The 72,089-nt window shown below is 40.6% G+C and overlaps 2 protein-coding genes across 3 annotated transcripts in view; both read left to right on the top strand.

The window, feature by feature from the left end:
* Nucleotides 1-18,870, top strand: part of dnm3b (dynamin 3b) — a 25,138-nt gene extending 6,268 nt beyond the window's left edge. Inside the window, exons 6-21 of one of the 2 annotated variants that reach the window (XM_034137985.1) lie at nucleotides 790-888; nucleotides 1,258-1,418; nucleotides 1,949-2,091; nucleotides 2,242-2,377; nucleotides 3,375-3,442; nucleotides 4,459-4,597; nucleotides 5,160-5,246; nucleotides 6,225-6,295; nucleotides 6,490-6,544; nucleotides 8,070-8,183; nucleotides 11,872-11,981; nucleotides 13,453-13,567; nucleotides 14,482-14,646; nucleotides 15,100-15,332; nucleotides 16,000-16,173; nucleotides 17,252-18,870. In XM_034137985.1, the coding sequence (XP_033993876.1) occupies nucleotides 790-888; nucleotides 1,258-1,418; nucleotides 1,949-2,091; nucleotides 2,242-2,377; nucleotides 3,375-3,442; nucleotides 4,459-4,597; nucleotides 5,160-5,246; nucleotides 6,225-6,295; nucleotides 6,490-6,544; nucleotides 8,070-8,183; nucleotides 11,872-11,981; nucleotides 13,453-13,567; nucleotides 14,482-14,646; nucleotides 15,100-15,332; nucleotides 16,000-16,173; nucleotides 17,252-17,294 (1,913 nt within the window). In that variant the 3' untranslated portion in view covers nucleotides 17,295-18,870. Of the gene's footprint in view, nucleotides 1-789; nucleotides 889-1,257; nucleotides 1,419-1,948; nucleotides 2,092-2,241; nucleotides 2,378-3,374; nucleotides 3,443-4,458; nucleotides 4,598-5,159; nucleotides 5,247-6,224; nucleotides 6,296-6,489; nucleotides 6,545-8,069; nucleotides 8,184-11,871; nucleotides 11,982-13,452; nucleotides 13,568-14,481; nucleotides 14,647-15,099; nucleotides 15,333-15,996; nucleotides 16,174-17,251 lie in introns of both variants that reach the window. The other variant, XM_034137984.1, reaches the window with a different exon arrangement.
* A 2,557-nt stretch (nucleotides 18,871-21,427) lies between these two features.
* On the top strand, nucleotides 21,428-48,554 carry LOC117488760 (SUN domain-containing ossification factor-like). The gene is given in 25 exon segments (XM_034137836.1): nucleotides 21,428-21,692; nucleotides 25,557-25,671; nucleotides 26,606-26,725; nucleotides 27,877-28,109; nucleotides 28,331-28,471; nucleotides 30,222-30,363; nucleotides 30,453-30,570; nucleotides 30,659-30,783; nucleotides 32,399-32,466; nucleotides 32,551-32,658; nucleotides 33,298-33,403; nucleotides 33,786-33,806; nucleotides 34,232-34,287; nucleotides 35,963-36,045; nucleotides 36,796-36,861; nucleotides 36,961-37,026; nucleotides 37,165-37,249; nucleotides 37,693-38,883; nucleotides 39,484-39,571; nucleotides 42,286-42,390; nucleotides 43,417-43,533; nucleotides 43,535-43,575; nucleotides 47,092-47,168; nucleotides 47,287-47,342; nucleotides 47,880-48,554. Coding segments are annotated over 25 exon segments (3,861 nt in total). The 5' UTR covers nucleotides 21,428-21,627; the 3' UTR covers nucleotides 48,348-48,554.
* Nucleotides 48,555-72,089: the final 23,535 nt, after the last annotated feature.

Genomic DNA, 72,089 nt, shown 5'->3' with positions numbered 1-72,089 from the left:
AAAGAGTTTGACCTTCAGACAGGAGGTGAAGACACAGGAATGGAAAATGAGTTAGCTTGGAAGAGGAGGACAAGTTAACCTTGTGGGTTGGGTGAATGATATCAGACTTAGAGAGTGAGGTAGAGGAATACAGGGGGGAACCAAGCCCCAAGGAAGCACATTGTCATAGTGGCCAAATGGAGTTACTATATACCTCTGTGGCAGTGACAGAGCGGGATGTCATTTGGGCCCCAAAAATACTTTTAACCATTGGCTTACATTTGGAAAGAGACATCTGTAAATCAGTGGATAACAGTTTTACGTGAATGACTCCAATCCGCTACGTCACGGGGCAGAAGGAAATGCGAGTGTGCATGCCCTATAGGCCCTATGGATGCAGGAGATCGCTGGAAGATCCGGGTATTCTTTTTCCTGTGAGTCAGGCCATTTTTGCTTCATGCACCACTGAGCAACTTTCATAGGAGTAAACGCCCCCCCCCCCTCCAACATGTCATCCAGTTCTCTTATACAGCCATGGGGGGGAAAGGAGGAAGGGATGCTAACGGACAAAAATGCTTCAAAGGAAGAAGGCAGACAGACACATGGAAGAAGGAAAGACATAAAGGATATGGATGCAAAACTGCATTAGAAAAAAAAAATCTGAAAACATTCATTTTTAAGAAGCTGGGTATATTTTAAAGGTTTAAAGGTCACCCAAATGATGAATACAAAAACAGTGCCTTAAACTTCCAAACAGCATTTGTTAAATTCTGTTACATCATCCCTGCCTATTTTTGATCCCTTTTCTAGGTCTGAGGACTATTGGAGTAATCACCAAGCTGGATTTGATGGATGAGGGAACAGATGCCCGAGAAGTACTGGAGAACAAGTTGCTGCCGCTGCGAAGAGGTGTGTGTGTGTGTGTGTGTGTGTGGTGTGTGTGTGTGTGTGTGTCTGTGTGTCTGTGTGTCTGTGTGTGTGGTGTGTGTGTGTGTGTGTGTGGTGTGTGTGTGTGTGTGTGTGTGTGTGTGTGTGTGTGTGTGTGTGTGTGTGTGTGTGTGTGTGTGCGTGCGTGCGTGCGTGCGTGCGTGCGTGCGTGCGTGCGTGCGTGCGTGCGTGCGTGCGTGCGTGCGTGCGTTTCACAGTAGATTGAGCTTTGACAGCTCTTGTATTCTCTCTGTGTACTTAATCACTGTATCCAAACACAATCCTATCATGCCTTCTCTCTGTTTATCTCCACGTATTACCCCTGCCTTTACCTCTTTCATTCTTTCCCAGGTTATATTGGAGTGGTGAACCGCAGTCAGAAGGACATTGATGGAAAGAAAGACATCAAGGCAGCTCTGGAGGCCGAGAGGAAGTTCTTCTTGTCCCACCCGGCATACAGGCACGTGGCTGAAAAAATGGGCACCCCCCGGCTGCAGAGAGTGCTCAACGAGGTGATCATAGATGTACTCCCAGTGCTTTTCCACAGTGCACTTTACATAATTAATAACTGGGCTGCTTTTTATTTCTTCACTTCCTTTGTACCGCACATCAGTGTGGGTGATGCGTGACTGTCAGTAGGTGGAAAATGCATTTGTTCTTTCTAGTTCGGCTCCGAATAATTTATCATTTCTCTCAGGCAGGCATTCCATATTTCCTTGCATTTTTATTGCATGAAAGTTATCTACAATTACTGTGAATGTAGAGACTAAACCTCCAATAAAATAGTCGCTAAGAGGCTAAATCAAGCTTGTTACTTTTGGTACTCTTTGTCCCAGAAAGAAAATAGCAAACCTCTGAACAGATGGACTATGTATGTCATGATAGAAATAAGGGCTAAAAAGCATTGAGGCTCCTACAGTCAAGAATAGTATTTTTATTGTTACATCACTGTACAGCCAAAATGCCAATGACATTTTTTTCCTCATCGATGCTCCCGTGTGATTGTATTTTGTTTAGTTTTGTCGGATTTGTGTCTCCACAGCAATTGACCAACCACATCCGGGACACCCTGCCAGCTTTCCGCAGCAAGCTGCAGTCCCAGCTGCTGGCTCTGGACAAGGAGGCAGAGGAATACCGGGGATACCGACCTGATGACCCGTCCCGCAAAACCAAGCAGCTGTTGCAGTCAGTGCCTCCTTTTTCTCTGCATCAATTTAGTCTATCCTGCAAGATATTTTACCTAATTAATTTCTCCCATAGCATCAATTTCCAATAGCAGGGTGTAATTTCTGGTCTTTTTTTAATCATTCTTATCTTTATTTGTGGTTGTTTCAGGATGGTGCAGCAGTTCTCTGTGGACTTTGAGAAAAGGATTGAGGGCTCAGGTGATCAGGTGGACACAGTGGAGCTGTCTGGTGGAGCCAAAATCAACCGCATCTTCCACGAGCGCTTTCCCTTTGAGCTGGTCAAGGTGATATGTCGAACAAATTGTAGAAGAAGATGGCACTTAAAAAAAACAAGTGAAAAAATCTGATGGGGTGTAGTTATTTTACACAACAAATTTGAAATACAAACACCCATCCATCCATCTACCCTGTTCTCCCTGTGTGGCAGCTACCAGCAGCAGGCGTTTAGCTTAGCTTTGCACAGAGACTGGAAACGGGGAAACAGCTAGCTTGGCGAAGGCATCAACATCAACATCCCAAGGCCTCCAAAGCTCACTAACTCACGCTTTATAACTAGTTAGTTAAATCTTTACAAAGCAGTGAAATATATAAAAAAGGTTGTTGTTTTGATGTGCTGGATCAAGACAAGCTAGCTGTTTTCTCTTGACCAGAGTTCTAGGCTAAGCTAACCAGCTGCTAGCTTAAGGAGACACTCATCAACAGCAGAGTTTTTAATTTGCTCTTGTTCAGGGACTGATTAGAACCATATTTTATTAAACGTCATAAACAAACGTAATATAGGACAACAAACTAAGACCAGGCCTCGAGCACAGAGCCTCTGAACTCGATATCTTTAATAGCTGTTGCGCTGAGTCCTCTGCCTTAGTCTGTCTTGAGATAGTGAGGCTCATCTCTTGAATATTCCTGAAACAAAGGAAAGTGGATGGGGAACAGTTGAAATAATTACACCCCCAGTAGACTTCCTTTTTCTAATTTTAGGACAATTAAGTCTTGAAGGCTGAATATAAAACTAAATTAACCTTTTTGCAGTGTATTTCCTCCTTTAGTTTTCTTCTGTTTCCTCCCATACACATTGTATAATCTGTATCTTCTTACAGTCTCTTTAGTTAATACCCTCAGCATGATAGCTTCCCTATGAATAATTCATCTCCAAATGCATAGTACAAATGCCGCTTTTTCCTACAATTATTCTTTATCATCTCTGTCATCCTCTCTTTTGTCATGCCGTCATCTTTCAAATGTTTACAGCTCATCTAAATTCCTCTTCTCTGTTCCCCTCAGATGGAGTGTGATGAGAAGGAGATGCGTCGCGAGATCAGTTATGCCATTAAGAACATCCATGGTATCAGGTAGGAATTTGTCCCCCCAAAATATGAAAATAGATTATCTTCAATAACCTCTGCGGTTGTTCCAGAGCATCTATTTGATATACCAACCAGTGATGCTAAAACATTTATTCACAGGCTAAAGACAGACACATATGTTGATTTTGATGCAGAAAACATCACAATAGAAATACAAATGCATGAATTTGGTTGATAATACATCCCTTTGATGGGAATTTATGAATAAGGGAGAAGCATGTAATTTGTTTTTTAAATGTTCAGTCTAGCCGCTGTGTGTTTCTATATTGGCTCAGCACAGTGGCGTAACAAGGTTGTGATTGGCCCCGGTGCAAATATTGTTTTGCTGTCTAATTTTGTCAGTTTAGCTGTTACATCTCCTTGTTCTCTCTTGTCCTTTCTCTTTTGAGCGCCGCTCTTGTGCTTTGGTTTGCTGTACATTATAAATGCAAGCTATAACATTTTTTATAATGCTGCCGAACTTGCTGCTGCTAGCTAGAGTACAGTACAGGTTGATTAAATGGTTCGCTCATCACGCAAGGTATCACATGACATGAAAGGGAGCAAGGTCATTGGACAGACAAATTACAAATTAATTTAGGTTGCTTGGTTACTTTGAAGACTGCGTGAACCGGTCAATGCCATTGGGGCCCCAAAAATGTTTTTTTTTTTTGCATGGGCCCCTGGCCGGCTCTGGGCCCTGGTGCGTTGCACCGGCTGCACCGTCGATAGTTACGCCACTGGCTCGGCAGTGGTTAGCAACCAAAACCAAAATAATAGCCACCCAAGCTAAAAAGCATCTGACATTTAAAGAAAACACCAAATTTAAGCATGAATTCCGTACAAATACAATAGCAGGTCCAATATCTATGCCTGGTTCTTGACACAACAAATTACAAAATGTTTGCATTGAACCATTCTTTTACTTAGAAATGGACTGTATAGAGTACACAACCAAAATAAAGATTCACATAATTGCATCACAATTGTACCTGTTTTCTCTCCCTTTTTGTGTGTTTCAGGACTGGACTCTTCACCCCAGACATGGCGTTTGAGGCCATTGTGAAGAAGCAGGTCATGCAGCTGAAGGGGCCCTGCGTCAAGTGTGTGGACATGGTTATCCAGGAACTGATTAACACCGTGCGCCAGTGCTCCAACAAGGTAACTCACGTGCTCACGGCATCGATGCAAATTTATATTTCTGCCATTGGGTTCTGAAAACAGTGCAATGCCCCACAACCACACTAAAGATACACTTACTGCAATAAAAACAGCCTGCATGACTTGTTGCTTTGACATTTGGAAAATGAAAAAAAAAAGTTGTCAAAAACCCAATTCAGCAGCCACGACCAACGCTTACAAACACAAATATTGACGAGTTTAGCTGACATACAAACCATGAAACGCATGGATATAATTGCCACCAGAATGACTTAGTTAAACTGCTCACGTGAACATAAATCATAGACGAAGTGCACAATCTGAACCACGTTGCTTTGAGACAAGTCACAGGGTTGAGATCTTTTATGGGAATTAGGCAGGAAACAAAGAAGGAATTAAGGAAGAAAGGGTAGTTGATAGAGGATGGACAAATGAAAGAAACAGCAATGGAAAGATGAGCTCACATTTGAAAAATTCTGTTTTTTATAGTGTTTTATAATTAGTTCCACATTCCTCATTTTATGGAGTGAGTCATTTTAAGCTGTAAAATGTTTTTTTTCAGCTGGAATGCTTCCCCATGCTGCAAGAGGAAACTGAGAGGATTGTGACTACTCATATCCGAGACAGAGAGGGTCGGGCCAAGGATCAGGTAACATCATTAGTTGGTCATAACGGCCATAGATATTTGTTTACAAGGAAATGTCTGTGAAATGAATGCCAAGTAAACAGTTTCATATTAATATCTGTCATTGTATCCATACAAAACACATACTGTATGAGTAGCTTTGGTATTTATGATAAAAAAGAGGCTACAAGCAGCATTTTGTTAGCTTAGCTTAGCTAAAATACTGAAAACGTGGAAAACCAACATAGCAAGAGCTTTTAAGCTAACGTACTCACACTTTATGTCTTGTTTGTTAAATCTTTATAAAAACTAAAGTGTAAAAATAAAAAGTTGTGGTTTAATGTGCCAGACGAGCTAGCTTGTCTCGCTGCCCTGAGTCTTAATACTAGGCTAAGCTAACCAGCTGCTAGCTAGGCTCCACAACAGCAATGTTTTTTATGCTCTGGGAAATTTAAATAGTTGGTTACACATTTAAGTGTTTATTTGACTGATTTGTGTCTGTAGATTTCTACTTAATTTACCCATTTAGAATTAAATAACATCTTGTTTTCAAATTTAAACATTCAGTTTTAGAAAACTTCTAAGCTAGCGAAACAATCTATTGCCTTTATGTTAGTAATCAACTGGTTAAGTTGAATGGTGATATCTCTTATTTGCAATTGTTGACTATATATTGGTTTTCTCAAAATTCGTTTTTTTGTCAAGAAAATTGACAGTAATACTATTTAATCGAGTGATTTTATGTAATATCTGAAATTCCCTCTTTAAAAACCTTTGACTGTTATATGTCTACAAAATGAAACTATTTTTAAAAACATTTTGAACCTGGCTTTATCCTGTTCTGAAAAGTTATGCAAATTAGCAAATATTTAATAAGATGAGTATCAATTTTCTATGCCATCTCTTTGAAAGAAACGGAATAGGAGTATTGAGGAAAACATCACAGTACTGTATTTCTATAAAAATGACTTATTTCATGTTTAATATTTTGTGTTGTTACAGGTTCTGCTGCTGATAGACATCCAGCTCTCATACATCAACACTAACCACGAAGACTTCATTGGCTTTGCTAAGTAAAGACTCCATCTATCTGTTAGCATAGCTCCACCATGATACATTATTTATGAATAAACATGTCAGGCTGCTTAGAATAAATGTTTTGAAGATCCACTTAACCCTGTCATGTTTTTTTTCTCCTCTTCATTCACCTCTCCCTCCCCTTCATCCACCCGTCCTCTCCCTCTGTGTTGTTGTTTGTCCTCTGCAGTGCGCAGCAGAGGACTAGTCAGAGTAATAAGAGCCAGAGTTCGGCTGTAAATCAGGTGAGCATTTGTCACGTCTCATACGACACACACAAACAGCGGAGCACAAGGTCAATGGAGTAAATGCACACCTACACAGCAGCAGGATGGCTACTGAAGAGAGAATACAACAAAGATCTGATCCTTTCATTTTAGTTAATCTTCACACACATTTTATGTACATTATACGTAGCCTTATGTTCTATTATATTTTATTATTATTTTATATGTTGCATCGTGTATTTTGCTTAGAGGCACCAGTTTGTTTGTTTGGTCTTATGATTTTGTCTCACATTGGGTTCTATTACTTTATGCCACCATCATCACTGGTGTTGTTGTTGAGACATTTCCCTTTGTTTGAACTCCCTTCCTGTGTCATCAAGGTGCCACTTTGCATTTCATCCCCATCCCTTAGTGAGAATCTCAGCTGCCCTGTTATGGGTGTCTGTTGGTGAGTATCACTCATTGTGGGTTATGGTTTTTGCAATGTCATTTTGTGCCTGCAGTAACACTTCTGCCCATTGTGTGGTGCTCTCCGGCACCATCATATGAACAAAAAGAGTCAGTTGTTCTTACTCTGGACGGGTTCAAGAATGGCAAATTGGCTGTGTAAGCTACTCCTGGGCAGAGGCGTTTTTCTTTTAATTGCAGTAGAAAAGTTGCTTTTTTTCCCTAAAATCCCCAACATTCCTTCCTGTTGCAGGCCTCCTCTCCTCCCGCATCAGGCCTGATTGTAAGAGTTTCCTCTCTAACCGTTTACTCTCTAACACCCCCTCCACCCACCAGCGTCCGCAGACTACAAGGGGTTTCCAACCACAAATAGAAATAAAAAATGTCCTTGGTTTGGCAGTTAAATAATCATCTCTAAATCTGAAAAAGTGTTCTTTTAGTAACCAGGCACAAAACAGACCTCTTTTGTTGGCCAAAGACAGTAAGGCTTTGTAATGATTTGGGTAACCTCCTTAGTGAGTCTTAGGCGGTGCAAGACTGACAGTGATCTAACCTAATAATCACTTGGCACAGTGCCTGTTTGTGTAGGGCTTGTGGGGTTAATACCCAGTTGTCACACACACGCTTTATTGTGTGCTTGAAGCACTTAACACAATGATCACTTAAGCAGCTAACACTGGGCTCTGCCTGTGGCATTGTGGACACACAGTTCCTTGAATGAGACTGCACTGGCACACAGTCACATGCTAGGCTCTGAGCCAGTCACAAACACACACCTAACCCCAACCTTCACACACATTTCATCGCAATTCATGCTTTGTTTTACCTGCACTGATGCATCTGGGCTAGCTCTAGCCATGATATGTTGTTTGGAGTTGATTTGTTAAAAGGCGAGTGAGTTGTTTTATCAGATTTATTAGGAAATATAACCAAAACAATGAGCTGAAAGACACTAGAACGCTTTGCAGTTCCACTTCAACTTTACAAAGCGTTTTATTGACTTTAAGCTCATTGTTTTCCAGTTATTATGGAGGAAGAGCTCCTGTCATTTTTACTTTGGAGCAATTTCTGACTTTTGACCTTGCCCTCCCCTCAGGTCATTCGCAAAGGCTGGCTGACCATCAACAACATCAGCATCATGAAGGGAGGAGCCAAGGAGTACTGGTTTGTGCTGACTGCCGAGAGCCTCTCCTGGTTCAAGGATGATGAGGTGAGTTTAAGCTTTAAAGAAAAGAGACTAAAACTAAAAAGACACTTTATGTTTAGTGTCTTTTAACTAATTTTTTGTTTTTTCAAGGGTATTTGAGCAACAGAAGAGACAGATATTTCCCCTCTGGAGTCAGAGGGTGTAATATTTAATATTATTGATTGAACACCTTAATGTTAAGATCAGGATGATGAGCCAACGAGATTTGGTCAGAATAAACTGATGTTCTATGGAAGAAGATGAGGGATAAACGTGAACACTTTATTTGAGGTCTGTGCTAATTCTCAGAATTTTGACGATAAAGTCAACATTTGAAGATTTACGACGAAGACAGAAAATAAATAATGTAAAATACCAATACTTAAGTCATACAGTACAATACAACATTACAGGGAGGATTTGGGCAGAAAATAATAAATGAATGAAAAGAAACTTAACCCACATACAAGAAAACACAAATAAAGCATAACAAAAGAAATGTGGAATGAATTGTTTATCATGCTTTCATCTTTTCATGTGACTAATCCATCTGGTCTCTGACTTTAAACTCAGATTTAAAATACATTTTCCAGAAGTGACCCTAATCCTCCTCTGTAGTGGCCAGATGTTGTGCAGAATGGAGTCAGAACAACAATGAATTGATGAATAACACAGATCTGATGTGGAGTTTTTTTTTTAAAGCAGAATTTTATTATTTTATTTTCATTATCATTGATAATACATCATTATAACTCACAACGCCATACTGGTTTTGGAGAGAAGCACACTGGTTGCAGCTTTTGGTCCGTTCTTTAGGGCTCTTTGGCGGGCTGATGTCTATCTGCCTGTCTGTGCCTGCTGTACAGGTTGGAGGATATTCTGCACAGCAAGTGTAGATAGGCAGACACACTGCAACTCATTGTTAACCTTGTTGAGGGTGCAGGTCCAAGAGAGATGCAATTTGGGAGAAAGGAGAAACTGATAGAGACAATCCAGTATCGATTGTTAGTCCAATATTTTCTAATTTCACTTATGAAGAGTTTTGATTCTTGTCTTCACTCCTTCCCATTCATCCTTCTCTTTGTCTCTGAGCTTGCCTTCCTTTTTTCTCTCTTTCTTCCCTCCCCACCTCTTTCCGCTGGGAGTTCAGGCATTCGCTTCTTCTCTGCACATGTGGAACAGTCCCAATCCCGAGCAAACGCTCACCCAAAATATATGAACACATGCTCAGCCCTCAGACGGCACCCAGGGGCCGCGCAGCGCCGCGTGCACAGATTGTCATTTGATACGTTAGTGTGGTAATGTAGGAAATTATAGCCTGCGCTGGCTTCGCCTCGTATATTTCAGTTTTTATACCCCGTGAACTTTCGATAGTCACATGCACGTGTGCACACACACACACACACACACACACACACACACTGACACCCTCCTTCTTCACTTGGTGTGGTTTGGAAGTGCTTGCATTCTTGGCAGCAAAATTACACATTTCTAATCTAAAAATGTCAACAGAGAAAACCCTTTATTCAAAATCAATATCCCTTGATTCTGTTTCTGACCTTCAACTTCATACGCAGCTATCACTTCAAGGTGCTGAGTCACTGTTTGGCTCTTTATAATGGGTAGTATTCAACAGTCCGCTATTTTACTTTAACTACTTTAACCACAAACCAACAATACAAAAGCTCACCTAAATGGACTAACACATCCTGTCTGTACATACTCTTTGTGCATATCCGTCTGCACACACTTTCCCTCACAGCTTTTTTGCAGTTATTTGACACCACAGCAATATAAATGTCCCTTTGCCTTAAAGTCTTTCCAACTCCATTTTGGCCACCCACTGAAATAAACTCACTGAAGGTGTCTGACTGTATTTTCAAACTCCACTTTGATTGATTGGCCCTGGTTCCTTTTGGCCTGCGCTGGATGCTTCGCAGCCACACACACACTCGCTCCTCCCTCCCCCCCTTCTAGTGGACCACATCTTCATCAGAGCACCAGGCTAGCAGCCTGCAAACGTACTCATTCATGCTATCAATTATGAGAGCTCGCCATTTTGTGCATCTAAACATCTTACAATTCTGACTGAGTTTTTTTTTTTTTTTCACAGCAAGTTATCAAATCTGCAGTTAGTGTTGAAAATGGTGATGTATGTTTATTCCAAGAACAGAAGTGAAAAGGAAACGTTAGCATGGACAAAATACAGATGAATATAGTACATATATTAGCAGAAAGGGAAGGATTAAATGCAAAAATCACACACATCTCGGAGATCTGAAATGCCATCAGAGAGACAGAAGAGGGTCCGTGCCCAGTCTAACCAATGTGCAGACTACTGTACACCAGTATGATAATGAACAGGTAGTCTGAACACTGGGTAGACGGAGCCGGAGCTCAGAGCCGGGCCCTGAGCGCTGCGTTCTGCCGGTCCAGATGCTGCCGTGCGGCTCTGCCCTCCCTTCGCCCCCGCTCCATTTTGGCAGGTCCTTTCGGCAAAAACCCCTCAAAATGTGCCTCATCCGCGTCTCCCAAAACTGTTTAGGTGTCTTGGCCATGTTTGTTGGTTTTGGTAGACCTTTTTAAGCCCGGAGTCCCCTCGCGGTCCGTTTGGGTCACGCCGGCCATGAAGAGTATCCAGCCTTGACGTGGCACATTCGCTCAGACGACCGGGACAGACTGGCTGCACGTTCAGGGAGGGGATATTTCAAAAAAGAGGGAAAGAGAGAGACGGTGGGGGTGAGAAAAGGAGAGGAAGAGGGAGGGGACCCGTGTGACCATATATGGGCCGCGGTGACCCCTCGGGGAATACAACACAAGAAGAGTCTGCAGAGTTTTCCTGTCTTTCCTTCTTCTCATCCTCTTTAATCCTTACCTGCGACCATCTTCACGGACCTTCGGACCAGATGGGGGGCTTTCTTCTGCAGATCTTTGTGCAAATCCACTTTAGCGTTGCTTCTCCTCATCGCTCTCTCCTCCTCCTCCTCCTCCTTCACCCGCCGACTCTTTAACTTCTCCCTCCTTCCCTGGTTCTCTGTGTGCCGTTAAGCACTACCAGATGTTGCGTTTTAACGCCAGGCTGTCATTTAATCTCTCTCCCTCCTTCTCCTTCAAAAAAATCAGGCAGGAAGTGGGCCCCTCTGGAATGGAAAGAAAAAATATTGAGAAAATATAGAGGGGGGAGGGATAAAAGAAAAAAGACAGGGAGAGTTTAAAAAGATGGAGGCTAGGATGAAGTTAAAAATGTCTTAAAGTGTCCGTCAATGAACACATGTGTCATAGCCGTGCTTGAGCTTCTACCTCTGAGGTTGTGTTTGAGTGCCGGACCCCCAACCGCCGGACTTATCCCCATTACCCCCCCGACTTACTCGCTTTACTTAGGCTTTAGCTGCCAGCGTTCCCCCGGCAAAACGCGCCGTGAAGAACGACTGCATCTTGACCCACACTGTAATGACTTCCACATGTGCTCTCCGTCTCCCTTTTTTCTTTCTCTATCCTCCCCCCTCTCCCCCTTTCCCTACCTCCCACTCACATGTTCTCCCCCATTCCTTCTCCCTCCTGTCACCCCCTTTCTCTCTGCTCCCCTCCCTCTTTAAAAACCCCATTTCACCTTTCTCGTACGGCCACATTTCGTTGCACAAGAATCCATGGAAAACAACAAAATTGCATTAGTCATAAGAAGCGCTCACAAGCCTGTTTTTCTCATTTGCAGGAGAAGGAGAAGAAGTACATGCTCCCTCTGGACAACCTGAAGGTCCGCGATGTGGAGAAGAGTTTCTTGTCCAGCAAGCACATATTCTGTATTTTCAACACGGAGTCCAGGTCAGCAGATCTTTAATTTCTGCACATAAAACCAGATTTCTTACAGCAATCACATGCAGTAGATGGAGTTAGAGAGAACAGGGCCTGTGTGCTGCTGCGGCTGAAATAGGTTTTAGACAGTATGTATGCATGCACATATGCAGGCTGGGAGAAGGTGAAACTATGTCTAAAAGATCTACAGCTTAGTTTATGAAGTTTGTCATTTGCATTTGTTTACAAAAGCAAACATTTTACAGTGATTTACTGCAACAGATAATAATACAAACTTGAAGGTCTTAACGTGGTAATAGTAGGTTGATAATAGTTATTCATTCAAGGAAAATGTAGGCATTAACAAACAGGGAAGTTTAATGATAACACATTTTTATTCATTTGAACATTTATAAAAATCCCAGTAAAGTGATGTAAAAGATGAAATGTGTCATGGTGGTTCGCTTCACCTAAATTCCACATGCACAATATCAAAGAAAAAGAGATTCATACATATTCTCCCTTGCTGGAGAGAATCAGAAGATGTTTCTATTTTATTTAAGCAATTAAATATTGAACTGTTATGACAAAATCTTAGTGTCACTTCAATTCCAGAATCACAATTTAGAATTGAAATATACGTAAAATAAATGGAGAAAGTTCAGAGACAAGCTGCTAAACTAATTACAGGATTAAAAGCTAATTCATATGTTAAAAAAATGACAATGAGCTAATTTAGTACTTTAGACATACTGTAGAGATGGAACGATTAAAGTCTATAAGCTTGTTCACAGAATACAAATGATCACTATCAAGCCTGTCATCCACTTTTAGAAAACAAGTATTTATTTAAAAAGGAACTCTTTCGAAAGACTATCCCACTCAAGTGTTTCTCTGAACAGAAGCAATCTTCCCACTTTGTGCTGCAAAAGCATGGACAGAGTTTCCAGAAGATGCAGTGCAGGCTCTTCGGTTTTTAAAAATAGATTGGTTAAATTATGGTCAACCAATGATATGTTGAAAATGTGATAGCTGGTCTTTGATTATTTGTGGATTACAAAATGTGGTGTGGAGATCTCTAGAACCAGAACATATTCAATAAATGAAACATAGGAAAAAAAGCCAGGACAGGACTGTAAGCTATACATAACACGGTGAATCTGGATACAATGTCTGGATCAGGCCTGGACTCTGAGTAATCGGTGCAGAGCGCTCTGTAAAAGGTTTTATGGTAATTCACTTTCTTCTTGGCTGAAGACCTAAGAAAGGGTTAAACAACAAAATACCCCAAATGGAAGGAAGCACATAACCTAATACTGTCAATACTTCCAGATGTCTGAGTTTCTATGCTGTTGTTGAACACTTCAACAATAGGGAACATTGTCCACATGTTTTCTAAAAAGATAATCATTCAAAGAGTAGTTAGTGTTAGGTTATTTAATCATATGCACACACATGTGGTCTAAAATGGATGCATGTTCTCCTGTGTCATGGTGCTCAGGAATGTTTACAAGGACAATCGCACCCTGGAGCTGGCCTGTGACTCACAGGAGGACGTGGACAGCTGGAAATCCTCTCTCCTACGTGCCGGGGTCTATCCTGAGAAAGTCATGGCGGTTAGCAAACTCTTTAATTCTCTGATCAATGGATCCTTTACCCACTGGGTTACACATTCCTACCTTTAGTTTCCATTTTTCTGTCTAGAGTGGGGATTAACTGTATGTATTTTAGGAGGCCGACCAGGAAGTTAACATCGCAAGGGTTCACTCGACAATAATCAATGCGATGGTTCCATTAGTATTTGGAGTATTCCAGAACATTCCAGATATTTTGACACACATTTATTACTTACACATTTTGTTGAGCAGGATAATCGACACATATTAACACAACTCAGTTGAAGAGTAAATGCAATCACTAGAAGTAAAAAGCTAACATTAGCCTATAAACAAACTACATGGCGGTCGCATGGCTGTGCGTCACCACCGCTAAGCTAAAGGTTGCTAATTTCCGGTGTGGTGGTTAAGTAGTTTATTTAGCCACTTGTTTGCAACCGCTAGCTAGACATTCACATGTGGTATGTTTACTGACGTATTTTATGTCGTTGAACAAAACATGAGAATCTAGTAAGTTTGTATTAACCACAGGCCTTTTTACAGGCCTTGCATCGAAGACCCGTTAAAAAAATAACGCTGACTTTGAGACAAGGGAAGCGGAAGTGGCAAAAGGCTTTAGGACTCATTCCCGCACCACTCTTTTCTTAATATATTCATATTTAATGTATTTACCTGTTTTATTTAAATACATTTAGAACTCTTTCTATATTTATTTATTTTGTAGGGAAATAAATACATTACATTTTGACTTATTCCCTAACATTTACATTTAAGATTTAATTTCAGAAAGAAGCCCTCTGTATCAAATAGTGATTCATACTATTAACCGACGTATTTTGTAAACGTATGGCCCTCTTTTCTCATTTAGTTCTCTTTCATTGTTTGAAAAGTCTCTCTCCTTTCTCCCTCTGCAGGTTGAGAGTGAGTCCACCGCAGCCACGGAGAACTTCTCCATGGACCCTCAGCTGGAGCGTAAAGTGGAAACCATTCGTAACCTGGTGGACTCCTACATGGCTATTGTTAACAAGTGCATCCGGGACCTCATGCCCAAAACCATCATGCATCTCATGATCAACAATGTGAGAAAAGATGACTCAGAAGTTCATTTATATAGGACGTGTAGACATATTTCCTTTGCTGTTACTGTATAAAGGCAACACGCTACAGCCAAAAACTAAACATTTTCGTGTACTGGCCTATTTTCTGAGATTCGTATACTTCGTAAACAATCCATTTAGGGGTGTATTTTACAAAGCCTATTTGCTTTTGTAGATCCTAAATTGTATTATTTTACAATCAACTCAGGATGTTACATGGTAATATTTTATATTTGGTAATAAAACCAATTCTGATTATTAGTTAAAAATATATAACCTGTAATTACTTCTCTCTAAATATAACACTGCCATTAATGATCCCAATAGTAAAGTGTTAACCTTTGATTGGGAAAATGCCATTAGAAGGCATATGCTTTATTTCTTCTATTTAACTATTTGAATACATCTCCCTGCACCGCCTCCTCCTGCCTCCAGGTGAAGGACTTCATCAACGCGGAGCTGCTGGCCCAGCTGTACTCTGCCGGGGACCAGAACACCCTGATGGACGAGTCCCAGGAGCAGGCCCAGAGGAGGGACGAGGTGCTGAGGACCCACCAGGCCCTAAAGGAGGCCCTGGCCATCATCGGGGACATCTCCACCACCACCTTCACCGTCCCCATGCCTCCGCCTGTTGATAACTCCTGGGTGGGAGGAGCAGGGGGTCGCAGGTAAAGTGACTTTAGTTAAACTGATGACATTATGTGCTCTTTGTTTCCTGAACACAATTCATGGACATCTCCTTACGTATATATATATATATATATATATATATATATATATATATATATATATATCCAAAATATATATATATCTATATGAACATGACCTTAATAAATTGTTTACGCTAAAGACACATATAGACAAGCGTTAATATTTTAAAGTAGCATCTAATGATATATGGACATGATCTCAATCATTTTTGCACTAAAGACTTATCGTATGATATATATAGACACAACCTTGATTTTCTTTACGTTAAATACTTATGGAACAATATTTTAACATCACCTTAATCATCTTGCTGACTTAATTGCCAACATGATGCCAGAATAACAAGCAGAGTTTTCCCTCACATTAGAGGACTTGGGCTAGGTCTGTAACACCCATTTGTCAAGGGTTGAATATTTGAAATAATTGTTAAATGTTAAAAGTGAGTCCATTTAATTTAATTTTGTTGGTACATTTTATTTATAATTATTCATCTAGGGCCTACATTACTATGTTATCATTATAACAGTGGTCTTAAAATGACATTGCAGTTATTTCTGGAACAATAAGTTGTCCAACAAAATGAGTTATATTGCCATGCCTTCCTTTATCCTTTCCTTTCAGCAGGTCTCCTCCATCCAGCCCCACCTCCTCCAGGAGGATGTCTTCAGGCCAGCGCCCGGCTCCACGAGGGGCCCCGCCACCACCAAACCGCCCAGGACCCCTGGGGCCCTTCAACAACACTGCTGAGAGCCCCCAGGCTCCCAGCCGCCCTAACAGGGCCCCTCCTAGCATCCCCAGGTAAACAAAGCCTTCACATAACTATTTTTCAGGATGACATCATGCTCTAACATACCTGATTGCTCTCTAAGTTGTGTAACAGTATGGTTAACATTGAACTCAAAATTATACAATTGGTTTGTTTTTTCAAGTATTGAAAGAAATGCTCAACATAAAAGCCTTTTTCACAGAACACATTTTTAGTAACACTACTATTACAAGTCATACTGTGTGCTGTGAGGAAGACCTGTTGTGTCTCAATATGAATACTTCTATACTTCAATGTGTTATTTTGAGTGCTAAAGTGTGTCCCAAAGCAAATCTATGGCAAAATGCTGTGCACTATAAGTACGTGGATGGGGCATTCAAAACAGTTAAACAGATGCGTGTGGAACGCTGGAAACGTATTGCACTCGACCATCACCATCTTGGCTGCGTAACCAAAGATCTTGATTGCTCTGGTGAACAAAGCACTATTGAAAATAACGTATACATGTGTTTTTTTTTCACAATTTATTAAACGTACCACTATACTGCTGTCCATAAGAAATGACCACAAACAACAACGCTAATAGCTAGCTAGCTAACAGTGTAAATGTCACTTCCATCAAGTAGCAGTGTGCAATGTAATAAAACACTATATGGTCAAAATTCACTCACTGTTCAAGTTTCCCCAGTATACTTAATGGAAGTGTACTTAGGAAAGAATCCAATTTGAGACACAGCACCATCGTTTGGAAAGTTTTTCCCTGAGTCGCTCTTCCCTGCCATTTCTAGTCTCTATAAGCTAAGCTAACAGGCATTTGGCGGTAGCTTTAAATTTAGCATACAGACGTAGCAGTGGTGTCGATATTCTCATCTAACTGCTCATTTCTAGTATCTACAATCTTCACACTGATAATCTGGACTCTGTGTGAGAGACATTAGTACAATTTGTACTCTGAAACGTAGCAGCTCCTACATTTGTGTGAAGACTAATCTCGTCTCCTTTCTTGTCTCCTTTTGTCTTCCTTACTTTTTTCTTCTCATTCCTCTTTCGACTTCTCTTATCTGTCCGGTTCTCTCACACTTTTCCATTATCAATCACTCTCTACCCAAGCCGGCGGCCCCCTCCATCTCCTACAAGACAAGCCCCACCATAAACATCTAAATGGGTTCCTCATACACTTATCTCCTTCCCTCATCCACTCCATCCTCTTCCTCCTTCTATTAGCCATGGCTCTGCTGACCTGGTCCCTCCTTTAGTGCAGACACTGACGTCTTTGACCCCTTTGACCCTCAATTTCCTGCCAGGTGACGATGTCCATATATCTATGTACAGTATGGTACTTGTCTTGTGGTGTATGTGTACGTGCGCTTGTTGCTCGCCTGTGGTCCAGGTTTGCTTAGCAGATCCACTACCCGGTATCAGTCCCTGGAAACCCCCCCCCCCCCCTTCTCCCCTCACAATCCCCCACTTGCTGCTTCTACATGACAATACGCTCAGCAGTCGTACTGCCCTACTCATTCCAAAATGCAGCATGGCACATGAGCTGCTTTTATTGCATGGGAGTGTGTGTATGTAGAGTGTGTGTGCGTGCGTTTCGTGTGTGTGTATACGGGGCAGGGACTAATTTGCCTATATGTAGGCTCGGGTATGATTTAGTATTGTATTAATTTATTGTATAACGCCCCACCCTTCAGTGTTAATTATCAGCTCAATGTTCTCTTAGGAACAGAAGGTAGTGTGTGTGCGTGTTTGTGCGCGAGTAATCCTGTGTATGAGTGTGTGTGAGGATGCATGTGCTGTCCGTCTGCACGTTCGTTGGCGTTTCAGTTGTATTCGTTCTCATGGTCAAAGCTGTTAAATGACGAATCATAAACCCCCCCGGGGGTAAATTTAATGTTGGACTTTTGTGAGTTGTTCCTGTGTTGTAGTAGCAGCCATACATACATAGCAAGGCTGAGGAGCACCTTCAGTATTCTCTATATGGAAACAGCCTCAATAATGCATTTAACCTCGTCATAGGTGTCCACCTGTGCTGTATCAATGGTCAAGTTGTGACCCCTGCAGCCTTAAGCTCAGATTCAGACGCTGACTCGTGGGGAGGAAAAACAAACTAAAAAAAGGCAATTTCCTTCTCCTACGAACGAACATGCATTTACATGTTTCCATTTAGCCTTTTTCTCAGGTTTGAAACATGCAACTCCATGCCCATCACAAACTAGCACTCTTTCTCTTTCCTCAAATCTTCTAGCCTCTCTTATTTCCTTTTCTCTCACAGCCATCGAAAGCCAGTCAGCGTCTCAATCCGAGCTTAAGGTGGTGTCGTGCTTCTCTGTCAGTTTGTTATTGTGTATGTGGGCCTAAACTGTGTTCTGATGTATATAGGTAATGATAAGGAGATACTGTACCTGTGGACTATTAAGACCTCATCAAGGATCCTAGCGCTTTAATCGTTCTCTGTGTCTCTATTCACTAAATGCTCTCTTCTCTCGAATTTAGACTGCCTTACCGGCATGAAATAAAATTCTATATTGCCAAAGCTAAATGTAGAAAGAGAATTGAAAAAAAGAAAGAAGAAGAATCTGCAGAAGACCAACATCGAAACGGTTCCAGTTGTAGAGAGTGTGATGGCTTTGTTTAGCAGAGGGCATAATGGTAAACTGGAGAATGCATCAGTTGTTCTTTTCTGTGTCTCTGTATCGCTCCTCAATAAACTTCTTCCTCATAATGTCTCACTTTGTCAAAGGGGTCTTTATTGTTGAAGCCACTAGGTGAAGCAAAAATAATAAGTTACTCAAAATAATACGCTATGTCTTGCTTGCTTAATTATTGATGCAAACATAAAATGAATGTGTGTTTATAAAAGACAAATAGTAATTTTTAGGGATTCAGGATTTTTGTATTTTAAAAAGCTATTTGTAACATTTTACAAATCCACAAATCTGGATGATTCGATATATTCCATAGCTCTGACAGAACCATTTCTGACACATTTCACTTTTGAAATGTTGAAAATAAATTGAGAGAAGTTGCATTGCAATTGCAGTAATACATCTACAGTACAAATCTTTACTGTAGGTTTCCGAAAAACAACTAAGAGTAATAATGACTGCTTCAATTTCATTTAATGATTTTTTCATTTGATAGGATTTTATTTTAGCCATCATTTTCATTACGGCGAGGCAGTACTGCACACCTTGACAGCAAGTAAGTATTTATCTTTATTCCTGCTTTAGAAACCAAATTACATCAAAACCAATGCATGCGATGATGGCTTTCTTGCTAATTTGTTTGACTTTTGTGCATACTGCAAATTGTGGGAGAAAAAATACAAGAAATGGGATTACTGAGGAATCAATTCATATATTACTGCTTGCCACGTGATGGCAGCAGAGGCCCAGTTGAATCAAATCTGTCATGTGACATCATTTTTTGCATCGAGCTAGATCAGAAATAAAACAGGAACTCCAGGGATGGATTTAACAACGGATGGCATGTTAGATGGGTAAGGTGATAAGGTGTATATCTGTTCTAAATGTCCAAATGTGTTTTGTCCCTTGCCTTCACTAAGGGGGTTTCACATCAGTTTTTTTTTTATGTGTAGATAGCTCCCTCTATTGACCTCAACATGCACGTGCATTATTGTCTCTAAGGAGGGTTTGGAGTTTGGAGCCTGCTGTACATCATGTACTGTACAATTTCAGTTATGCAAAGTGGCCGAATAAGAACATGCAGTGGCGACTGGTCATTAGGGGCAGGTGGGGCACAGCCCCACCTAGTGTCAGCAGAAAGTATTACACATAATGATTACAAAAAATGGAAAGAGATGCAAAAAAAGAAATAAAAAAATATATAAAATATATTTTAAGGTCATGTTTAATCATCTGATTCGTCTGTGCATTGCTGTTTTAGTCTGTGTTCTTCTAATTAGTGTCTACAGTGCCGTTTTGAGCCATGTGGGACAAAACCTGATCATGCCCCACCCTTTCACTGTCAAAGTGAACGGTGACTGTAAAAACTACACTGCGCATGCTCAGAGTATTTTTCAATGTAATGTGTGTGGCAAAAAAAAAACACCATAGGGGCACAGAGCTGCCATCCCCACCATACGTCATCTCACATCATTCAGAGCTGATTGGCTGTAAGTACGTGTGCCGCGAAAAGTGTGGTGTGTGAAGAGCATGGATGTATAATAAGAGGAGACGAGAGAGCTGCAGTGACGCGTCCTAAAACCAGGAAGTAAGCTGCAAAAAAGCAATGAGGTTTCTCTATAGGATTTTAGAAAATAGCTTGAAATAAGATCTGTGGGAAACGTACCTGTTAGATAAATGCACGTTTTGTTCAGCCGGATAATATCCACATGTCTACCCTACTTTTATCATTTTCGAATCATAAATCTATCGATTAGATTTATGATAGACTTTTGAAACTACAAGATGATAAGGAGGACTTTTACAAAAAAGTTATAGAATTTTTTGTCCAGAAGGATAGGCAAATGGACTTCATCTTCAAGTCAAGGTAAGACCGCAATTTTTTGAAAATGGGATCTTACTTAGAGAGAACAATTCAATATTTAAATGATCAAATTACATTTTTTGGGTATCCTTTTGTTGAACTGTCTGTTTAAAATTAATCGAAGCATCAGACAAAAAAAGCTTTTGAAAATAATATTATATTTTGGTTTAGGTCAAAATATAATATTTGTAAACCTGAAGAGTCAGTGCCAGTGCCTCACCAGCCATGAACCTCACTGCACGTCACTGCAGAAGCTTATATATAGACATCTAAGTTTTTTGTGCCCCACCACTTTTGTACATATAAAAACGCCACTGAGAACATGACGATACTTTTTATTGCAGGTTGATAGGTTGACAACTTAAAAAAATATATACATATATATTGCAATACATGCTTTAATTTGCACATTATGGGTCGTTTTGAACAATATTTACACATTTAAATAGTACTAATTAACATACTCTAACTTGATGCCACCGATTTCTCCACCGTTCAGCTAGGACTGCTCCTGCGTTATCCACCCACGAAATACCATATTACGGTGTCTCATGTATCAATGGTATTTATAATATTGTGAGGTCTTTTTTGTCATCATGAGCTATCATTTTCACAATTATGATATCATTTAAATGCAGGAACACTTCCTATAACCGTCCTTTATTACCTCATTACGATAAGCACCACCCACTCGGGGCAACTGGCTCCTTCGAAACGATCGCTCCCAAACACACGCTCAGTTCGAACTGCGCAACTGCCCCTCTACTTTTTCATTGGACGGTTACACAGCAGGTTGTGTGCGTGGATGACAGCGGCTAGCATCACATTCACACTTCACCCGTGAAAACAACCCCCATCAGCCAAGTTAACAGGAAACAACGGGTGCATTTGGCTTGTAAAAGTCCTCATAAGGGCGAAAAGGATAAACCGCGTTTTGTTAGTACGGTGAGGATGTCTGTCCCGGCAGGAGAGGGATGAAGATGACACCAATGTTATGGCGAGTTGTGTCAGTGTGGCTATGTGTAGCTGTGGTCTGTTGGTAAGTTGACTTAATATCCGCTATTTTCTCAACATATTATAACCACAAGGTTAACCATACAAAGTAACATACTGCCAGACAAACGTGAGGGTTACATTTGCATTATGTTAGCCAGCTAGCTAGCATTAACATGGTGTTGTGATGTGGCACCTGGCTAACTCTTCACTTGTTGTCAGTGAACGAGTTAGCTTGAGTTCTGAATAATTAGCTAGCCTGTTAGCTAGGCTTAAAAGCTATTTGACGTAGTAACCATCCACCTCAAGTCATTGTGGCTGATTAAACATCATTAGTAACATACGTTGTATCAGCTGCTAAAGTCTGTATCTCCTTTAAGCACAGGTATTTGGTGAAGACTTTTGACCTAAACAACAGTACGCAATGTGTTAGACACACACTGCTGAGTCAATTGCTGATGCTTCCCACGACCCATCCTGTCACAGAGCTAACGTTAGCCTCAGATTTGCTCTTGACAGGATTACTGGCCTGTCACGTCAGTCCTGCTGAAAGCTGGAGGTTGTTAGGTGTATGTAAATCTGACAGAACACAGTAAAGCCAGCTGAGAGGGAGCTTATGGAGGAGGATTGTGGGCTGTAGCCATGATGTAAGAGGATAGTAACACAACACTTTAGATAGAGAGAGAAGGGAGGGGTATGATGTAATATGGTATTAACATCTATGTTAATGTTGACCTGACCTACTTTCACAAGCACTGCTTTGGCTTTCATTTCAGAGTGAAGCTGTGAGTTATAAAAGCTTTTTATGACATTCAGTCACATGTAAACATTTAGAATCTCTGGAATTGCTTCAGTTCATAGATTTTGTTGCATTTTTTAAATTCTCAGACATGTCATAGCAGGTATAGCACAGGTGTAAATAACTACTGACATGATGAACAGCTGTGGTATTCAGTTCAGGTTTAATAGGCTCTTATTATGCAGGCTGGAACTAGAATAACTCCAATGTCAGACAAGGACGTTTGCTTTGTACAGAACCCCTTAAAAATGTTTTTCCATAATATAAAAATGTATACTTATTATTATTATTATTATTATTATTACACATTTTTAAATCCTTCCAATATTTGAAAATCATATTGCACTTGCAATATAAGTTAAAATCATTTATATTTTTTCCAAATTGTGCAGCCTTCTGCTAAAATATTTGCTCATATTTTTTGTGGAACTCTGAATTTAGCCAACATCGGAAGAAATGAATCACTATGAATTACTTTGTCACAATACAAAGTTTTTGTACTACCCATATAGCTGAATCTCTTCAGTGAATGAAGTCACCATAATGATAATCACCATTTGTGTGATGTCATATCATTGAATCAATCTCATCAGATTATTATAATTGGAGTAATCAATGATGCATCACGCCACGCGGCATTAATGTGACGGAATTTGAGAGTCACAGGTCAACTGTCAGTCAGAGGTGTGTCTCGGGACAATCTTGATGGCAGTGGACCCATAAACCTCATCTTTGCCCTTGTGATATTTATTTATTTTATATGTTGCATAGTGAGCAGTCCATTTGTTCAATCCAATCTGCTCTGTAAAGCATTGTCTTTAAGTATTGCAAAGGGTCTGCTATCCCTTCAACACTACTAAGGCTGTAACTATCATTTTGTTCATTGTTTCTTGATCTGCCAACTATTAGATCAACACTAAATTAATCTTTTGGTCTATAAAATGTCAAAAAGTAAAGAAATGTCCATTCTAATTTCTTTTTGTGAATAGTGATATCTTTAATCTCATGATGTTTCAGGCCAAACACAAACATATTTAGTTTAAAGGTCCCTTGTCATGGCCATTTCTACTGATCATAATTCCATTGTTGAGGTCTACTTGAATAGATTTATATTGTGCAATGTTCCAAACTCACATTGGTTTCTCATACAGCATCTCTGTATAGTATGTGTATTCACTCTCTGTCCTAAACGCCTTGTTGGAGCTCCTGCCCCCCCCCCCCTCCCTGTGAGCCCAGTGTGCTCTGATTGGTCAGCTCGCCCACTCTGTTCTGATGAGTCTACCACTATGGTCTACCACCGTGGTCTACCACCGTTACAGCGGAACATCAGTGATTATGTGTTACAATGGCGTTTGTTAGCAACCAGGAAATGACACCAGTAATGACAAACAGATGAGAATGCTGCGTGTGGTCTGGGTGCCGTGTTGGCGGGACGTTGCGAGGAGCGCTGCTGCGAGGAGCGGACAGTGTGAGCTGGCTTACTGGTGTGGTTTCCTAGTTGCTGCGTGGGGTCGGTGAGACAGCGAGACACAGCGAAACCCAGCCAGAAACCAGACCGAGCACACACGCACACACCCGCAGCCTGGCTGTGAGTCTGTGTGTGAGCACACACACAGACTCACAGCATTCCGCCGTCCAGGCTGAGAAATCTGCGCAGAGCTGCAGCTGAGAAAAATAAGGCTGAGTGAGTGTGTGTGTGCGAGGAGCTCCACGGATTGGTCCATTTGGATTGTCGTTGCGTCACTTGGCTCCAGGAAGAAAACAATGGAAAAAGATAAATCTCCAACGAGCCGTTCTGGGGCAGCATAGACAGGTATTTTCTGTGTTAGAGTTTTACTCGCTACAGGATGTACTTTGAGGGTTTGTGACTCTGCAGACCGTTTACATGCAGAAAAAGCTACATAACACAAGGGGATGGGTAATAACTGGAAAAGCATGACATGGGACCTTTAATATACCAAACAAACACATTCCAAGTTTCCTGAAATGTTTTCAATACAAAAACTACTTTCAGAAATTAATCAATTATCAAAATAGTTGGCCATTCTTTTTCTGAGGATTGACCAATTGTTGCAGCTCTAAACACATTCTATTCTTGCCTGTTTTTGTATTACTTTTCACCAATTTCTCTTAAATATTGAAAAACACCTCATTGCTGTATGTATATCAAATGAGGCTGGTGCACAGAGGGAATATCCATATCCTTCCAGTGTTTCCCACAGAATTTGATTCTATTTGTGGGGGCACCGCACCGCACAAATAAAAAAAACAAAACACTGCCTTCTAAAAACCTGGCATTTCCTCCCACTTCCTTTGTTAAGTGTCCTGCTTTAACTCTTTGTAAGCAGTTAGTGAATGATTGAGCAGGTCGTGGTTTAACACCACTCCTGCTCCGTTGGGGCCTTTCAATTAGAAAACAAGTGCTCTGTTGTGCACTAATGCGTCTCTCACTAGTCTAGACCTTAAAGTCAGATCAACAAAAGCAGTTAGGCCCCCCAGCCCTGCCCACAGGCCAAGTCAAATCCCCAACCTGGAATCCAGAATAAAATCCAGATAATTCCTCGGATTGTTGACAAGTATGCAGTCGCTGTTGGAGTGTGGCCTTTGAGACCCTAACCCCCACAGGAACTTTCCATTGTTATTGCAATTATTACAATCCTTGTTTGGGCTAAATATTGTCGTTTTCCTGCCAGGAGTCCGCACAGTCACTGCAGACCTCAACATTGTTTCTTAATTGTAATGTATGTATTTATTTAAACAAGGACCATGCATACAAATACATTAATTTGAAAAGAGAAGATTTGAGCTAATTCCCATCTGAAGTCCTGAGGTAGGTACTGTACGTAACAATCAACAAACGCTAAAAACATTTCATCATCTATCACACAAACAATTATCTCTCAGTGAGTCATACTGTGACATTGCACTGCAGCTTCCACTGTGTACTGTATGACTCACTGCAGTCAAATCAAGTGTTTAGGCTGCTCGATTCAAGAGTTTATACCCCTTCACAGTCCTCAACTTCTTCTCCAGATACATGGTATTTTTGCTAGTGCTTTAACAAGTGACCTACATTCATTATGACACTGATGTCTTCTCTTCGTCTCTTAGGTACCCTAGTTGCTATGTCGGTTGCACGGAGACGCAGCAGGAGGCTCAGAGGCCCGTGTCCTCACAGGACCTCAGTTCGGAGGAAGAATCAGGGGAGGAGATTCATCATCACAAGGTAGCAACTGCTGCAACACTACCATAGTGCAACCCACACTAAAGATTCAAAGGTGTTATTGTCATATTCACTCAAGCTACATTTGAGTTGTTGGCAATGGAAGTCCCATCTTAAGTTATGCCAGATCTTAAGTCCCAGGCCCTACTAACAGTGCAACATACACTATACTAGGGCTGCTCGATTATGGCAAAAATCATAATCTCGATATTTGGGTCAATAATTGATATCACGATTATTAAAAAACGATTATCCATTTACTTTGAAAACATCCATTTATTGAAAAAAAATGGAACAGTATGTTTTTAACAGTTGATTACCCTGAACTTTAAGTATAATTCAACTGAAAAACCAATAATAATAATAATCGTTTTATTTTGATGACGTTGTTTTCGTAATCGTTGCAAGCCAAAATCGTAATTGCGATTTAAAATACGATTAATTGAGCAGCCCTACACTATACAATACAATGGTACTTTATTGTCAGGTCAAGTCTGACATTTTCCTTGCATCACAGCAGCTCCATTTAGAACATCAACAGGGACACATATTTAAGACAAGAAACAAGGAAACTGACTGTTAATATAAAATGTCAATCAATAAGGATGTTTAAAACCCTGTTCAAGACATAAAGGAAGGGAATAGGAAGTAAAAAGTTCAATAAGAAATGTGCAAGTTATACAATGATGCAAGTAAATACAGGAAGAGAAAAGTACAACAGGTTGCCGTCTAACCTGAGCTAACTCAAGTGATCATCAAGATCATTATATGTTTTAAGCTCATTCAACCACACAGGAATCCTCCTGTCATGCTACACTCAGATCAGATAAAGTATCTGAATATATGGACTAGAAAATCAAATGTTTTTAGTTTCTGTAACTCTGTGGTGTAAATAATATTTGTGTATGCGTTCATTTGTTTGTGTGTTTTTCTCTAGGTTGAGGAAAGCTTGATATTCCCTGCCCAGTCCCTGTCTGACAATGAGAAGTGGATGGAGGATGATCGGCAAAAAGAGGATGAGACGGTGCAAGAGGTGGACGAAAAACAATATTTAGAGGTACTGTATAGTTGCAGCGTTTATGTAAATAAATGATTGCAAATCAATTCTGTACCGTGATGTTTGCTTATGTCAGAGATCATTTCAAAGGTAAGATTTCCATTTGGTTGAATTATACTATGTGCTCCTTATTAATGATTGTTCCTGGCACAGTTGAAGTGCTATGATGCTAAATCCACCTCTGGCTAATGGTAGGGCAGAGCCATTCTGAGAAAAGATCTCTAATCATAATTATTTGGACTAATATTACAATTGTGATATGATTCACATATTTGAGGCAATTACCATTTTAACATAACTTTTCATTCTTATTTTCCTAAAAAAAAAAAAAATACAAATATTAAAATGGTTATCGTTTGTATTATGTGTGTGAGGATCTGTATGACATTTTTTTTCACGAGTGACTGGACCCTACACTCTTCCATAAGTGGGTCTATTGTCATTTTGGTTAAGAAAAATCACTTGTACAGTATAATATTTAGTATTATATTTTGGTTCACATTAGAAATATTTTATATTTAATTTTTCACAATTTATAATTTTAGAAATTATTTTTACATTTGAAAAAAAAACGTTTTGAACATATTGTCCCAAAGATCTCCGCTATGCTGAGACCCTCACATTATTCCAGTCCCTTTTCAAAACTAATCTCTTCTCCTCTGGTCTACTCATAGCCCCCCCCCATCAATCCATGCTGGTTGATCAAGTTTGATAGTCCTATACCCCCCACCCTAACCTTCCCTTATATTGTAAAGCGATTTTGAGTCCTTGAAAAGCCCTATACAAATATAATGTATTGTTATTATTATATTGACAGGTATCAGATCTTGCTGTGTAAAATAATCTTCCTGAGAGGTGTCACTTGTGATGTCGTCTGTATGGTCCACAGTGAATGTATTCCTGACAGCAACAGGTGATAAGAATTACAAAGATACTTCAAGAAAAGCCCCCCACCGGGTCCAAAAAGACCCACTTATGCATCTAAGGGTTTTCCCTTTCCTGTAGTGTGTTGTATAGGTTTGTGTGCATGTAAATGGTCTGCAAAGGCTAGAATCCCAAAGTTCCCTCCAGAGGGAGTTTCTCTGCTACTAATGGGCAGATCACTTTCAACATCTTTCTCCACAGCTCAAACATCTCTGTTTATCCATCAGGCCTTTGGAGAGGAGGAGCTCACTGCAGACGAAGAATGGAAGCACGAAAAAGAGATTTCACTACCGGAGACAGAACCTGAGCAAATCTCAGAAAATCCACCCCCTGAAACCTCCGCCACTCAAGACCAGGACTCAGCCCCCCCGCTGGCTCCCTCGGACCCTGGCTCTGATATTACTGCTGAGCCCGAAGATAACTCCAACTTCCTTAACCTTCAAGAAAGCACCCCAGACAGGCAAGATATTATTACATGGAGGCTTATTTCATGTTTTGTTTCCACTGGAATCTACTTACTTTGCTGTATCTCATTCTGTTGTTCGGAAAATGCACATCACTTCGAGTTACGGTACCTTTTATAAGAGCAAGTTGTTTTAAAAGGTCATTAGTTTTCTTTTTTTGTTTTACCATGAGCCTTTTTGGCTGCAGGAGTGTAACATGGATGGTTGTTTCTTTCAGTGTTTCAGATGATGCAGCTGAAGTAGCTGACGTAGCTGCACCTGAGGTCGTTGATTCGGACCCGCCTCCAGCTGACTGTGAAGAACTAGAGGACGAAAAAGAGGGAGAAGGAGAAGAGGACAATCCATATGACAATGAAAGGTGGGTACAGGAAATCATGTGCCCTACTTAGTAAGACATCTTGCATTTTTGGAGAGTTGGCTTTGAATGCAGGTCGTGAGCAAGGCCAAAACAAAATGTAAGTATAGTACAACTGTGTAATTTTCTTGCCACAGGGGAACTTTCAATCAAACCAAAAGGCAGAGTTTGGTGGTGTTGTGAAGTAGTGTTGAATCAAGGGGGTTTATTATTGCAGTCAGCTTCTCCCGCTGTACTTTCCTTGAGTTTTACCAAACATGTCTGCCTCTGTGAAAAACAAGGAGCAGTTTAACAGCAGTACAAACCTGTACAAACAAGGAATAAAACATTTTCACATTCAAATCTCCTCTAATGAAGTTTGGAGGACTCATGTTTTCTCAACTTTTTTTTCTCTGACAATTGAAGATCCAGATCCAGAACTTTCAGGGGGTGTTAACCTGGATCAAAAAAGTATCCACTGAGGTTTCCTCCTCTCCAAAAACTAAAAGCTCCTAAGATTTAAACCGGTACAAACAGGCAGCTTCACGTTGAAAATCCTCATATTGTTTGGCTGTCGCTAACATTTGCTTTGTTTGTCTCTCTGAGAGCTTTATATCCAGGCAATGACAACTCAAATCCTTTATCCAGTTCAAATATATATTTAAAAACAACCAAGATCTAAAAATTCTATGGTAAAAACGTAGCTTAAACTGCATAAAAGTAAACTTTGGGCAGACAACCACAACTCTACATGCTCTAAGGCAGCGGTTCCCAACCTGTGGCATTGCAAGTGGGCCACCAAATAATTTTTTATTTTGTACAGGCTAAAGACACAAACATGGACATAACAATAACATATAGGAGATGACATTCCCATCTCAGACAAAAACAAAACAGAAGAAACAAAGATACAGTCAGTAGGATCACTTCAACATTTCACAAACAAAAATAGGATGATAACCAAATACCACCAAAAACACAACATGGCAAGATTTCCCATTTCATGGCGTGTTGAGCCACCCTTTGATTTTTTGTGGCAATCATTTTTTCCAAAAGAAATTGTATTCATAATCTACTCTTCAAACACCTTAAATTAAGATTACTCCTTGATTGACTTTTAAAATATGTATTTTAGCCAGAAGAATAGTTGTATTTATTAACTGTGTGCGGTCTTCATCTAAAAGCCCAAATAAAATATTAAATGGTGTAAATGTAAATTCAATATTTGCCGCCAAATAATTTGCAAAACATTATAATGTGTGGAAACATTTTCATTATTAAGATCTTTTTTTATTTGAAGCTCTTTTCCTTTCTCTTTCTCGATCCTCCTTAGCAACGGTCATTACAGTCCTTGACAGCGGTCTGTTCTACTGGATTTACAACGCGTCACATGTTCTGAATTGACCAATCAGAACTTTATTTAGCCTCTGTATTTTTTATGGTTGAATGTGGGCCGCAAAAACATTTTTTATTCTTAAGTGGGCCCTGAGTTGAAAAAGGTTGGGAACCGCTGCTCTAAGGGGATACGTTGGTGACTATGGGCAGCTAAATAACATTGACTTTATCCTTGATTGAATGTCTCTAGGTTTTGAAATTGATATTTTTGGAAGCCGATGGAATATTAGTAGTAGTATTATATTCAACAAAATATATTGCCAAGTTCTTGTCATTTAAGACATTTTATTGTGGAAATGTTAAATATTAAACCTTCAAAAGACAAATGAGAATTTGTGACCCCTAAACACACATCAACATTTTTCTTTTGTTCCCACAGCAGTCCTCCAATTGTTCTGGAGAACACTTCCAATGTTCACACTGCAGGTACTAATACCCAAACTGACCAAGCTCTGAGTCCTCCTGCTGCTCACGGCACAGAGCATCTGGAGACCAACACGTCGCACGAGCTGGAAGAGCAGGTGAGGCTCTCAGATAACACGTGAACTACTTTCCTTTTGTCTACCCAGAGAGGTGACCCAGCGCTAATTGTTCTCATTATCTTTGACAGGATCCCAGCCCCCCTACCATCACAGGCACAGATAGCAGCGCGAGCAGCAAAGACCCCGAGGACATCCCCACCTTTGATGAGTGGTCGCGCAAGATGATGGAGATGGAGAATGGAAAGAGTAAGATTACAAAGTGTGAGGATCCAGGATTCCTTTGTGTGGGTACTGGATTTAAAAAAAACCTTTTGTTATGTTTTCCTCTAAATAGCTCGGTCTACTCATACTTCTAACAACGGGGCTCCTCCTGTGGTGAAGAAAGTCCAGAAGAACTTCAATAACTACGCCTCAGTGGAGTGTGGAGCTAAGATCCTTGGTTCTAACCCAGAAGCAAAGGTACTGTAAAGGAAATAGGGTCAGCAGGAAATCAGGTTGTGTCCTCATTAAAGAACACGTAGACATACTTTTCAAGTTATGGTGATTTATATAGGATGTCGTTTGAACAATGATACAATAAGGGAAGTAAATGCAAGAAATTACAATTCAATAATTTTACACAACTATGTAAATATATAGATTGATAGATGTAATTACAAAGTTACAATGAACTGGTAGCATACTGCTCTCCATTAGGTTTACAAGCCATTGCTGGCAAATATATGAAAGGTTACCAAACAATCATTAGGACTTTACAGGATTACAGAATAGTGCAGAGATGAAAGATTTGTGTAGGCCGACCCGGAAGTGAGCATCACAAGGGCTCCCACGACAAAAAATAAATCCGATTTTTCAATAGGATTTCGATATATTGCAGAAAAAAAGATATCTGTCGTTTTGGACATTTGGATAATCTGCACATATTAACACCACTTGATGATTTATGATATTTACAGGTTCAAACCCCACTGCAGTCAGCATGTCGTTGTGTCCCTGGGCAAGACACTTCACCCCAAATTGCTCCTGTGGTGATTGCCCACAGTATTGAGTATGTAAGTCGCTTTGGATAAAAGCGTCTAACAAGTAACATGTGATGTAATGTGACTTCACATCACCCAGGCTAAGCTAAAAGGCGGCTAATGTTAGGTACAGTAGTCTCATTTAGTCACTTGTTGGCAACCGCTGCTTTTACCATGCATAGAAGCTTCGGACATTGTGGGGTTTCTTTATGTAACTACAGATATTATGTAAGGCATCTGTCTATAAAACATTGACTTCGAAAGGGGGAGGGTAACCAGGGTGTCCGCGGGGTCTTAAAAAGTATTAAAAGTTGATAAATCAATTTAGCGAAGATTAAGGCTATCAAAAAGTATTAAAAAGTATTAAACAGCGTCTTCCAAGGTATTACATGTTGTAGCTTGTTTTCAATAAGTATATAAATTGTCCAAAGAGGTTGTATTCTACAGTTTGCCTGAATGTAATCATTGCGTAGGTGTGTAGTGTGATTCTGTGTAGTTTATTTATGGCATCCCGTTGGATTTGACGTCATCTGAACAGGACATCGCACGCTCACTGCTTGATAGCGCGAAGGTCCGTTTACGCCGGTTGTTAAACAACATCGTTATGGGGAAATGCAAATTGCGTCCAAATGGTTGGAAGATAAGGAGGAAGGACAATCAATACTTTATATAGTAAATGTGAGGTAAAGTGTGTCGCCAATGTAACTGGTTGAAACTCCAAGTGGCGATGAGGTCTTAAAATGTATGGAAAGGGTCTTAAAAAAGGTCTTACTGTAAAAGGTATTACATTTGACTTCAGGATTCCTGCATATACCCTGGTAACGGAGGTGGAGAAATCCTTACACATTCCTGTGTTTTTAGGACTCTCCTGCACCAAATGAGGCAAAACAAATCACCGCCAAAATGAAGAAACAAAACTTAAAAAGCAATACAAATCCAAACATATCAAACGTGTGGAATTGACAGTACAGTTACAACAATATGCATGATGCTACTGAGCAATCTGTCGACAAAACAAGCTCATATTGATTATTTTCTAAATGTCTTCCATACAGAGCACTTCGGCCATATTGAAGGAGAACATGGACATGTACATGTTAAACCCCTGCAGTAATAAAATCTGGTGCGTAGTGTTCATGCATCTCCTGCTTTCTATCCAAAGATGCAACCTCCACCTTATTGTTGAAGCCTGTCTTTTTCTTCCCAGGTTCATCATCGAGCTCTGTGAGCCCATCCAGGTGAAGCAGCTGGACATCGCTAACTTTGAGCTGTTCTCCTCCACTCCCAAAGACTTCCTTGTCTCCATCAGTGACAGGTATGCACTGCAACTATCATACATACCATATTTACTGTGGTGGAAACTTCTGTGTAGCAATGCAGGAGGAGTCACCGACTCAAAAGGAGACACGGGGAGAGCTGGAGCTTTGATGTCAAACACTGATGGGTTTATTTAGGAGCTTCGGCCGGACAATTCACAAAACAAGTCAAAGAGTCAGAGGTTCTGACTTCACGGTAGAGTTGCCTCGTCAATTCTGAAGAACTCTACCCCAGACCCGTGTATTTAGCTAGTTCAGAGAGAATAATCAACATTGTGCATAACAAGATAGAATCATAACACCTCTATCAGCTAACGTCAACAGGCAGGAACAGGGAGACAGAACACTGAGAGCACAGCAGCCAAGGTTACAGGTGTGTGTGCTCAGTCAGGACAGTATGAACGGATAAACTGGGTCAAAGTTATGGACCTTGGAAAATATTTCCCCAACATTTACCAGTGTATTACCAAGCCTTTTGACAATTTGCCCCAGAGTGTGTTTCATTATGGAAAAAAGCATCATAAATAATTAATATTTGAATTGATCAAAACCTGTATTCTTATAATGTCCATCCCAAAGTGTAATCCTGAACTCTTAACCTGATATCCACTGACTATGTGGTGAACCTCCTCCTGTAGATATCCAACAAACAAGTGGCTGAAGCTGGGAACCTTCCACGCCCGGGATGAACGCACAGTCCAGAGCTTCCCTTTGGACGAGCATCTGTATGCTAAATATGTGAAGGTGAGCTTTTCAGTCACACTACCATACAGTACACCAGTCTCCATTCTATGAGCTAAAGTAGAGCAGATGAATCTCTGTTATCTCTTGATGCATGAAAGCATTTAACTGTTTCTGTACACTTTCTCTCTGAATCTAATTGAATGAACATTTTGACTCTTAACCCGTAGAGTGGTCTGTAGATTACACTGTATTATAGTATGTCTTTACCTCTAAAGCCATATTCTAAATATAATCCGCCGCACATTTAACATGTAACTCATTTGGTTTTACATTCAAGATTTGGATGAAATGAAACCATCATAAACGTTTTGGTCCTGTTTGAAATGCACGTGTATATCTCTTTAATTCTTTTCTCTTTTTTCCCCTGTCTCTCTTGCTTCAGATGTTCACCAAGTACATAAAGGTTAGCCTGCTTTTCTTGTAGAGGTCTGTGGTTGTGTGACTTGAATAGCAACACTAAGGGAAGGGTGTATCTTGTGGTGTGATCAACTCTGAACAGATTCACTTGCTATGCTATGCTAGCTGCTAACTTCAAGAAATACTCTTTGAATACAATCATACCAAACATAATGAGACTATGCTAACCCATCAGCTGTTGTTGTGTGATAAAGCATACGTACATGAAATGATCTATGTTCCTCAGATGTACTCACATTGGTCTCTAAATGCTTAATTTGAGCCTTTTATACTGATTCACAGTCAAACTAAATCACGGCTCTGCTGTTTTGTAAATAATGAAACCACTGCGGCAGGTGTTAATCTGTGTGTGGTTAAATACAGCAGCCATTTCAATTCTAATATTTCAATATATTTTTCCTTTTCTTTTAGGTCGAGCTGGTCTCTCACTTTGGCTCTGAACATTTCTGTCCCCTCAGTCTCATAAGGTATATACAATTGTTTTTTTTCATTCTTAATTTGAAGTCACATAGTATTTATATTACAGTTTGCACTACTAATTACTAGGTTGGTCTATACAGTGGTTCATCTTTTTCTTATTTCCATTATAAACACACACAACCAAAGCACAAAAAAACCCAGGAAGTATACAAAAGGATGACATTGTTTCCAGTACAGAAAATCCAATTATAATATTGTACCCTTCATCTACTGATGGGATGTCTGGGTTATGCTACTATGCTGTTAATATTTATGCAAAGATAAGTTAACTAACAAATTCCAACATTCATTTTATTTTGATTTGAATATTGTAAGCAAGCCCAGAGGAAGTGAGCCGCCTGTTAAAGCAAATGTAAGTACTGTAGATGCCAAAAGGTGGTACTACACTGACTTACATTGGGAAAGAGACGTCTGTAAACCAGTGCAATTTTAAGAAACATTTCAGATATATTTTGGGCCAGTATGTGCCTCTACTAGAGAAACAGAGGTGAAAGGGGCAGACAGAGGGGATGACATTGCCTGAAACGTTCTGCGCACTCGGGAGTTGAACCCAGATACTTGGCAGTGGACAGCGCTAGGGGCCGCCAGCTCTAACTTCTGATCTGGTGGCCCAAATAATACTTTTTTTGAGTTATCGAAACTGAGCAAAGAACGGCAAATTTGAGGCGGGGCTTAAGGAAAACTCAAGTGCGCTTGCTCTATGGGCCCAAGTCCCCGGATGATTCGGGAACCAATGAATCTACAGTCTGTCCATTTTGGCTTAATGCGTAACTTTCATAGAAATTAACGGGGCCCCGCCTCCAAAATGTATCCAGTATACATCCATGATTGTTGGTTGTCTAGACCAGGGGTTCCCAAAGATGATTACAAAATAAAAATTGAAAATTAAAAACATTTAATCTTTTTTTTATCAATTTTTTTAATTAATAATAACGTGTGCATAGACATTTTTCAGGGCGGACTGGCCATATGTAGAATTTCCCTGTAGCTAGGCTCCCCCCGTTGACAATCCACTAGCGCAGTGTTTCTCAAACTTTTTCATACCAAGGACACTTAACCAATAAAAAAACACTCACGGACCACCTAACTCCACAAATATCCAAAAATTAAAAAAAAAAAAAAGCATAAATATGCCTTATATAGGTATGGTCCTGCACTATATTATTAAAATATAGCATGATAGGTCCACTTTAAGCTCGCTCCATTGCGGAGATATTCCCGCGAGAGTGCGGAAAACTTAAATAAAATAATGTATTCTAACACTAGGCTTAAAGTGTCTTTTCTAATGATGGCTTGAACTGCATGATCTCTAGATGGTGTCAAGTGTTATTAGGTAATATTTAGCAGGTGGTCATGCTCAGTTCACATTCCCCCTTCCTCACACTATCAAGCCTATGGTGGGAATCAGGAGGGCGAATGCAGCTGTTGCTTCCACTTCTGCAACATGTATAGATAAATCTGGCTGTAGCCTGAGCACAAAAGCTGCTTCAGTAATGGAAACTGTTGAAGAAAAGGAGCAGCTGTTGGAGGATTCTCCGACACTGTGTGACCTGTGTGTGTTGTGGGCTTTAGTCCGGATCACTTTAAGTGGCTAGTGAGATCAGATGTCACTGTTACATGAGCTTGGTTCAAGAATGATTCTGATGTATTTTATTTTGACAGAGTGTTTGGCACAAGCATGGTGGAAGAGTACGAGGAGATAGCCGACCCCGCAGAGAGACCCGATGACCAGGATGATGATTTGGGTGAGAACTGAGAACAACATCGCAACTGGAGAATGCACTGATTGTTAATTTTAGGCTAGTTTCGTTTTCTGACCCTTTTTAGGACTATAATTGACAGAATAAACAAACATTTGTATTCTTATTTTTTAAGAAAACATTGAAATTCAATTGTTTTGTTCACAAAAAACCATTTCCAAAACTTCAGTAAGTACCTTTCTCACTCAGACAAATCTATAATGTAAAAAAATGCTCCAGGCTAGGCTAACATTTTTTCATGTTTTACTTTCCCAGGAGAAAACGGTTGCAACAACATATTTATTTAACGACATACCTAATGCTTTTACATCAAAACTCCCACTATGACATAACAAAATATTAAAGATTAAAAAAATAGTACAATAAAATAAGTTACAAAAAATGACTACCAACTTCGTATTTGCAGTTGCATCCATATTTCCATTAAATATCACACTTTAAATATGTGTTTAAGGAATAATGTAAAATCATTTAAAACGATAAAATATATATATTACTACCAGCGACCAAACATTCAGTATATTTGTAGATAATGAATTTGATACATTTGGAAATGTTCGCAGCATGCAAGACACACTATATATAAATATGTAATTCCCCCATTGAGTTGAGGCTTAGAAGTTATGTGTATGGTCACTACACAAAACCATGGTTTGACTTTCACATGTATCTTTGTGCTTTGAATGTTCCTGCAAGTGATTGATGTGTGTTTTTAAAGTGCCCTGCTCCTTACAGATGATCCTGCTGGACACACGCCTGGAGAAGTCGAGTTATCCAACAATCTGATTGGATCAGCAAAGGGTAAATATAGCAAACACGGACTTCGCCTGCAAAACGATTCCTACTGTACAATCAACGTGGATCGCTGTATTGACTCTGCTCTTTACATTTTCTCCTCAGATGTCATTTTAAACATGGTAAATAATATTGCTGTCAATGTTCTCGGCGGAGGCCAAGAGATGCAAGGTATGACCCGTGTATTCAGCTCTGACTTCAACTTTCTTTAAGGAGATAGCATCACTACTTTTAATATGTTGGCCTTGACTACTGTGGGTTGTAATTATTTATGTGTACACTCTCAAGGTTATCTTTTTGAATTTGTAGGCAACATTTCATCTCTGGAAGTGAACACGACCGAGCCATCACCTATACTTGAAACCACCTCCCAAACTACAGACCTCACTATAGTGTAAGTTCATCTAAAAACATCTTTCATAAGAAATACAAAAAACACAACAGTTTGATGAGGAGACAATACCACCCCATTCAAGCAAATCATACATATAACACTTTTGAAGTAATAAATGAAATACAATAGTTATTCAAATACAAAACAGAGTCAGTTTGATCTTTCATAATTCCTAATGGACAAACCAAACATTTTGAAGGACATTTTTTATTATTAAAATCATAAAATTCATTACATTTGTATTAAAACAATCTGCCACCTCACACATAACATAAATTAATCAATTAATTAATAAAAAATAGTACAGTGACAACAATAATAAATGACAACAAAATGGAGCCAATAGGATCTTTTCTAATACTTAATCCCTTAACCATAACTCGCAGATGCCTTATTGTGCACTTAACTTGATTTGATGTACTTTTTTTCTCCTCCTTCTGTAGTCCTCAATCTGAAGTGGAAGATATCTTACCAGACCCTGATAGCCCTGCCACTGAAGCCCCATCTTCAGAGACACCCACTGCTGAAACAATCGAACAAGAGCTCCCCCCAGTGGAGGAAAGTATCATCGTTCCCTTAGAGAAAAATGCGGAGGAACACATCAGCTCTACCATCACCCTTCTGGATAAGGAGGAGGAGCCCGATGAAGAAAAAGAGAAAAAGGATGAACGACAGCAAGAGATCCAGATCTACTGTTCACTGCTTTCTTCTTGCTCTTGCGCTGCTTCCCTGCAGGAGTATCTCCACCAGCAGTGTGCCGTCCTGCTGTCCAGGAAAAGGAAATGCCAAACGGTGAACAGAAAGCAAGTGTTTCCTCCCATCCAAACACCTTCCTGGCAACTTCCTTTATCCCCCTCTGCCTCCCCTGAACCTCACATTGAGGAACATCAGCCCCATGAAGAAGAACAAGCGTCTGAACAGGAGCCAGAGAGCGGCGCAGAAACACCAGGCACCGACGAAGAATCTCACAAAGAGTCTATGTCGGAACCTCCTCTGCTGGAGCCCAGTCAAACCTCCATCCTCCCTACTGTCGCTGATTCATCCCCTGCCAAACCAACTCCCATTGTGGAGACACCACAGATGTCTTCTGAGGAGCCAGAGAAGAGCCAGGATGTGCTGGATGAAGAGAAAATAGAGCCTTCAGATTCTCTCACTAGCTCCATCTTTGTAAAACCAAGCATGGACGATGCCTCTGTGGCACCAACAGAAGAAAAGTCTGACGTTGAGGCATCCAAAACGGAGATAAAAGCCCCTATCGAAACCCAAGATACGACGGATGAATCCCAAGTTCTTCAACCCATCCCCTCCCCTCATTTAGACCCTGACCCCCCCATAGTACCTGAAGGTGGTGACATTGAAGCTCAAGACTCTGTTATCGAACTAGATGGTGGTCACATAGTCGTCACAGAAACAAAACTAGAGGATTTTGCGGAGGATTTCTCGTCATCATCAGGTGGAAAGCCGGCCGCCTCGGACATCTACGCAGAGACCCCCAACGGCACGGAGCCGAACGGGAACCCTGTGCACGGATCCAGCCAGAAGGAGTCTGTGTTCATGAGGCTCAACAACCGCATCAAGGCTCTGGAGATGAACATGTCGCTCAGCGGGCGCTACCTGGAGCAGCTCAGCCAGAGGTGAGAAACAGGGATGTAGACAAAAGGAAGCAGCTTATGGTTGTCGTCCTTCTTGTATAGACTGAGTAGAGGGCCATATTGCGCAGCTAACTTTTGTTTTTACAATTGATTTATCTGCCAGGTTATTTCTTGATTGATCATGTGGTCTATAAAATAGTGAAAAATCCAAGATTACTTTAGGTAATTGATTTGATTTGTCGATTGACAAGATAATAATCACCAACTGTTAAGAGTAGTTAGTAGAGTGTTAAGTGTTAGTGTTAAGAAAATGTTCATGCCGTTTCAGCCCTGTGAAGACATTACATTGGTCTGTTTAAACTCTTCTCAAATGTTTTTAAATGCAACTGATGTTTTTAACTATTTGTTTGTTTATTCAATATATATATTTTTTAATTGGCAGATTAGTGGATGAGGAAAATATAATTGTCGATTGCGGTCCTAGATTTCATTAAATGTTTTGTTAATTCAGTCCAAAACCTAAAGAATATCAGTTGAAAACAGCAATTTTCTGCCTCTTTTGCATTAAAATGGTCAATGGTCTGATCGCCTGACCATTGCAGCTATAATATCAGGATTTCTTCTACCATGTTTCGATTCAAGGTACCGAAAGCAGATGGATGAGATGCAGAAGGCTTTCAACCAAACCATCATTAAACTCCAGAACACCTCCAGAATAGCAGAGGAGCAGGTGAGCAGTGAAGGGAGAACATGTTACTCCAGGTAGATGCCATGAGGGATAATCGCTTTTTGTCAGACTCTTAAATAATTATCCCAAAATCAGTTGGTTAAAAAGGGAATTGGTTGAAACAGTGCCTGTACCAAACCAATATCTTTTTATAAAATAAATGTTCATTTTTAAAAATAAATCTACTAGGTCAGCGGTTCCCAACCTGTGGGCCGCGGCCCCCTAGTGGTCCGCGAAGGCATTGCAAGTGGGCAGCCAAATATAATAATTATCTTTTAATTATTTTTTTTAATTTAAAAAAGAAAAGAAAAATGTGTACAGGCTAAAGACACAAACATGGACATAACAATAACATATAGGAGATGCCATTCCCATCCCAGAAAAACAAAACAAAAACAGAAGAAACAAAGATAGTATGAAGATGGTAGGATCACTTCAACATTTCACAAACAAAAATAGGTTGATAACCAAATACCACCAAAAACACAACATGGCAAGCATATTTATTGTTCCTTTAATCCCACTCTTCATTAGAGCTAATTATTTCCCATTTCATGGCGTGTTGAGCCACCCTTTGATTTTTTGTGGCAATCATTTTTTCCAAAAGAAATTGTATTCATAATCTACTCTTCAAACACCTTAAATTAAGATGACTCCTTGATTGACTTTTAAAATATGTATTTTAGCCAGAAGAATAGTTGTATTTATTAACTGTGTGCGGTCTTCATCTAAAAGCCCAAATAAAATATTAAATGGTGTAAATGTAAATTCAATATTTGCCGCCAAATAATTTGCAAAACATTATAATTTGTGTGGAAACATTTACATTATTAAGATTTTTTTTTAAATTTTAACCTCTTTTCCTTTCTCTTACTCGATCCTCCTTAGCAACGGTCATTACAGTCCTTGACAGCGGTCTGTTCTACTGGATTTACAACGTGTCACATGTTCTGAATTGAATCAGAACTTTATTTAGCCTCTGTATTGTTTATGGTTGAATGTGGGTCGCACATTTTTTTTTTATTCATTGAGTTGAAAAAGGTTGGGAACCGCTGTACTCGGTTATTATTAAAAAGGCCTAAACAGCGACACCTGCACGACAGACAAAAGGGGAAAGGGCAGCCTGTGTGAAGTGGTGGTGGTGGTGGGCAGAGGAGGGCGGGACCTCTTATATTATTCTCTATCTAGTTTTGCTGACGAAATATCAAACATAATTTAACTTAATTTTGGATATTCTACTCTGTGATCTTCCAAAACACAATATTAACATTTTGAAGGTCCAATGGTAATTTCTAAAATTCATTTGAAGTTCTCTACCCATGTATTGCACCTGCTTGTGACACACTGGCAGTAATGCAATAGATAGATTTATAGGTTCAAGGTTCAAGGTTCAAGGTTCTTTATTGTCAAACTGACATAGCTACAGAGTAATTATGTTGTTGAAAATCTTATGTCACAGGCTTCTCCAACAATGCAACATAATAACAATACAGATAGCAAGAGCAATACAAAAAGTGAGCATGTGGAATAGTGCAGTACGAGTCTATATACAAGTTATTGGAATGATATATATTAGATATTAGATACATATTACTGAGTAGCAGATGAATGTTTTTGAAGTTGTTTCAGCAGTTCAATTGTTTAACAGTCTCACTGCCCGCGGGAAGCAACTGTCTCCGAATCTTCTTGTCTTTGCCAGGATGCTGCGTAGCATCATCCTGGTAGCATACCAGAACAAAAATGGCAAATGGCAAACTATTTTTTTAATGCATCACTGAAAGAAAATACATTTTATTAAGGATGTTTAACAGTCAAATTGTCTTTTTATCAGTTTTACGTTTCATTTCATGCAGAGCCTGCAGTGATTTATGTTACACTAACATGCCACATGCTGGTAAATGTGGTTAATATATTTTCATCATTCACCAGCCAAAAAAAACAGAGGCTGGTACATTTTGAACATTCACTGGAACAAACAAATAAAATAAATAAATTAAGCACCATACTTGTAAGCTATGGTTTTACTTATTTTCCTTCTAATATTTAGTTGAACATAGCCATCTAGCATAAACAAACATCACGCCTGTGGGGGAAACTTCTGAAGCAATTGGAAACAGGACTCCGAGAGACACGATGGAGAGCTGGAGCTTTGATGGCAAACACTGACGGTTTATTTGGAGCTTCGGCCGGAGAATTCACAAGACATGTCACGGGCCACGGTTTGACCACACGGTTGAGATGCCACAATCAATTCTGAAGAACTCTTCTGTAGTTCCAGGTTTGAACTAGTTCAGAGTGTAATAATCAACATTCTTTATCAGCGAGACTAAACAAATATGGACCCTGAATCTAACTAGAGCTGTCGTCCATAGAAAAGAATGTGCGCCAGGGAACCTACGCTCCTAAAAAGAAGGGCTTCTAGATGTCCCTGAACAGTAAACTACCTCATGGCGGCTTGTGCTCGGTCATAAGCTGGCAACAACAATGCGCCCAAGCTGCCCCTCCTTAAGAGAGATAGCAGCAATACCCAAGGCCGTAGACCTATGCCATGTCAAAGGTTGAATACCTAAGCAAATGATTCCCCAACAACGCCATTAGTTGGTTTTCCACCTGTCCTCTCGAGTTTCACGAGTCACCAGCCTCCACCGTACCTTCACATTGCATGAATGATGTGAATGTGTGTGTAGTGCTTAATATGTTGTCCTTCTGCCCCCCAGGACCAGCGTCAGACTGACTCCATTCAGGTGCTGCAGGGCCAGCTGGAGAACGTGACTCAGCTGGTTCTCAACCTGTCCGTCAGAGTGAGCCAGCTGCATAGTGACGTAGGTACTGCTGCAGGCACAAAGCCTTCGTCTGTAATCAGGAGCTTTTACAGCCTCATATGAAACCAAGTAAATATACTCTTTTGGTTTACAAAAGAGATTAGTCATCACTCATCAGCATGATACATGGGTCAGGGGTTTTTAGGATATTTTTTTGGCAGAGCGAGGCAGGGGTTATGGGAGAAAGAGAGGTATGACATTCAAAACAAGTCCCTAGGCTGAAATCTGACCTGTAACGTAGCAGTTACGGGTCAATAGAGAGCTGTAGAGATGATGTTGTTTTTGTAGGCCGACCTGGTTGTTAGCATCACAAGGGCTCCTTTCACAAAAAGCTATCAGATTTTTACATTGGTCTTTTTAATATTGCAGAAAATAAGATCTGTGACTAAAACACGTTCTGATACTTACTTGTTCAGCAGGATCATTTCCACATATGTACACCATTTATACGATTTAAAAATAAATAAAAATGTAAGCATAAATAAAGCACAGAAGTAAAATGCTAACGTTGGGCTATAAACAAACTACACCACTGCTTAGCTAAAGGCATCTAATGTTGGGCATGATGACATTAAGAAGTTTCATTTAGCCGCCCTTTATCTACCACTTTTTTATGACACATAGAAGCTTCGGACATTCACCAGTAGGGTATTTAGTGACATATTTTATAGAACAAAATATGAAAATCTCTTAAGCTTGTGTTAAACACAGACTTCCTTTCAGGTTTAAAACAACAAAAAAACTATTGACTTTAAGAGAACCAAAAGTAGTAAAATGCTAACTCATTTTCGAGGTTTAGGACTCATTACTGCACCACTCTCTCTGTCACCACTTGGCTACGACATGCTCCAACCCTGACAAAAATTGGAAAAATGTCTTTTCAGCTACTGAATGGGTTGACATTTTACTGATTTAACTTCTGAAATACAATTAATTTTATTCCCAGTATTTTTCTGCCTCTAGTTTTTAGTCCCATCAGACGTTGCTGCTGTTGTGCTAATGATGTAATGGATGTTCTATCTCTAGGTGTCAGACAGGCAGAACTACCTGCTGCTGTCTCTGCTGCTGTGTCTGTGCCTCGGCCTGCTGCTGTGTGCCAACCACTGCCGCTTCTCCGATGATCCTCCAACCTCAGACCCAGAGCCCCCCCCCATCCAAGAGCTACACCTTCTGCTGTCCTGAGAGGTAACAAGACATCAGGCTTTCTGCGGAAAAATATGAAAAAGGACAAATCTTTCAAAAGATTCACAGGGGTAGAGGCCTTTACACACTATGGGCTTTTTTGGGCTTGTATGTCAATATCTGTTGTGGAGATTTGTCCTTGTACAAACAAAACAAAAAAATGAACTAAAAATCAAACTGCAGCTCAAACATCAGGGGCCTCATTTATAAACGTTGCGTACGCTCAAAAGATGGCGTACGCCAGTTTCTAAGCAATGTTTGCGATTTATAAAAAACAAACTTGACGGGAAAATTTGCACACTCTGACCCATCCGTACACGGTACGCACAAAAACAGGAGAGACGAGAAACTGCGACACCGCTGACAGAAGGAAGAATGGAGAGAAATATGTGGAAATAATACCATAAATAAAATGTTACCTCTCATTTATCATATATGAAGAATTCATTTTCAAAAATGTATTAAAGCCAATCTTAAAATGATTAAGCAAACGCCGGTTTGAGACTCCTCAGTGCACACAAAAACATAACTTGGAGAAATAGATAAATACGGAAATGTTATTGATCACCCCTCGATTATGTTCTCCTGTTAAGAAATGTATTCTCATGAATGATGCGGTAAACAGAAGGACAGAATTACTTTAAACTGACGCCGTTTTGCATTTCTATAGGTTGTATAGATACAACCTAGAGATTTAACATGATAGTATAATTAAGCAATAGCTCACGACAGGCCGTGGTATATGCTCATTATATCACAGCTAAGGGGCGTGGTTCGGCCCGACGCGAAGCGGAGGGTCGAACCACGCCCCTTAGCTGTGATATAATGAGCATATATCACGGCCTGAAGTGAGCTATTGCTTTTATAAAACGGTTACCAAGTGTGGCAATATGAAAGAAAAATACACACTCTAATTTAAATAGTTTTTATTAGTAAATAATGATGTTCAAAATAAAATAGTCCCTCTGTTGCCTTCTGCACGAAACATAGTGCGAGGTGGTTGCTATGCAACAACACTAACAACAGCTAGCGAACATATTAGACAGAGAGCGTTGATCCATTATTTGGCTATTCATTTACATTAATTTGTATGTTGCCGTTTATTGTGCACCCACTGAAAAACTGTCCAGCATCAGTAGCATGGCTTACGTGGTTACTTGTATAGGCTGAGGTTGTTCAAGGCTGTTGCTTGGCGTGGCGAGAATATTGCTCCACTTTCTCCGGTCCCCGAGATTCGGCTTCCAGTAGCTCTGGAGAGAGCTTTCGCACCTGTGGCCACTAACGGTCATAATTTCTCTGCTTTGTTTCAAGACCCGCATCAGAAAGCTTTTGAATGGTGATACTTTTCCAGTTGGTCTACCTGCTCTTCACGTAGCTCTACATGTCGTCGTTTAGGTGCTTTTTGTTCTGGAGATAGGCACTGCTCAATCCACTCCTCCATAGTAAGACCCCCCCCCCCCCCCCCGGAGGTCGAAGTTAATCTTAAATGTTTTTGCGGACCTTTTTGATTACAGATTTGAAAACATCGTTGCTTGCTTTAAAAGTAGCACAATTCATTTTGTCAAACCTTGGAAAGTATCTAAATATCCCTGCCCTAATGCCAAAGGAACTGCACACTGAATATGTTTTTGCCGTTTGATGTCTATGTCTGGACAGTTGCGTAAAAAGGAGGGTTTCTGCCCCGTTACTTCTCCGCTGCTTTCTTGTTCCAGTTTGAAAAGCAAACTGCAGGCAGTTTGCTTTTCAGCCCAACTGTATACTGTTTATCTCAGACGCGGAGGGATACTGAGTTGTTGTGAAAAGTAACTTACAATTCTACCCGTGGTATACGCTCAGTATACCACGGCTAAGAACCAATCAGATTGCTTGATTTTACTTGTCCGTTTTATAAACTATAAATATATAATATATATAGTATATAAAACCATGCTCGTATATATACGAGCATGGTTTTATATACCATCATGTTTTATGCCGTTCGCCAATACTTGATAAGTCGCTCGTAAAACACAGGAGGTATGGAAACTAAGAACACCATATGTGGTAAATTGTACAGCTGATATAACACAACACATTAGTTGTATTTCCTTTAACTGGTGGATAGAGTTGCTGCGGGGGGGTTGAGATGCACAGGCTGCAGTGGAGACGCTGCGCAGAGCTGATTGACAGCTGGAACACAAACCACCAAATAAAATAAAACGATTCAGATCCAGTCGTCATGACTCCACTCCGGAGGGATTCCCCGATCATTTCTTACAGTTTCTCATCATTGGGGGTTCTCCTGTCCCCGGTACAAACACACTTTTTTCGGACCACTTATTTTTTTTTGACGATCCGACCTCCATGCTGCTACTCTGGTTCAAACTGCATCCACCAAACAATGTGATTTGTCTCCACCTCCCCAAAAGAACCAAATTCGGACACGTTGTGAAATGTATTTTTTAGCTGTTCTGTCGTTATTTCCTGCGATCTTCTTCATGCAGTCAGTCAAAATGAATATTAATACGGGGCGTTTCTTTGACTATCTATAGGCAAACATGGGCGTTACGTGAAGCGCGCAAAAGCTGTGCTGCATTTCGAGTTGATTATTTGTGTGCGTATTTATTTGCTTTGTCCTACGTAAGCCACCTTCCCACGTGAATCCTATGCAAAGTTTTATAAATGAGGCCCCTGGACACGCAGGTTAAAAGTCCATTATCCAGGCAAGAATTGTATTTGTTCATTTCATTTCCCTTCAACGATCAAACATAAAAATAACAGTTTTTCTTTTACGTCCTCTCTTGCGATGGAAAGAAAACACCTTTCTACCAATACATACCAAACCCCCGGTGCCTGATGCCAAAACAGAAGCTTAAACAACTAGTCAAATGATGATCAAATGACTATGTACAAAACTGATATAAAAATCTGAAGGCCTTTTTTTGCTTTCTCACTGTGAAATAAGGCATTAACCAATCACCTTGGGCGTAACGGGTCCCTTTTCGTGTGTCTTTATGATAATTAAAAAACAACACAGACTCTATAATCTGAAGATTTTGAAATCTTTATCCTCCAAACAGATCCCAGATCCACTCCTTCCATTGTTTCCTTTCACAATAAAACCCCTACACTACTGTATAATGATCACAGTATTTTTCATGTATTTATTCAGAAAAAACCCTTACCTGGTTTGCCTTTTTTCGCATGTTTCTGTCGTTTATTCACCCTGCTGTGTGAAGACCTTAAAAATGAAATGCTCAGATGTATCTCTGCATACGGTACATGGAGGCTTAGAAACATCTCTAATGGGTAGGGTAAAAGTGAATAAGCGCTGAGTGGCATCTCCAAATGGGCTGTTAGAGCTAATGGCAGAGGTTACCGCGCCTCGAACGGCTCCTTCTCATTAAGCCAGTTTATTAATACGATTAATCATCAAGAGAATCGCAGCTTGAATCTTAAGTGACGACACAGTCGTGACTCATGTCCAATAAAGGTACTACATGCCGTCTATCCGTTCAACCGTTTCTGTTTCCTTTATAGGCAGTTCTCTTCCTGTGATGAGAAGGGCCTGAAGAGGAGTGCATCCTATCCACTCTTACAATCACTTATCGCTGAAGGTACGTTTCTACAACACGAGGTCTATCAGGGTAATGATATGTTTTTTTTCGTATATGATCAATGGAGTTATGAACCATACTTTATAATGGGGAAACTAACCTGTTTTTTGTCTTACAGGCCCCGACATGCTGCAGGCCGGGGAGACACAGAGTCTTTGTCCAGCTAACAGAAAGGTGTGTAAAGATGATTTTATTGTGGAACTATCCAGAACTTTCAGGTCTGCTTTCTGTCCCTAGAGTCCAAATAAAACACAGAGAAGCAGCGTTTAGTTATAATGCTCCATATATCTGGAACCATCTCTCATGATCTCTGTGTGTGGGAGAGAAACTCCCTCTGGAGGGAACTTTGGGATTTTAGCCTTTGCAGACCATTTACATGCACACAAACCTATATAACACACGACTACAGGAAAGGGAACATGCCAATAAGCATAAAAGGCCCTCTTTATATCAAAATACTTTTCGTATCTTACACTGCACTGTAACTTTTATTCTTGTATTTAATTTGAGCTTGTTTTATTTGTATACTTTTGGCTTTTCAGTAACTGTTTTTAAAAGTATTTTTATGTCATTTTATGTGTTTCTGTTGCACTATATCTTAATGCTTTTTTTTTGTAAAGCACTTTGAATTGCCCGTTGTTGAAATCTTCTATACGAATAAAGTTTTAAATACTGGTTGTAACAGTTCTCTCTCTTACCTTTCCCCTGCAGAGGAGACGTCGCAAGATGAAACCCTTGGAGAAAGTGGAGACTCTGAAACCTTCTTTCCACGCGGCAACAGAACTTTGTAACGGAGCCGTTGTATGTAACGGTGTCCCTGTCTCTACACACCCTATACCCTTCACCAAAAGATTACTTCAACCTATGTTCAGAGACTCGCCGTCAGAGGGCAGCTCGGAGGGGTCCTCACACTCCGACGACCCCTCCTTCTGTGGCATCACCACAGCTTGCAACCGAATCTGTGACGCGCTCCCGCAACCCAGGACGCGGGCGGAGAAGCGGGCGTTAAGACGCAGGCGTCCCAAGCCCAGCTGCGCCGTGGTGGACCTGATCCAGGTCCCACGCAGGGGCAGGGCCGATGAGATGCCCATCTCTACCATACACGACCTCATGAAGAGGCACACGGAGCAACGCTCTGGGACATATGGGGTTAATGTTCCCCTCTCAGGTCCTGTTTGACAGGACTCCACTCCTTCTCACTTACTCTTTCCAAAAGAGGGACGATGTTTTTTCAGTAGCCACAGGCAGCTTTGAGCTTCCATACGAGACAATCCCTTCACTTTGTTTCTTTGTTCATGTTCGCGTCAGATGTTTATATTTGTTAAACTAGAAAATCAAAGAAATGTCTTCCCAGCTTTCCATTAAAGCTTTTCTCTTTTGTTTGGAGTTATTGAGTCTGACTGTTGACCCTATACAAAATGATTTAATCTATATTTTACTCTTGACATGCTGCACACTGACCCTGTAGACAACCTCTCTAACGTGTAGAAATGACTGTCTTCAAACAACCATCTCAGTTTTCCATCAGTACCTTATCACTCTACTCATTCAGGTCTGACCTCTAAGTTAACCTGCTCTCAGGACATCGCCTCAACATTTCAAGAACAAGCAAAACACTTTTTCTGTTGTCAGTTCACGTTCAAAATAAAAGCAACATCTATTTGGACTCTAAAACCCTAAGATGACACATAAAAGGATTTAGGATTTGTATATTTAGTTGGGAAAATATACAATTCATACAAAAAACAGTATTTAAATGTTCTTTTGTAAGATATTAATCCATTGCACCTGAAAGAGAAAAACTCAAAACATGAAAGTATATCAATAAAGAAACACTTTTATTTTAGTGATACTGTAAACAGCAACAGGTGCTTGAATTAGCTTAAATGAAGGGTCCCCTCATCTTCAAAATGATGCTTGAAATATTCCAATTCCAAGCAGTTATTGAAACAAGAAACAGGAAGATTGAGTATTAGTGGCTTGTGTTTTTCTCAAATTGGTGTGTTTAACACTATGCAGAACACTGGAGTATGTTGGTTTCAAGAGGTTATCGGACAATTGGGGCAAGTGCACTATAACCCCACCTGTTGTAATCAGAAGGAAAAGTGTTGTAAGTGGTACTGAGTAATTTACCTTGCTTTTGTCATTCAATATTATTATACAATGTTAGGTTAGGTTACCGTCTTGCCGGATATGACTGTTTTAAAATGTATTAATTAAATTTGGCCCCTAGCTTAGTGTGGGAAACTACCGTGCGCATGCGCAATGTCAAACAATGTGATGCCACCTGGAGATGATTGCCTGTCGCCACACTGCAATTTGATTGGCTGTGGACTATTTTCAAGAATAATTGCTTCAGTCTCCTTGATTTGCATTATCTTCTACAAACACATTTGAAAGTCTTCCTTTTGAGGAAAAACACTTTAAATAAAAACACCTATGTATCGACAAGCCGCAGACTTATAAGTTATGTTTTAAACCAAAACCATGGTCCAAAAAACAGTTTTAACAGAGAGGTTCTTCAGGGAAATGTAGCTTACTGCTAGCTTGCAAAAGGAATACGGTTTTGTTTTTTTCGTTGTGGTTTTTTCGCAGCAAATGGTACCTGTTGAAGAGCAGACTTTCTGGACTTCGAGTATCTTTCTTTGAGAGGATTACCAAAGATGAAAGCAGGAGGAAAACGCATTAACGTCGGGCTAGCTCTGGAGAGCCAACATAGCTACGTCACGTTGAGAACAGGTCTGATTATCACCCATGTGTGGTAATATTGCAGTCTGTCAAATTATGAAATGATGTTATGTTCTGGTATTGCATCTTTCCAAAGTAGTTGTTGCTCCACAATTTCCCTATATAAAAACACCAGTGCATGTTACACAGAAACCTACTGTAGACAATTCTCTGTAAACAAGATGGTTGGCCACAATGAAACGAACATGCAATCAACGTGCAATAACATGCTATTTGTATGCATCATATTGGATGAAATTGAACATTTGTTATTGTGGCTGAGAGACAGTGTAACTTTAGGAAATGTCAACTCTGCATATAAACATCATCCAAGTTATTATGCATGTTCTCGGCTCACATGTTGGTTATTACAGTAACTGGGAATTGGTAAAGGTCTGAATAGGGAACTGAGTAGAGATGCAACTGATGATTTGTCTTCATTATTGAGTAATCTGCCTATTATTTTGTAGATGAATCATATGGTCTATACAAAAAAGTAAGGAAATAGTGAAAAAGAATCCATCCAGTTTCTCAAAGTCCAAGGCGTTGTCTTAAAATGTCATGTTTTGTAAGTCTGAATCCCAAAGATATTGACATAAATATAATATAAACAGAGAACTAGCACATATCTATATTTACGAGTCTGAAAACAGCATTTTTCTAGCATTTTTGGATGGAGAATAACCTAGACGACTATTTGTCTGTTGATCGATTAGTCGATTAAAGGTGGGGTATGTAATTTTGGAGAAACCAGCTCGAGTGCGCTAGAATTTGAAAGTACACAACCGAAAAAATCTGCCTCTTCATTCAGACTTCCTTACAGAGCCCCTCCTCCAACACACAAGTTTGTGCAAGAGATGGAAGGCTGACAGGCAGGTAGGCCATCCAGTTATTTTAACCGGGCCGGCTCTTTTTACAGCACCACGGCTTCCACAGATGAAATATTTGTTTATGTATTTATTGTCAAAGCATTTCATATATTCTTTGCTATCGGGATGTTAAGAGCATTCCATGGAATATAACAAAAAGTGTTTCTGAAATAAATTACATACCCCACCTTTAACATAGATATTGTTGAGTTTTTTAGTTAGTAACAGTTTTTAGTACATTTGAGCTACAGTATGGCCCTCATTTCCTTTATGCAGCATATGGAAGATATATCTATATGACTCATGAGCCATCAGTTTCTGCATTATTCAATCATCTAAACTACATATTGTTACTGACACATTTACAATGAATGATGAATACACATTTGCACTTGCAATTTCAGTAATGATGCTAAACAGTTAACATTTCAAATAAGACCCAGGAGGTTTTGAGCTTTGATAGCTGAAAGCATTCACCCACTGAGTACTGTGACCTTGTGCTTGTGCTGTTTGTGTTGACTTGACTACCAGATGCAGTATGTGTTATTTACAGGAATATGAGCAGCACAGTAAATAGTGCTTGGTTACATAAAAACATGAGGTAAATTTAACTGTGGGGAAAAAAGACCAGCATTATGGCTGACATCTCTCATCAGGTCACAGATTATGGTGTAACATGTTTTATATATGACATGCATATGCTCTGCTTTGATTGGTTTAGTTGCTTTGAACTGATTTTCATGTTTTTATTTGGAAACATCATTTTGCAAATCCAAGCTGCATAAACAGAAACACACACACTTCAAATACACAACATGCTCACCACACAGTGCAGTAACAAAATCACATAAGCACTCGTACAAATATTCATGCACCAATGTTTATATTGAAGCTGAAATAATTGGGATTTTTTGTTTTCTTGACATAAATAAGACCGTTTGGTCTGCAGGTGACAAACAACTGAACTTCTTAATCTCTCTTATGTAAGTGTGTTGTTGCTTTGTCCAGCAGGGGGCAGTGTAATCTTTGGCTAAACCTTCTTTGCATGATTTTCGATCCTACCCTCACCATTATTCTCCATGTGATGAGTCATTACTCAGGATGGAAGTAAATTAGTTCAAGGGCTAACACTGCTCTCCACCATGCATATTCATCTGCTTTTGTTTTTGCCACTGAAACTGCTCCCCCTAATTATCATATTTGTGTTTCTTTTATTAAAAATGCACTTGTTAGACTCTGGAGTATTCAGACCAAACTGTGCACAGTGTACATTTGAAGTGTCTCATGGAAAACAGAACACTGGCTGGCTTGTTTGAAGACAGCATCTTTTGATGCGAGGCATTTATCATATGGCTCCAGCTGTGTATTTCAAGTCAGGGGGAAAACAACTGGATTAATTCCAATACTTTTACACACACTGTCTCTTTCTCGCTGCGGTCAGGCACGGTCAGAGCTTGTGAGAAATTAGGTTAAAACCTCTTTATTCATCTGACCCGGTTGAGTAGCAGGAGCCTTTCAGAGATAAGCGTGCCTGATGCTCTTTTTTCCCCCTCATTTTGTTAACAGAATTCCTAGGTTTCTCTTTCCCCTGCCTCTCTCCAAAGATTATCTGTAAATGCACGGCTGCAATCCTCTTTTCCCGGGCACTTCATCCGTGGTCTGTCATGCACGGAATATATTCTCAGTGTGATTTTGTATATTTGTATTTCGGTATATAAAGGTGTCTGCTCTTAATTCTTTGGCCTTATCCTTTAAACACAGAAAAAACAAGGCCTTATTCTTGGCAGGCATGTATTTTTAACACTATAAATGCTTATTTTACCCATAAAGGTCATTTTAATGTCATGGGAAATATCACTTACCCTGTGAAAACAGATGTGTTATGTTCTCTGTTCATGTGTTGTATTCTGTTATTTTCAGCACTCTGCTATTACCTATAGTCTCGGTATGTTTTTTTATGTAACCCTACATTCATAAAGCCCAAAGATGAGTGCCTATTCTTTTTGTAGTCGACTGTCACCAACACATCTGTCCCTGAGTTTCCACCTCTGTGGGTCCTTTCTCATCCATCCACACCTACTCCAGGCTTGCTATTGACTTTACATGCAGCTGCAGAGCCTGTCAAATTCACCTTGTGTTCTGTTTAAACACGGCATTAGAAAATAACCCTGTTGAGATGTCATTAGGCTTATCTTGGTTTGGGTACAAATCTGAACCACGGTATATAGAAGAGAACAGGCAGTAGAATCGGGGAGTATAGAGTGGTGCAGGGATGCTGAACTGGAAATTAGCATCGTGAGACCTCTACAACAAGTCAAGATTTATGATACTTGCACCTTTTTGTCAGTAGGATTCCCCCACATATTAACACCACTTTTATAATTGTTGAAGCGTCAATGCAATCACCAGAAGTAAAAAGCTTTCGTTTGGCCTTTAAACGATCTACATGTCTTCACGTAGCCTGCTAAGCTAAAGGCGGATTCGTTTTTTCCGCAATGAAATCTAGTAGTCTAAAGGCCCGGACACACCAAGCTGACACCAAAGAACTGACACAGACGGACCCCGACTATTGCGTCGCCTCGCGTCTTGGCCATGTGTCGCACTGGAACACACCGCAAAGACTTCAGCCGACGGCCAATAAGCACGTACGAACTGTGCATGCGTGAGTGGCAATAACTCTCCTTACCAGCAGGCGGCGGTAGTGTGTATTCGTCATTCAAAAGAGGCAACAACCGGAAGACAGACTGCGTGATACACCGAGAGAAGAAGAACAGACTGCGTGATATAAACAAACAACAAATAGCGTGTGCGTTCCATTTTCACTCTACAGCGAGAAGCTCATGGGGCTTTCCCGAACCTGTGTCGAGAGCTGGAGTTAAATGTAATCTCAGATTTGCCTTCTTAATAGTTTGTTTGGGTCCCTCACTTCCGTTTCGCTTCTCATGCACTGATTCGCTAGCTGAACAGCCAATCGGAGTGATTTATTTTGCCGACTGCCTTTGAATCGGTGGGTTTTCGGCCGAAAAGGCGTCGGCACGGCTGAAAAGACACGACGGTGCGGGACACACCAATCTGAGTAGGGCGTGTCGACGCTCATCGTCGGCCAAAATCGGCTTGGTGTGTCCGGGCCTTTAGTTAGTCAATTGTTAGCAACCGCAGTTTTCTTTACACATATGCGCTTCGGACATTCACAAGTTGGGTATTTACTGACATATTTTATGATGTAGAACAAACGTGAAAATCGTATTTCTAGCCTAAAACATATTCAGAAAACAGTTGACTTCGAACCGGAAGTGCTGACATACTTACTCATTTCTGGGTTTAAGGACTCATTTCTGCACCACTCTATAGGGGGCATGCAAATATGTTGGCTTTTACAGGAAGGGTCAAACTAAATTACACTGGTTGCACTATGGGAAATGTAGTACTTCTTATGCTTGACTAAAAACAGCATTTCTCGGCAACAGTTGCTTTTAATTCTGACCTTTCTTCTGTCTGTCTGTTGTTAGTTCCCCACCTTTTTGGCGCTTTATTGTTCAATTTTGGAACATCCTTTGAATCAGTGCTAATATTATTTTTTTTTGGGCATGCTTTCAATATGGCTGTACAATAGGTAGTGTCAATGGTTGTTGAGCGCTCCACTTCTTTTATCCAGACGGAAATATCTCAACTATTACATGTATTTCCTCTAAAATCAGTCTAATCCTGTGGGCGTTAATCTGATGTTCAGGAGCTATAGACATTTTAACTGCAAAACTCTTGTCTTCCCTTGTCAGCCTACATTGAACAGAACTATCTTGACATTCATCGTATATCTCATGTGCATTAAAAGTAATTGTTGCTCTAAAAATAGGGATGTATCGGATGTTGTAAGACTTAACTGGTCACCATCAAAAGGACAAAGTGTGTGTGTGTGTGTGTGTGTGTGTGTGTGTGTGTGTGTGTGTGTGTGTGTGTGTGTGTGTGTGTGTGTGTGTGTGTGTGTGTGTGTGTGTGTGTGTGTGTGTGTGTGTGTGTGTGTGTGTGTGTGTGTGTGTGTGTGTGTGTGTGTCTTTTCAAGTGCCAGTTCTCATTGCTCCTGTCCTTTCTTAAAGGGCAAACACTTGAACCCTTTTTTTCCGATCTAGATTCCTTATTACGTCACTTTTTCTCAGCATATCTTACATCTCTTTACAGACTCGCACCTTTTAGATGTATACTTTTTTCCCAATGCTCTTACCATCCTTTAGCTTTCCTCTTTTCTTCCCACCATGCATTTTTCCATCTCAGTGTGGGAGTGGGCTCTTTTGGAAAGGAGTGGAGGATCCCATCAGCGTGAGCGTAAACCATTGGAGGAGAATAATCCTCTGAGTCCTTTTGCTTTCTTAGATTTTGGTGAAAGGGGAGTAGGGTTTCTTTGATGTTCTGCGGATACCATTTGAGACCAAAGCATTAAATGCGGATTTACAACTTCTGTCATTTCCCCTCCCTGCAGCGTCTTCATGAGGGTTATTGCCCATTTCCTTATTTTTTCTTTAAATTGGTCTTCTCATTATGCTTTTTCTACGACCCAATCTGCGACACTTCCTACCAGTGTTGGACATCACAATAAACACACTTGTAGTTGTGATTCAGTCACAGTTAAATCTTCTTCATGGTTGAGCCACAATGGCTTTCTGACAGGGCCGTTTAGCAGGGTGCTTAGTGAGAGGCCGATAAGATGTTGGCAGCCAATTGGAATCAATTCGGCCATGCCTTACCCTCCGTAAGCTCTCTGTCGCACAAGACCTATTCCCATGCACCATGGATATATAAAGAGAACTGCACATAGCGTTGGAGGCAGGGCCTTGTTCATTCCTACTGTATCAATGTTGCGCAGCTTTAGGGCTGCACAATTTATCGAAATGTCATCAAAATCGTGGATTGTGGACTAGCGCAATATCGCAGCAGCAAAGCTCAATATCTGGGAACATAGGTGACACTACCTCAATAAGGTACTGCATGGTGATGCTGAACAGAAGACCCAACCTTCAATTGGTGTGCTTCAGACTAAATGAAAAAACATTGATTGGTACTGATCCTCTTAAAAAAAATCATACCATAATCACTTTAATAATTTTTTTTAATGATAGTGTGAATAATGTTATAGCTACGATCATTTCGATGTATATCGTAAATCACATCGTAATTGCAATATATGTCAAAACAATCGCACTTTTAATTTTTTTTTAAAATATTGCAGCCCTGTTAATGCACAATAAAATGGTCCGGGGACTTGACCATACGCATTTAAGCCCTGCCTCCGATCCACTCTGTCCTAGCGGGTCTTGGCTTTTTCAAATGAACTGAGAGGGATTATAATTCTAGAACTGACTTTTAGCGTATATGTAAGTTGCTTTGAATAAAGGCGTAGGCTAAATATGAAGTAATGTAATGTTTAAATAGTGACGTTGTACTGTTAAGTAGGGCTGTGCAATTAATCGTATTTTAATCGCAATTACGATTTTGGCCTGCCACAATTACGAAAACAACATAATCGAAAAAAACGATTATTTTGCTTTGCTAGGTTGTGACAGTGCACTGCAACATATTTGATCACATTTATTTGTATTTATCATATTTATATATGTTTAGTAGCTTGTTGAAGTGCGCTCCAAAATATTTGTTGATCTTGTTTATTGGTATTTATTATTTTGATATTATTTATTTAAATGTAGATATAAATGTATCATTTATTTTATTTATTTTTGTATTGGTTTTTCAGTTGAATTATACGTTCAGGGAAATCAACAGTTAAAAAGATACTGTTCAAATTATTATTTGTATTTGTTTAAAAGTTCAATAAATGGATGTTTTCAAAGTCAATGAATAATCGTATTTAATAATCGTGATATCAATTATTGACCAAAATAATCGTGATTATGATTTTTGCCATAATCGCACAGCCCTACTGTGAAGTTGATTTATCTCCAAAATAATTGAATGCTGCTTTACAGAGGTCTTTTTCCCAATAGACAGCACAAACTGGCAAGAAAGTTGTAGTACCACTGATTGGCCTTTCCAGAAATGTGCAGCAAAGCCTGGCTAACTAACTGGGTATATGCCAGGCGCCTATCATTAGGCCTGGTGCTTATTCTGGAAGTATACATTGAAAAGCCGCAGCAGACATGTCACATTGGATAAGGCCCTTGGTCGTAGATGTATATGAATAACGAACTCCTCAAGGGGAAGCTTCTGCTTAATGTTTCATGGACTTGTTTCCTATATAGCACTCTTGTCATCTGAGATTTGCCTCCATCTGATGTGACACTCAGAAACATGAGGTGTTCCCTGCGATCGTGGCTCATCACACACAGAAGCCCGAGATGTGCGAAGGAGTGAGTAATAATGGATAGACTTTCACACACACACACACACACACACACACACACACACACACACACACACACACACACACACACACACACACACACTCCTATATCCCGCCTTCACGTGGCACAGACCCGGACATATAATATTGAGTCCACATTCACTGGGTCACACTGTGTTCTCATGCCAAGCCCACACATGGGTGAGACACAGCTGAGACACACACAGATGAGATGTGACATGTTGACTAAATACAGGATGGGATGCACACCATTCAGCCTAGAGTAAAGAATGATCATGCATGACGTACACTTTCACAGAAGCGCACAGTCTAACCTTTCCCCCGCTGATGAATGAGTCACAACCCAGATGCTAAAGGTGACTGTACTCCATGTGAGCGCGTCTGACTTTTCAAACCATATCCCATATTGTTCTTCATTGTTTGTCAGTTGAATTTTCTAATGTATGTGCATTTAATCTAATTTGTGAACAAAAGCATAAAAGATGGAGGATTTTTACATATTGGATCACATGCGTTTTGATCTCAAGTTCCACACCTGGACTGCATTTAAACATTTAACACTATCTAGTGTCCATGTTTGCAATAGTTATATAACGTTAAGAACGGGATTGAATATCAATGTTAATGGGTTATGTCATTCATGAGTTAATTGTGAAGTGCTAGTTAAAAATAAGACACTGCACCACTTAACATGAGGACATGAAAAGTAATGATGAAGAATCAAATAAAAACAATTATGCATTGGAACTAGTATCAATGTAAAACAATGTGTGATTAATTAAGGTTCACAAATGTGTTTCTTCCTGTTGTCATTGAAGTCAATATTTATAATTTCAACGTTTTCTGAGGACATAAATTAACCTTATGACACATGTTTAATGATCCAGGCGATCAATACATGTTTGACTATTATTACTGATGATCTATATGCTTTTCTATATTGACTAACGGAGTGATTATAACGATGGTTACCGGCAGTGTTCGGCAGCAGAAATGTGATATTTCTAATTGAGTAGTTGCATTACAGTTACTTATCCACGTAATGCTCCGTTACTTCGACATGTGGGTGTTGCCTTGTTTGATTTGTAACCGGTAGTTTGATGGAAGGTTGATAACAGTTTGGTCTCTGCGTTCATTGGCGCGCTAGCTTGGCGCATGGACTGAAGATGGGGGGGGGGGGGGGGAGGTTGTTAGACTGTATGAGTTTGAGGGTTTGTGAACTGCACAGCTGAGGTCTGGACTTGTGGAAAGCTGTGTTCAGTGAGCGAGGCTAAGCCAGCTGCTGAATGGTCAGTGAATCCCTTCAGAATGTAGGCCGCCTGCTTGTGAAACCACAAGGACTTACTTTCTACCTTCTACAGTATGTGTTCAAAACAAGAGATGGGGGGGATTTGGAGTTATTTGAAAGCACCTTCAACAGAACTGGACTCCATTACAACAGTAATGTAAGGCATGCTTTTTGAATGTATTAAGCATACGTTTTCCTTGAGTAACTTTACAAACACTGCTAGCCAGTTTTCGTATTTTACTCTTTGATACACTGGGACTTTTTCCTGCACATTCTTTCCAAGCTGCCGGTGTTCTCTGAACGAATCCACAGTCACTCTCAGGCTAATCTTTCCAACAACGTAATATGTTTACATGTGGATTGCACTTCAAGCCGGCCCTGGCCATTTTGTAAACAGGCGCGTGGCATCTTTGGCACACGTTGTTATGTTAATCCAGTTTGATATACAGTGTACTAAAGTAAGGGTGGAAATGGCCCCTTGGACCCCCTACTTCTAGCGCCCTTCCTCAGGACCTACATTTGCATCGCCAGTATCTCCTTTTGTCTTTTATTCAATGTAGAGATTCAAATTGTAAAAATGATTCTTCAGGTAATGATTTGATGAAGCCTAGCATTAAGTGTTGGCTTATTGTGGAGAGGGCAAAAGGAAAACACTTTAATAATGAATGGCATAATGAGGATATAAGTATGATGTACTACTTTGAATGGAAAAGCCTTAAAGGGGCTTTAAAGGCCCTATTTCGCTCCTTTTCAGGTTCATATTTGTATGTAGTGTCTCTACTCATGTTTCCATGCTTTAATGTTCAAAAAGCTCTTTAATTTTCTCATACTGCCTGTGCTGCAGCACCTCTTTTCACCCTCTGTCTGAAACCAGAGCCCAGTCTGCTCTGATTGGTTAGCTGGCCGGCTAGAGAGGTCAATGTGTTGGAGCGCTAGCCAATAGAAGCATATAGTATTACGTAGTCTTTCATTTTTGGAAAGCACTTTGGATTGCCTTGTGTTGAAAGGTGCTAATTTAAATAAACTTGCCTTGCCCTACATAGTGATGTCATTATGTTATGGAAGTAAACAAAGGAGTCCAATGGAGGTGTTTCAGACAGGGGGAGGGGGGGGAGAAACACCATTGCAGACCATTTACATGCACAAACCCGATATAACACACTACAGGAAAAGGAAAACCCCTAAAAATATAAAAGGACGCCTTTTTAAAAGTACTAATATCTACATTATTGGTTATTTATATGCAAGTTGATCAGTAGAGATGGTAAAGTGAGTGTGTGAATATTATACAAAATCCTTGTTTTTAAAGTTTGTTACTCAGAGGTTTAAGTTAGATTAAAAGCACACAGAGGACAACATCATTGAATCACCTCACAAAACAATAAACGGTACATATGAGCCCTTTGGTGAAAGCAATTTTATTCAAATGATCGTTCTCCGTAAGAACCGAATCAACTCGATTATCTTTCCTGACATTGCATTGTTGCTAAGCAAACCCTAATTCACCAGGAACCTAGACAATGACTGCATGCTCTCATGTGTCTCTGTAATGTGCTAATTAGTATTTAAATGAATATGAGTCTCTCGTGTAGCTGCCTATTGTAATTGTGATTTATGGTGCTTGGAACAAACACTGCAATATGATGTAATGTTGCCTCGGGAAAAAGACTCCAAAACAGGTGAGTCAATGCTGGAGAGCTGTAGTATTAAATAGACATTTAAATGACTGTCCGTCTGAAATCACTATAACACAAAGTCGTTTTTACATAGTTTCCTAGAGTGCAGTTTGAAGGCCACTCCACCAACCACGAGGTCAACCCCCCCCCCCCCCCCCCCCCCCCCTCTTGATAGTCACCATGGTTACACAATAGGGGCCCTGGAGATGAAGATGTGATGATGATGGTGTTGGTTGTCACAGTTTGTCCCCGGGGCTTCTGCTTTTCGCATCAGCCCCCCCCCCCTCCTCTGCATCCCGACCTCTGTCACCTCCCCTGGGGGGGGCACTCGCCAGGTGAGAAAAGCACGCAACAGGAATCCGAAGCACCGGCTCCACTGTATGTGTTCCCCCGAGCAAGGTTGTGTTTGGCTGATATGTCTGTCCTTTTCGCTCATTTGATACCAGGCAGGTTCTTCTCCTCAGACTGAACCAGGGGAGGGGGATGCGCTCGCGGATATGAAACTAGCAGAGAGGAGTTGCTCATAATGAGATGTGACCATTTGATCTTATTGAGCCAACTTTCATGCATTTCATAATGTTTAAACCGGTTGTGTCAATCGATTGAGAAATCCAATCACAAAAATAATCAGGGATTAATCACGATTGTTCACACATTTGATAAACTAGTATTTACTTGATTTGTGTGAAGAAAAAAAAAGACACGTGTGGTGATGTAATAAATAAATGCATTACAAACTGGTAAAAGATATCCGAGCGTTTTCTGCTTTATTTGAACGTGATTTCTAAATGATTAAAGTGCGATAATTTTCCGACAAAGCGGCTGTCACGGAAAGCCTCGTGATTGCCCTCTGTATAATGTGTGCGACACAGGGCATACAATATGTTCGTATGGTAGTATTCTTGCTGCTGCTGTCATACTGCGAGCACTATGTGTTCCTTCAGTGTTCCTTCAGTGTTCCTTCAGTGTTCCTTCAGTGTTCCTTCAGTGTTCCTTCAGTGTTCCTTCAGTGTTCAACGTGTTTGCCATCTCCCATTCCTGTACAACTTCAAGAAACTGACAAATCCCTTTCCTCCATTTTTACCACACTAACAGTATGAGTGCTGTTGCCATCCATTACTTACAGATGTCCAGTCAGGGCAGTAAATGTAGCCTGTGTCAAATGTTCAGCTTGTTTGCCTTTTCACTGCCATGCAATTGACAACGTTGACAGCCCTAGGTTAGACATACAAGAAAAATAAACGTTAGTAATGGGATAAGGCACTTATATAAAGTGAACTTTTGGAAATCAGAAAAACACCCAAAGTCAATAGGTTTCCTGTCATAACAGTTAATAGGAAAAACGACTTGAAATACCTTTAGTGAAAGAGAGCCCCACAGTTGGCTGTGAGACCTTCTAAATGAAACCTATCTGGCGATGCAGCTGGATGTCGTTGCTCAGGTTCATATCCACTAGTCTTGTAATGGATTATGTTGATGCCATGTCGGCCCTCAGCTCATGCATAGTGTAATGAAGGGGGATTATTTGGTTTAAGGCTCCAACAAGAAGGTGGTAGAGGAGAAAACATCCCTGCAGGCTCACCACCTTGGTTCAGACTGATCCAACTCAACAACTGTTTGTACACAATTTCACAGCAATCAGACATTCATGGTCTCAAGCCAATCAATCAATCCTTTATAAAGCCCAATACCACAAGTTGTACTTTTGTCTCAGGGAACTTTACAGTTTGTAGTGGATACATTCTACCAACCAATCCCATACATATGCGCCTCACACTTTGAAAACCGCTGACCTAGACCCACCTTGAAGCATATCCTGCTGTTTCATCTCTAAATTGGATGGTCATTTTCAAAATAAACATCATCAGGCTGTGTTGAAGAAGACTTGCTTTAGCAATTGAGACCATAAAAAGTAAAGGGAAATGTTTACCCAAATAGTAAATCAAGTCGTAATATGGGTACATTTTCCATAGACTTCAATACAATTGGACTTCCCTTGCAGACACTAAGAAAGAATGCTGTTAGACACTTCTGCTTGGCTTCACTTTTGGACACATGATTGCTGCTTTGTTTTCATGGTATTAGGTTTTTTTGGTTATAGCTAGGCTAGCTAGATTCAAGATGATTAGATATGGTGTTATATTGTCAGTGCGCTCTAATCCTTAAATGACCCGCTCTGTAAATAAACAACAGTTGTAGACATGTAGACTCTTTTTCTAGTATTTTTCTAAAGCCTAAGAAAGAACCTCCACTCGCATAGATGCCTTTTATAAACCTTCATATGGAATCTGGAGTGGCATCTTTCTTGTGGACCACATGGTCTCATCTCTGTGCATGTGGTATGTATATGTACATTTGTGATATATATGAGGTTGCATGTGTGCATGTATTCGCACCCATAGAGACCTTCTGTCTGTCGGGCCAATAAATGCTATTTTCTGTCCAACAATCAGATCTTGAGTAGCTGCTTGTACACAGAGACAAAATGCTAAATGTGGGTTATTTAACATACTCACTGCGCTTAAAGAAAAAGACAATGGGCTCTCTAATAAACTTTCTCGTGCCAAAATGATTAATTCTGTTTTTTTCCGCCCTTCGGGTCCAAGTTCATTAAAACGCTCCGTTAATCTGCTTGTGGGTGGCCAATCAAAATGAGGTCTTTGACATCTTTTGGGTTTGGGCTATGACTAATCACTGCACGCTGACTGACTGATCAATATGTCGTGTGTACCATTACACAATGCAGTGTCCCTGGGGTGGGGGGGGCATTTAGAAAACACAGGACATGTTTTACTTGTATTGTAAGCAGGCGCGCCGGATTCATTTTAGAAGTGGGGGGGCCAAAAAAGTGCGTGTGTATGGCCCAATCCCAAACTACGCCCGACACACTCCCCCTCCGTGACGGAGTGAACTCCGTGGAGTGACACATGAGGCTCCCTCCTCCTGTCAGATGGAGGGAGACAGCGGCAAGCTTTGGGACAAACTCCCCTCTCTCCGGCAGAAACAGGAAATGCCGTAACTACAACGGTTTCAAATCAGCATCTCTTTGACAAAAAATGTAAATTAATAACTCAAATAAAACTCCAAACATCTTTAATTGTGTTACTTTTTTGTAAAGCTCTTTTGTAAAGTTTTAAACCTTATGTTTATAAGCTTATTAGTTTTTGCAACAGTCTGTAAATATACACAACTTTATAATAAAATGCACACAATTACCTTTTTCTAGACTAAACACAGGTAGCCTATGATCCTAAGTTAAAAACATATGAGGTTATCATGAGGTTGTTAACATCGCAGTTTATCAGTGGGTTATTGATTCTGCGTCAGTCTTAGGACAGTCATACTATGAAGTCTTCATGGACAACATAATCAGCTGATACCCATCGTACAGTCAGAGACAACTGTTCATGGAGGCTTGGGCACTTTTTCCAGTTATTAACTCCGGTATTAACAAAGCTATCATCTCCACATTTTGAGAAAGTTACAAGCCGTTTGACAGCAGCAAATCTGCATATTTCACAGAAGGCCCGTTTAGTGGTTTTGCAAATAATTAACCACTCTCTGTTTTTGTACCATTCTGCGTTGAAGTACCTTTCTCTTTGCCCAGACAATCTAGCGGTCTCCTTTTTTTCGACAGTTAGCTGTACAGCTTTACCCGCCTCAATGTCCCGACAACAAACCTCCATGCAGTCAGAACCAGCCTGTTTCGGTTCAACGATGGCGGTGGGGGTGGCGGCGGCGGTTTTGACAGTCTCTGCGGCCGCAGAGCTGCTGCTTTTGGGTTTATCTATTCTCGCTTCGCTGGTTCTTCTATGATTGATGAAGGTCCAGGCTCCGGAGAAGTGGATGTCAGGGATGTGACCTTCCAGTTGTTAAATGTAAGTTTAGATTAACTGTATTTAGTTTTCTTCTGCGCTGGTTCTTCTGACTTGTTTGCAAGTGTATCTATTCTTTCTATCTGGTTTAACGGCTGACACACACAGAACAACGTAACAAATAAAGTAAACAACGTAACAAATAAACACATCTAAGCTTTTTTATTGGTTGTAATTTACATGGATACATTTGAATGGTGTGACAATGTCCTATTTGATTGGGTTAAAATTGACATATTCTTCCTGTTATGTCTGCCTGCTTTATTTTACCTAATGCAAACCTGCTCCATCGAAATCAGTCGCATTGACGCGAATACACATTTTGAGTTGTATACACTGTTGGAAAGAGGAGATTCCTAGCTTTCTAATGATATCAGGATAGTTTTTGTACTCCCAAATATTAAGCAAAATATGTCACATTATATAATGACTGTTACAGAGTCATCATTTTGAGAAAAAGGCCTTTAAAGTTTCCTCTTCTCTGGAAGCGGAGCAAATGATCAAAGTAGTAACGGAGGGAAGATATTTTCGTTTGGATTACTGGTCTGGGGGAAGCCCGCGAGTGTGTGTATACGTGTTTGTGTATTTTTGCGTTTGTGTGTGTATTGTGTTTAGGGATGTCCCGATCACCTTTTTTTGCTCCCGATCCGATTCCGATCATTTGATTTTGACAATCTGCCGATACCGATTTTTCCCGATCCGATCTTTATGCAATGCATTAAGAGACAAAAAAGGTAACAGATCATGCTGGTCATCCAACGTGATGAATTCAGCTATCTTGGCTGTTATTTTTTTGGCCTTTTCACTGTTTTGGGGCAGTTTCTCTTTCCTTTTAAAAGTCTCTGAAAGTGTCAGTCAGTTGTTTCAGTGCCGTTACCTGAGTGGCCGCTGTGTACTCGTTGTGTTGTTGTTGGTGTTTGTTTCTCAGGTGGCGTATTAGATTGGTCATGTTGAACGTACCTTTGTTCTTTCCACCACGCGGAACCTCCGCCTTGCAAACATTGCATCTGGCTGTTACACTGCCTTCGGTTTCAATTTTATAATACTTCCAAACTCCTGACATTTTCTCTGTCCCGAGTCACCAGCTGAACGTAGCCTCTTGTTAGCTTACTGCTACTATTAGACACTGCGCCCACTCTGTTGCCAAATTTGAGAGAAATAAGCAACCAGGTCTATGAAAACAAGCCCAAAAGAAGCAACACATACATGATGTTGTGTAATTTTAAACCAAAACTAAGGCCTCAGGATGACTTTAAGACGTGAACATGGTCATTTTTGTTTTGTAACATTAAATAAAAAAAAAAATTTATAAAAAAAAAAAAAAAAAAAACAATTCCCGATTCCCGATTTTTTTCTCCCGATTCCGATCTTTTGAAAATCACGTGATCGGCTCCGATCCCCGATCACGTGATCGGATCGGGACATCTCTAATTGTGTTTGTTTCCCGGGGAAAACACTCACAAGAAACACCGGCTGTTCTTATGCGTGCTGTGACGTAAAGTTACTCCGGTCTCCGCTTGTAATTATGCCGTTACAAGCTTCATAGTTGTATTTATCATCTGAATTTGCCGAAACAAGTTTAATATTCTGAAAGCCAAGACTTTGTTTATTTGAAATCAGATACAAACAAACTGTAACGGACCCTGCCGTGTTATATATGATTACTATACGCCTTACATTCATAATTTCAGCAGAGGGAGGGGAAGCGGCGCTGTGGAAGAGCAGAGTGGCGAGTGAGAGGCGAGCTGTCATCTTCCCTTTACAAGCTTCAAAAATGCCTGTAGCTAATGAGATTGAATATAACAATAACAAATAACAAAATATACACAGCTAGATCAGATCGCGTTTTAGATGCGACTTTAGAGTAGAGGGGAATTATTGAAACGGGATGTGTACAGTGTTCTGCGGCATCCGCCGCTGCGAAAATGTAGGGCAGGGCTCAAAAGTGGGGGGGCCAATGGCCCCCTGGCCCCCCCGCTTCCGGCGCCCTTGATTGTAAGGCTATTCAGGGACCCTGAGTAAAAGGAAAAGCCAGGTTGAGTGAAAGACAATAGCTCTGATGCATCATGGGTAGTTAAGACTGCACACAAGTGGGTCGGGAGCTAGTGTACTTGTGGATTCCTTAGGGTTGCTTTCTGACATACACCATAAGCAATTTAAGTCCTCCGGAGTTACTTTGTGCTACAGTCCTATCCACTCGAGAGCCTTGACATCATTAATCCATTACACTTTAAATTCCAGAGGATTTCTAGTCCTCCTGCTCCCAGATTAGCAGTTCAGTGCGTTTCTGTGTCAGTTCACTGGGTTGAAATTAATTTCTCGACTAAATCAGTAATTGCACGCCAAAGCTTCTCTATCTGTGTGGAGGATGAGTTCCATCATGCTGCTGCTATACTGCAGGCAGGTTAGATGTTTTTTGGGGGGGGAATTGCAGTTATGTTCACTCTGCAACACAGGCTTATTAATACTGTTTTGGCATCATTACCACAGCAGTCTGCTCACGCATTGAGAAATAACTTACTGACGGGATGAAAGCCGGCAGAAAAAAAGCATTTCCTATTCAACATGTGAAACCCAGATTGTGGAATATTGCACGCTGTGATTCACTGCGAGAATCAGTGTGTGGACACTGAAACATGATAATTTGCCCAAGCTTTTAACCACTTTCTCTGAATGTCTAACTGTAATTGTGAGCACTGTATTATACAGGAGGGCTGCTCTGAATAAGTGCTTGATTCACTGCTTCGCCCATTATGGATAAGCCCTTGTGACACACTGATGTAGAGGCTATTTCTTTTCATATGCTGTCATATGTGTGCGGCGTGAACAGGCTCTTAGTTTCTGTGGGTGGCGTGGGCGGTAATGAAGGAGGGGGATGATGTGGGCACATGTGTGATAATGAGTGACTCTCAATCCTTCTCTCTCTCCTTCCCATTACCGTGTGAATCACCGTCTCTCCCTTGGCGCCTGCTGCACTCTAGAGAGGATTTAGACACACACACACACACACACACACACACACACACACACACACACACACACACACACACACACACACACACACACACACACACACCAATGATAGTTTTTCGCTGGCATGGGACGGCTGGACACTGTCCCCGCCGATCACCCGACACGTCTGACATCTTGCCTCTCAGCGTGACTCGAGCTCGTCGGGGTCGGGGGCGTCGTACGAGCAGCGCATCACCCAAAAAAGAACCGGCGTCTCCTCGGCTGTGTATCCTTTAGCTCACAGCCCTTTGAAAAAGATGACAGCGCTTGAAATGCACATCGCCGCTGTTGTGACACTGACTAGAATTACACTAAATTACCAGTTTGTAGTGAGGTGTAATAACAGCGTTTGTTCCCATGATGCCGACTGCGCTGCCGTCTTGTACGAGGCCCATCCGCCTGCTGAGATGTGCAGCTCTGTCTTACAAGGCGCACGTGAACATGAGGTGTACCCTGTTATCACGCCTCGCTCTCACACACACACACACACACACACACACACACACACACACACACACACACACACACACACACACACACACACACACACACACACACACACACACACACACACACACACACACTTGCCTGAGGTGTGAGAGTCGTGATAATGGTGTGTCTTGCAAACCCAGTCATCACGTGTCAATTCTGACAGTCGCCGCTCGCCTACTCTGTTGGCATTCACAGGCATACATGCACCCAGCGTTGCAAATATGTGATTATTGTCACAAAGGTATGAACAGCAGAGAGAGGGCTGACAGGTTGGGATGAGGAAAATATGTTGTCTTCTCACATGAGCCCACAACACTCAGAAGCACATGCTGTTCAGATATTTAGGAGTAGCTTGAACGTATTGTTGCCACATTTGGAAATGTTTACTTCCATCGCTAAACCTCTTTCTTTTGATATTTTTTTGAGAATTGATTCCTAAAGCGGCATCTGAGGTACACTGCCTTGGGGTCCGGAAGAATTTACAATAAATGTAAGGTGTATATCTACAGATGGTGACCATTTGCGCCAATAAAACACACATAGTGTCTATTAGCTTTGGCCAAATATAAATTCTGATATGATCTTGACACGTGTTGTCGTTAGTAACCTTACTGAGTTAATAAACCAATTCAGAAGATGGGTCATTTTCTCATAGACCTTTGGACAATTGGACTTGCTGACACTAAGGAAGGATAACGTTTTAAAGCACTTCCACATTGGCTATACTTTTTTTTAACTGGAGCATAGTGCTTTGATTTATTCATATGTATTGAAATATATATTGATATATATATATATATATATATCATTTTTTGCTTGGTTTTTGAAGACTGTATTATTTCAGTGCACATTTGTATCTATTCATTGCTATATATAGCATAACATAATTTTTGTTTTCGCCCCAAACATCCACACATTAAATCACTTTTATGACTTTTAATTATCGCTAACGTTAGTCTATAAACAAGTATAACTAAAGGGAACCAGAAGTGGTACGATTATAACTAATTCCGTGTGTTATGACTTATGTCTCTAACACTCTTTAAATCTAATTCAAATGGGTTTATAACTATAAATATATAACATTTGAAAAACATTGCAGTACAAATAGTTTGAATCAAGTAAATGTGGAATAAAGCCTGTGCTTAATCGACATTATGCTAATGAGGGGGTCATTTGGAAATGCATTCTATATTTGAAGAGGACCCTAGCACCACGAAGTCTGAGAACCCCTGTGTTAGAGCCCACATTCTCCACGGAAACCGTTATAATAAACATCGCCATCTGTTGATAGATAGATAGATCGTACTTTATTGATCCCAAATTGGGAAATTGTTTAATACCTATAGATAATACCTATGGTATGATCTCAGGTCTTCGGGTGGCTTTCCAAGCTGGCATTTGTGGAGCTGGTGCTGTGCAGTTGGTAGCACTGTGTTTTCTCATCATCCCTAGTCATCCCTAATCCTGTGACTGCAGCTGTACACACAATGGATAATCCCATCATGACTCAATTGTGTGCGGAAATAAAGACACACGTTGCCCATGAAGAGGAGTTATTTGTTAGAGCTCAAAGGGGGGCAGGGACTGTTGTGTGTTCACAGAGGATGAGGTGAATAGCATTAAATGTTCACCTGCCAATACGTCTCCACTTGGATGGGGTCCAACGCTGCTCCTGCTGCCACTACAGTACATGGAAAGGCTTTTTCCCCCTATGAAAAGAGAGTCTCCCTCTTTTCAAAGGACTGGAGTTGTTGGATAATACAGACTAATGTGCACAGTGTAAGGTTAACAATACACATCACATGGCAAACACTGGCTTTCCTAGAGGAGAAAAGCTCTTATCCGGTCTATGCCTTTTTGAAAGAAGGTTTTATAGGACACTTAATGTAATTCTCTGCCATTAGAGTCTATCAATGAAAACTACACTGAACACAAATATAAACGCAACACTCATGAGCAGAAATCAAAGATCTAAGACTTTCTCTATGTACACAAAAGCCCTATTTATCTCAAATACTTTTCACAAATGTGTCAAAATCTGTGTTCGTGAGCGCTTCTTTTTCCGAGATAATCCATCCACCTCACAGGTGTGGCATATCAAGATGCTGATCAGAGAGCATGATTATTGAGCAGGTGTGCCTTAGGCTGGTCACAGTAAAAGGCCACATAAGAGACATTTATTACCAGGAACAGGGGGGTCAGAAAACCAGTCAGCTTCTACTAGAAACTTTCTAGTGTGACCACCATTTTCCTCACGCAGTGCAACACATCTCCTTCGCATATTGATCAGGTTGTGGATTGTGGCCTGTAGAATGTTGATCCACTCCTCTTCAATGGCTGTGCGAAGTTGCTGGATATTAGCAGGAACTAGAACACGCTGTCGTATACGCCGATCCAGAGCATCCCAACCATGCTCAATTGGTGACATGTCCGGACAGAATGCAGGCCATGCAAGAACTGGGATGTTTTCAGCTCTAGGAATTGCAACATGGCTCCATGCATTATCATGCTGCAACATGAGGTGATGGTGGTGGGTGAATGGCACAACAATGGGCCTCAGGATCTCGTCACGGTATCCCTGTGCATTAAAAATGCCATCAATAAAATGAACCTGTGTTCGTTCATACCATACGCCTGCCCATACCATAACCCCAGCACCACCATGGGCCACTCGATTCACAACGTTGTCATCAGCAAACGGCTCACCTACGTACATGACGCCATACATGCTGTCTGCCATCTGCCCTGTACAGTGAAAACCGGGATTCATCCGTGAAGACAACACCTCTCCAAAGTGCCAGACGCCATCGAAGGTGAGCATTTGCCCACTCAAGTCAGTTACGACAACGAACTGCAGGCGGGTCAGGACCCCTGTGAGGACGACGAGCATGCAGATGAGCTTCCCTGAGACGGTTTCTGATGGTTTGTGCAGAAAGTCTTTGGTTATGCAAACCGATTGTTGCATCAGTTATCCAGGTGGCTGGTCTCAGCCGATCTCGCAGATGAAGATGCCGGATGTGGCGGTCATGGGCTGGTGTGGTTACGCGTGGTCTGCGGTTGTGAGGCCGGTTGGATGTACTTCCAAATTCTCGGAAAGATCTTTGGAGACGCCTTATGGTAGAGAAATGAACATTCAATTATTGGGCAACAGCTCTGGTGGACATTCCTGCACATTTTAGAGTGGCCTTTTACTGTGACCATCCTAAGGCTCACCTGTGTAATAATCATGTTGTCTGATCAGCATCTTGATATGCCACAACTGTGAGGTGGATGGATTATCTCGGCAAAGGAGAAGTGCTCACTAACACAGATTTTGACAAATTTGTGAACCATATTTGAGCATATCTGTGCATAGAAAAAGTCTTAGATCTTTGATTTCAGCTCGTGAAAAATGGGAACAAAAACAAAAGGGTTGTGCATTACTCTAACCCTAACCCTCAAATCACTGTGCAGTATGGCAGATGAAACTCTTTTCCATCTCTAATGCTGTTAGACGGATATAGAATTATGGGTAGATCTCATTGATAATGTAAGCTCAGCTTGTTTCTCAGATAACTTCATATCCAGAAGTTGGATGGCTAAAAACCTTCATCTGGTTAAAATGTATAGAAACAACCAAGCTATTTAGCAATATTGGGAAGAATTGTGGCTTCAAACTTGATAAAAGTCTTCTGGCAGACAAGCACTATGATGACACGTGTGCAAAGAGGATACATTGCCATTATAGGCAACCAAATGAAATGGACTCTCTTCTTGGTTAAAATAACCAATTTCGCAGAAGAGGTAGAGGCATCACTTGTTAGACCTAGCCGGCAGTATGCAGCCACGTTGCAGTGTTGTTCTTGTATTTCTGTATTTTCGAGCAATGTAAAACTATGTTTACACTTATGCACGCCTGGAAGTCCCTTTTCTGTGCAACAAATGCAGAAATGTTGCACAACATAATATATACTACCTTTTTGAGGAAACAGACAGAAGTGAATTACAATTTCAATCAAATATTTTTGCAAGCAGGTTATGTGCTAAGGGAAAAAGGTCCAAACTGTAGCTGGTAATTTCATGGAAGGATTTTCTTGTTTACAGAGGCACAGAGTGGAAGCTCGGTACAACCACAGGCTGTCTGTGTTGATGCCTCTCTGTGGTTTACAGAGCCACTGACCATGCTACTATGTGTCAGCCTGCCGTGACCTCCATTTCTCCTCCTGCTTCACTGAATTCTGTGCACTGGCTCAGATAATGAACCAGCCCAAGGGGGACAATTAGCTTCTTAATGTGTCTGATCTGATAGACGTTTGCTCTTGTGAGTGGAAATCCTGCGGAGGAGTGAGCGCTGCCACGCTAGGGCCGTCGCTGCCTATGAGTCTGGCACCGTGACACAGAGAGGATCAAACCTAAAACACAAGCCTTCTGTCTGACACCGCGAGAAACACGAACCCCGCAATGCATCAGGGATTCACCCGTCTGAAGATGTTCTGCTCCCCCACAGATTCCCTCTGCACTTAACACTCGAAGCCTGGCAATTGCCTGGAGGAGCCGAATCCAGTACCTTTTGTCTGAAAACCCCCTTGACACACCAATCAGGCAAAGAGGCAGGGCAGACGCTCTGAAT

This window comes from Trematomus bernacchii, unplaced genomic scaffold (genome assembly GCF_902827165.1).
Source record: "Trematomus bernacchii unplaced genomic scaffold, fTreBer1.1, whole genome shotgun sequence".
Lineage (NCBI taxonomy): Eukaryota > Metazoa > Chordata > Actinopteri > Perciformes > Nototheniidae > Trematomus > Trematomus bernacchii.
The sequence above is the reverse complement of the archived record's forward strand: the minus strand, read 5'-3'. Positions and strand labels throughout refer to the sequence as shown.